We start from the raw sequence: 72,089 nt of genomic DNA, 5'->3' as shown, positions 1-72,089 counted from the left end.
GAACTAGAGAAGATATTGAAAGAGACGCCAAATCGTTGAAAGCGACGATAAATCGTTGAAAGAGATGATAAAACGTTGAAAGAGACGTTAGGGAAAGTGTTAAATGAGACGCTATTGAAGATTGTGGTTCAGACACTATATCTTTGGTAGTGCACATTATGAAGTTGGCAGTGCTAACAGGCACACGAGTTAATGTGTTGGCTTGATAGATGTCTGCCGACTGACGTGTGGCAAAAGGCCGTTTTGGTTGGTGTCCTGAATGTCAGAGTATATTGCAACACTGCAATTTTTGGGAGCTCTCTGTTTAAAATTGTATTACAAATTCAAGTATAAAAAAAAAAAAGAACATGATCCACAGCACTTCTGTCATTGAGTTGGTCAAATGAACCTAAATAATAATAATGGCAAACAACTTTAATAATACCTATAAATTGCTTTAAATGGTCTTTTCAGGGAGTACTACATAATCTGCTGACTAAGAAATGAAATAATAAAGGCAAAAAGAAGAACTTTTGTAACACATGAGAGCGTGTGCTGGTCAGGATTGCCGTGTCGGCGCTTTATAATCATGCTAAATCATTATACCATGAATGTTAATTTAAATTAATGATGAAATGTAAAGCAATTTGCAGAATTCCCTATATTCGTCTTGTGTCCGTTCGATGCCTGGGCTAACGGTTGTTTCTGTTTTGGGTAGCCTAGGAGCGACACACAGAAGTGTGGCGAGCTTTGAGTAGTTTCGGGCCTGAATTTCAGTTGGTTTATGAGTTGGTTTATGAGTCCCACCAATTGGCGGTCCACCCCAAGGTCTGTCAGGGCTCCGGTAATCGCCGTTGGGATGACGTTCCTAAAAGCTCCTTCTATGTCCAGGAAAGCTACCAGTGCATATTCCTTTTGGGACATTGATTTTTCTATCTTGGAGACGAGAGAGTCTAGTGCTATCTCTGTCGATTTCCCTTTTTTGTAGGCGTGTTGCGTGTCTTTGATGAGACTAGGGCCGAAGTAGGAAGGATGACAGACTGATTGGTCTGAAATCCTTGGGGGTCCTGTGTGATGGTTTCCCAGCTTTGAGGATGAAAACAATACGGGACTCTAGCCACGATTGTGGTAGGTGTCCAAGAAGTAGGGACCTTTTAAAAATGCCAAGAAGCCAGTTTATGGCTATATTTCCCGCATGCTGGATTTGTGCGGGTATGATTTTGTCTGTACCTGCAGATTGGTATGGTTTAAAGCTGTGTATGGCCCAATGGAGGACCTTTGGGTCTATGCACAGTTTTATACTTGCCAGTGTGTCGTTTGTTTGTTGGGGGGTGAGAGCGTTTTGGCTGCTTCCTGGGAAGTGAGTGTCTAGAAGTATCTCCAGAGATTCCTCACTCGTGCTGGTCCAGGAGCCATCTGCTCTTTTAAGGTAGCCTAGGGTTGTGGCCGATTGGGAGAGGATTTTTCTAATTATGGCTGCTTCAGTTGTATTTTCAATTTCTGAGCAGAAGGAATGCCACGAGGATCGCTTTACTTTCCTGATGGCTTTTTTATAGTTTGCAAGGGCTCTTTTGTAGGCGGTCCACACTGCCTCCTCATTTCCTGCCTTGGCCCTGTTAAAAAAGGGTTCTGCAATCTATTCGGAGGGGGGACAGTTCTGCTGACCACCAGGGAGGTTTTCTTTTTCTTTTGGGTTTGCTGTTGGGGCAGACCTTTTTTAGTGCATAGTTGCAGGTTTCTGTGAAGATTGAAAGTAGTTCGTTGAGACTAGAGATTGTTTGGGGGTATGGAGGAGATCCGTTGCATTTTTTCGCTTAAAATGTTTTCGTAGTTTTGCCAGTCTGTTTTCCTTGGGTTTGTGAAAACTGCTGGTTTTGAGGGGTTGATTGTGAGGGTCGTTTCTATATACCTGTGGTCCGAAAAAGAGTGCTTATCTAGCACCCTCCAGTGAGTTACTGTCTCTAACAGTGGTTTAGAGTCGAGAGTTAGGTCTATTACCTCTTTTCGGTTCTTAATGATAAAGGTGGGATCATTACCTTTATTAGATATGAAGAGATTTGAACTAAAAATAAAGTTAAAAAAAAACTCACCGCGGTCGATTGTGCCTGTACTTTCCCATTGTGTATGGTGGGCGTTAGCATCACAGCCTATTAGTAGGCCTATGTTTTGCTTTTCGCTGTCTTCTACCAGCCTCCTCACCAGTTCATCCGACGGTTCTTGCCTTTCGTAGGCCATGTACGATGACAGCACTCGGAACGGAGATGGCTGACTCTCCATGGTGGCTGCGCGTTGTCTGGATCGCTGTAATTATGAAGCAGAAAAATGCTAAGGTGCTTTTTGGCTAAAATGCAGGCCCTTATTTTACCTTCGCTGGGAGCTGTGAGAAGCTTATATTCCTTAGTCCCTAATCCTGAAACCTTTCCTCCCACTATCCAAGGTTCCTGGATCAGGACTATGTCAACTCCATCTTCAGCCAGATGGAGTTGAAGAGCAGCGGAAGCTGCCTTACTATGGTGGAGGTTTATCTGCAGAAGCCTCACGGACATCTGCTGTGGGCCTCTCCACCACGGTTGTGTCGGTTCCCTCCTCGTCCGATGTGTCCAGGTCTGTAATTTGACCCATGTTCGCAAGGCTAAGGAGGATTGAGGCATCGGTCGAGTAGCCGTCCTCGGTTTCCGATGCCTCGATCTCGGAGGCAATCTCCTCGATCACTTCTCCACTGCCTTCCTGATCCTCCTTGGCGGAGTCCGATTTGTAGACCTTTATGGTCACTGAGCTAAACCCGAAGTTTAGCTCCCCGTGAGCGGCCTCAATGGGAGCTAGGGACTCCTTGTTTAGGATGAGGATAGCCTGGTTTGTTGGTCCCTCCATATCGTCGACCTTCACCACTCGCCAGTCCGAGGTGGGAAGGTGCGGGTTGCATCGCTGCAGCATGGTAAGAATCTGGACCGGCGCCTTGATGGATACCGGGATCCAGATCCTTGCACGGGGACGGCAAGGTATGTCGGACCAGCTCAGCGCAACAAGTCCGGCGCCCTCATACACCTCCCCCAGCTCTTTTACTGCGGCTTTGTATAGCTCTGCAGGGCGTTCATTGTCTCAGGCGATCACCTTGACGCCGCCTTGGAACCATCCCACGTCTTTGCAGACAGGAGGGGGCCAGGTTCCTTGGCATTTTATGGCTAGGGCTGCCTCCACCCACTTCCACTTTTTACGTGGAATCCTGCCACTCGGGTCGTTTCTGTCGACCACGCCCAGGAGAATGCGGTTTTTCGCGATCTACGCAAAGGATCGCCCTGGGTGCACGCGTTGCCGCTTTGAGGGGTCGGAAGGGACGTCCTGGGAGCGCTGCCTCTTAGGTGGAGGTCGCTTTTTGGCCTCTGTGGGCTTGGGTGGTTTGGGGGCTATCTTGCCGAAGTTTGGCAAAACGGATCTAGCCCATTCCACCTTCTTCATCCAGTCAGCCGAAGGAGTCGTTTTTGATCTCTCCTGGCTGCGTAAGATTTGACCTGCAGATTGTTTCTCTGCTTAGGTATGTTTGCCTTTACCGGTCGCCACTGGGTGCTTGCCGTCGTTGGCTGCGCCTAAAGGGGGCATCATGGCACTGGGGCCTGGAGATGTTCCCATGGCTTTGGGCGGCTTGCACTCAGTCGCCTCAGATTTGAGGCGGGGTTCACCCGAACCCTATCCTGCGGTGTTGGCCAGGCAGGTGGGCTCACTCGCCAACTTCGCTGCCTTGAAGTTTGTACAGCCAGACTCAGTCGTCACTGCCGTTTGGGTAGGTTTTTTGGGAGATCCTGACTCCTTTTTATTTATTTTAATTGACTCCATGTGATTCTCACGAGTTGCGGAGAAAAGGAGGGTCCACCCGGGCGGAGATCCGCGACGCCCGGGTAAGGCTTCTTAGAACAGGGGGTCGCCAGGTACGCTGAGCTCTCCGTTTGAGACTGAGCTATTTATGACCCGGGCACTCAGTCAGGATGACTCTCGGCACGGGTCGAACGACACCTTAGTCCGGCCCGGGACGCCCGACTACCATTTGCCAGCATCCTCTGGCAGGGACATAACCTTGCCAAAGGATCTGTTTCCAGCCGCCCTCGAGTGGAGAGTATAGTCGCACTTCCGGGCGTATGGACAGTTACGGCGCGTTCTTCTAGCAAGCTTGAAACTACACGTTATTCCCCTTGTCCATCACCCGACTGAAGGCCGACTGCTAAACAGTAATAGGGTTAGTAAGCGTGCCCTGATTCTACTTAAGTCCAATATTCTGTACTTAGTCAAATAAATTAGGACATTAAAATATGGAACTTATGCCTATTTTTCGTTGAAACCAATGACATAATTCCTTAACAAATATGACAAATCCTTGCGCGTGCCTGTGTCCTGGGTAAGGACTCAGGCCGAGGGAGGGGCATCCGATGTTTAGGCACCATGATGCCGGCGTAAGCTCGTCGATTTTCGGTCGTGGGATCTTGGTAAGCCCCTCACCTCTCCATCATAACGAGAATAAATATTAGTAGTGCCTGAAAAAGTTTGTACCGTTCGTCAGTCAGCAGTCCTCATTGCCCCACAATACGATCCCCTTTTGTCAAAGTTGTCCGTCAAACTTTATGTCATCGTTTTTGACCTACTCCATTTCTCGCTTCAGCACCCCTTTTGGAAATGTTTACCTACTTATTTTGTTGTAGTTACCATTTTATTGGGTAATAGATTGTTGGCTAGTGCCATGTAATACCAAAAAAAGAATTCAAAAGCAAGCATACAAAAATTTATGATAAGTTGGCTATAATGGTTTTTAGCGAGGAGTATCGAATTCAACACCAAGCAAAGGTGCGTACTTCAACAAAAATTGTTGGCTATTCACGACAACAAACGTCGCTCTGAGGGCTCTTGTTTTTGCATAACAAAAAGAAGGCGGATACTCGCCGCTGAAAAGTAATTTTTATTTAAAACAATATCGAACACAAAATATTTAACTTCTATTAATGAAATAAATTGCCGGGAAGAGGGTAACAATGAGATATTTTTCTTTAAACCTAACACAAATATACTTATATTTACTAATGGTGTAAAAATAAAAATGAGCACGAGAATATATGTATATAGTGACATATCCATAAGTCCCTAAGATTTAAGCACATGCCTACACACTAATACACATACAACATGTACACCCAAACACACCTACACACCCAACACAACTCTGGATGTACCCAACAGATACCAGATACCTGATAAGTCACCCACTGGTAGACTAAACATCCGTTGTCTAATTTAAACAATCTATGCTTAAGCCCTCGCATCATCGTTGCGTTCCCACGTTCAAAGCTCGGACTCGCAATCCCGAAAAACAGAAGTATTAGATTTCAATAAACAAAATTAAAAGAATCTAAGAGCACTTGTATCCAAGAGCGAATGCACTTGAATCCAAGAGAAATGCGAAGACTATTAAAGTCAGCAACTCCAAAGCTTTCTCTCTTCATTTGATCAGAACCCTAAAGTCTAAAGTCCATATTAGAAAAGCTCGAAACCGAGGCTTGAACGTCAATCAAATCAGAGTAATTATCAGAGTTCAGTTTGAGACCTAATTATAATCGGTCGGTGTTCTTCTCAACTAAAAATATTGTAATCATTCAGTAAAATAAAATTATATTTTTTTTTACATATGAGTATTGCGATTATTTAATTGGCGCAGTCGGTAGGATCTGTTAAATAAAGAGTCCTTTTAGTACGGTACTGATCCATTAAAGGATACGCTATACAACTAGCTATCCAGGATCGGAGAATTAAAACAGTGATTCTAAAATTATTTTGAGATCCGCAAAAGAATCTACGTGAAAGTAGTATTCAAGAAAAATCCCGTGTGGTCAGTAACATCTGCAAAACAATTTAAAATCCCGCGTGGTCAGTAACATCTGCAAGACAATTTAAAATCCCGTGCGGTCGGAAACAAAATTAATTACAATTTTTAATTCCGTAACTTAAAACAAAGAATTTAAATAAACAACGTGTATCCAAATACTTATACAAATACACCATGGCAGTTCCGCAACTTTCGGAAACCCACCTAAATCAATTATTAAATCAAATTAAAGAACTGAACTACTACGATGGCACACCTGGCAAGCTGTCTGTGTTTGTTAACCAGGTCGAGCAGCTACTCAACTTATACCCTACCCAAGATGCCAGACAAGCACACGTTATCTACGGAGCAGTGAAACGGTTACTAGTGGATGCAGCATTGGAGGTCGTAACCCAAGAAAGAGTAAACACATGGCTGGATACAAAGACGGTCCTGGCGATGGCATTCAAGGATCACAGGCCTTACATACAACTTATAAGACAACTGGAGGATACATCATACCCCGGAAGCATCTGTAAGTTCATCGAGAAGCTCGAATCACAATATTGGATTATGTTTGACAAGTTAGAATTAGAAAGCGACCCTGTAGATAAATCAAATTACACTGAAATGTTAAAAAGAACTGTTAAATCTGTATTAGATCGAAAACTGCCGGATAGAATTTATATGTCATTGGCACGCAAAGATATTGATACTATTTATAAATTAAAACAAGCTTCAATGGAGCTAGGCCTCTATGACGCCAGTCCAGAAAATCAGCGTTTTAATAGATCAGAAGGGAACAGACGCAGGAACAGGGGAAATCATAGTCAAAGCAATAATCAAAGATATTACAATAATAGAAATTACAATCACAGCAATTATTATCCTGGAACGAATCAGAATAACAATACGCAACATCAAAATTCAAATCAACCTACAATAAATCAAAATCAGTACTCCACTCGTCCCATACCGGTTAATCAAAGGGGAAATTATTACACGTTTAGAAGGGAGTTAACACAAGGCCAACAAAACAATCCTCTTAACAATTCCCTTAATTTCCAACCTTCAACTTCAAATAATAATAACGGTCAGATGCCGGTAAAAAGACAACGCGAGAGTCAAAGTGGCCAAAGCAGAATGGATGTAAATTTTCATCAAACTGCCTCGGACACTCAAGTGACACAGGAGGACGTACCAGTCCCCATGTAAGAATAAGTTATCATAACAAAATATACAAGGGAATGATCGACACAGGTTCATCCATCAATATCATAAGGGAAAATTTTGAAAATTTAGAAGAAAAAGAAGAAGATCTAACAGTGTATACCATTAAAGGGGCAATAAAATTAAAGAAAAGCATAATAATGAAACCCACTTCAGTATGTCCGTCTGTTCAGAAATTCTATATCCACAAATTTTCCGACAATTATGATTTCCTGTTAGGTCGAAAGTATCTAGAAGATACGAAAGCTAAGATAGATTATGATAACGAGACGGTAACTTTAGGTTCAAGAACCTTTAAGTTTGTGTATGGAGAAAAGAAGGGCGAGACCGTATCTAAATGCCTCGACCCACAACAAAAGGATGATTCCACTCCAGTGGAGGAAATCAATCCAAAGATGCAAAAGGTTAAGACCGCACCTAAGTGCCTCAAACCAAAGCATCAACAACAGAAGAAGGAGACCGCATTACCAAAATGCCTCACTTCAAAAGTTGTTAGTGACACAGTGGACAGTGATGTAACACATCTCGATCCCATGTCCGTTGACAACGATATAGTCAACTTCGCGATCAACAATGAGTTACGCGAATGTAACGAGTACAGACTCGAACATCTAAATGTAGAGGAAATTGAATGTTTAAAGAAAGTTCTATACGAATATAGAGACATTCAGTACAAGGAAGGCGAAAATTTGACCTTCACCAGTACTATTAAACATGTCATCCAGACTCAGCATGAGGATCCAGTATACCGTAAACCCTATAAGTACCCCCAAAGTGTTGACCAAGAAGTCAACAAACAAATCAAAGAAATGATAGAGCAAGGGATCGTTCGCAAATCAAAATCCCCTTATTGTTCTCCTATTTGGGTGGTCCCCAAGAAGGCAGACGCCTCTGGGAAACAAAAATTTAGGTTGGTAGTTGATTACAGGAATCTAAACGAGATAACTGTTAATGACAAATTCCCCATTCCTCGAATGGATGAGATATTGGATAAATTAGGTAGATGCCAATATTTTACCACCATTGATCTAGCTAAAGGTTTTCACCAAATCCAGATGGACGAAAATTCTATTGCAAAAACAGCTTTTTCAACTAAGCATGGGCATTACGAATATACACGTATGCCTTTTGGCCTAAAGAATGCTCCAGCTACATTTCAGAGATGTATGAATAATCTTTTGGAAGATTTGATTTACAAAGATTGTTTAGTTTATTTGGACGATATTATTGTTTACTCCACTTCATTGGAGGAACATATTTTATCTCTAAAGAAAGTCTTTGAGAAACTGAGAGACGCCAACTTAAAGTTGCAGCTAGACAAATGTGAATTCATGAAAAAAGAAACTAAATTCCTGGGACATATTGTCACAACAAATGGCATTAAACCAAACCCAAGCAAAACCAATGCAATCACTAATTTTCCGTTACCTAAGACACCTAAACAGATAAAATCATTTTTGGGATTATGTGGGTTCTATCGCAAGTTCATTCCTAACTTTGCCAAGATAGTTAAACCCATGACCCTCAAACTTAAGAAAGGTGCTGTAATAGATATTAAGTGTAAAGACTACATCGAATCATTTGAAAAACTAAAGGTTTTGATAACTTCAGATCCGATATTAATCTACCCCGATTTTTCGAAGCCTTTTTCTCTAACAACTGACGCGAGTAATGTAGCTATTGGTGCAGTGCTCTCACAGAATCATAAGCCCGTTTGTTATGCAAGCAGAACGCTGAACGAACACGAAATCAACTATGCTACCATTGAAAATGAATTGTTAGCTATAGTTTGGGCGACAAAATATTTCAGGTGATACTTATTCGGCAGGCCATTTGAAATAATGAGTGATCACAAGCCATTGGTATGGCTGAATAATATCAAAGAGCCGAACATGAAATTACAAAGGTGGAAAATCAAACTTAATGAATTCGATTATAAAATAAAATATCTTCCAGGCAAAGAAAACTATGTCGCGGATGCTCTTTCCCGCACAAAGATAGAAGAAGTCATGGTTGGCGAAGTCGCAAACAGCGCAGACTCAACTATACATAGTGCTAATGAAGATAATCCATAACGGAGAGACCAATCAATTTCTTTTCTAGACAAATAGAGATAGAAAAAGGCGACAATGACACAACAAGTGTAATCCACTACTTTCAAAAACTAAAGATTAAAATAATCTATAAAGAAATGACACTTGAACTCGCCAAAACCCTCATTAAGGAATATGTGTGCACCAAGAAAAGCCCAATTTACTTCCCTAATGATGAGGATTTTCTGATCTTCCAGAGGGCATTTACCAAAATCATAAGCCCTAACAATTTCACAAAACTATTGAGATGTACCACGAAGCTAATTGATATACTAACTTATGCGGAATTTAAGGATTTAATCTTAAAGAGACATAAGGAAGTTTTACACCCAGGTATAGAAAAAACCATTAATTGGTTTAAAGAAAAATACTATTACCCAGATAGTCAAAAGCTAATTCAAAACATTATTAATGAATGTGAAATCTGTAATCTAGCAAAAACAGAACATCGAGACACTAAATTGACATTTGAAACAACGCCAGAAATATTTAACACAAGGGAAAAATACGTGATAGATTTTTATCTCACGGGTAACCAGATCTTCTTATCTTGTATTGATATTTATTCAAAATTTGCCTCCCTAGTTGAAGTAAAAAGTAGAGATTGGCTAGAAGCGAAAAGAGCCATTACTAAAATATTCAATGATATGGGAAAGCCACAAGAAATTAAAGCAGACAAAGATTCAGCTTTTATGTGCATAGCTTTGCAAAATTGGTTAAGATCCGAAGGCGTACAAATTTCTGTAACAACCAGCAAAAATGGTGTATCCGATATAGAAAGATTTCACAAAACCGTAAACGAAAAGCTAAGAATCAGTGGTAGTGAACAAAATATCGAATATAGGTTTACAAGGTTCGAAACAATCTTATACGTCTATAATCATAAAACTAAACATTATAGTACAAAACGATCTCCGGCAGACATTTTTCTATATGCAGGCAGCCCAGACTTTAACGTACAACAAAACAAAATTGATAAGATCGAATATCTTAATAAGAATAGGCATGATTTTGAAGTTGATATAAAATATAGACAGGCTCCACTCGTGAAGAGTAAAATCACCAATCCATTTAAAAAGACAGGAAGAATTGAACAAGTAGACAGTAAACATTTTGAGGAAACAAACCGCGGCAGGAAAATCGTTCATTATAAATCAAAATTCAAGAAACAAAAAAAGATTAATAAGAGTAAATACGATAATTCCAGACCAGCCAGAGAAGCGCAAAGTACGCAATATATTTCTAATAATGCTTAGTTGCATGTTATCACTTATCACTATGGTCAAATGCAGCAACATCGAAGTAAACCCAATAAGTGCGAAAAATGGATACCTTATATTCCAAACCGGAACGATGGAAATTCCAACCAGCTACGAATACCACTATTTGAGTATAAACATAACAAAGACAATGCTTATGTTCGAAAATCTAGTAACTGAAGCAAATGACTATCCCAATGTACCTCAGATACAATATTTAGTCGATAAACTAAAACGGGAAATAAATGGATTAAGAACTATTAACAGAAGCAAAAGAGGTCTCTTGAACGTAGTAGGGAAGGCATATAAATACTTATTTGGTACATTAGATGAAGACGACAGGGAGGAGTTAGAGGAAAAAATGAATAACATGTCAGAAGACTCCGTTAAAACCCATGATCTAAACATGGTTATAGACATTGTTGGGTCAAAACCCAATTAGAATAATCTTGTATATTTGAATTCCGCGTTTTTTGAATGATGTTAACATAACAGCTGTTGCGCTAGGCTGCCAACTCGTACTAGCGAACGAGTGGCAGATAAGAATTGGAAAAAAGAGAGAATAGAACAAGGACAGATAAAAAATTGAAGTTGAAGATATAGCCACGAGGAGTTTAAGTGAGGAGAAATAATCAAGAATTGTCATTAAAATTTAACTATTAAACTAGCACCATCCGACTTATCATTTATACTCAAGAAAAAGCTCTTGTTTTTACATTTTGGCGACCGTGACAGGACTTGTGCTACGTTTTAGTTAATTGTGGTGATGATTGTGGTTACGTTCGCCCCCATTTTTACTTTGCTCTAAGTCTCGCACGCGCATTTACGACTTTTGCCCTGCCAAACTCTCGTACATTCGCGCATCGCGTTCGCTGCCGGTCTACCCAGCGTCCGCATAGGATTTTCGCTAGTGCATTTGCCCACAACTACATGCGGCGCAGGTGCCGGCTATACTCAAGGGTCTCCCGCCGCATCATTGGACATCGTTGGACATCCTCCAAGTGTCATCGCCATAGTTGGAGTCGACATCTCGGTCCTCCATCTATACATATTGCCCCCAGGAGCACCCCCATACATAACCTCATTCTGTCGCAACACTCTAGGTTGCACTCTAGGCTTGGCGAGCGAAAATTTTCCACTACATCTCGTCGTCTCGCTCGCTCTCACAGACCTTGTCAAGCAAGGAATATCCAGATCGAAATTAAATAAAGTAAACAAACATCTGCAAAAATGTCTTCGCTGGAGCAACTTAAAGCTCAACGAACGAGAAAACCTTACACGTATGAGCAAATCAGTGGAACCTGGTTTGAATTTATCTCCGTTGGAATTATCTTGCCGTTTGTCGATTTTGGAATCGTATTTTAAACTCGCTTTATCTACCCAGGAAGCCATAGAGCAGATGGAGCCAGCTGAGGCGCAGCGCAATACTCGCTTCGAAATAGAGGAACTGTTTATCCACGCCAAGGTTTGCGTTCAGGAGCAACTTGGACCAGACGCTAACAGCACCGGCATTCATGAATCTACGGTTAATTTTGGGCACACATCTGCAGTTAAGCTCCCGCGCTTATCATTGCCGACATTTGACGGCAAATACTGCGAGTACCAAAACTTTATCTTGTCGTTTAACCAAGTTATTGGCCACCAGCCATCCATGTCTAAGATCGAGAAGTTCAACCAGTTGTTAAACTGTCTTCGAGGACCAGCCCTTGAAACGGTTCGAGCTTTCCAGGTGACCGCAGACAACTACACAAAGGCTCTGGACCGCTTAAAGCAGCGCTATGACAACCCGACTCTCGTATTTTTGGATAACATATCGTCACTCTTCGCATTGCCAACTGTCGCCAAGTCAAATGGTCAGCAGTTGCGCAGCCTAATCGATAATGCATCCGCATTATACAACTCGTTGCGTTCGTTGAGCACCGAGCCACAGATTTGCGAGGCCATGCTCATCTCCATAGTTATGGGCAAAGTGGACCAGGAGACTAAGAGGAAGTGGAATGAGTCGCTGGACTACACTACGTTGCCTTCGTGGGACAAATGCGTTGGAGTCGTTGAACGTCATTGTCAATATTTGGAATCGGATAAGAAGCCTCCTGCTGAAGCCCCTATGAGTCAACCAGGTGGCCATAGGTCGCGCTCGCAGAGGAATCAGGCAAGTCTGTCCTTCAATTGCACCACACAAACTTGTAACATCTGTTCACAGACAGACCACAAGACCTTTAGATGCCCAGAACAAATCAATCTCGCCTTAGATAATCGCCTTAATGCAGTAAAGCGCCACAAGCTATGCATTAATTGCCTTGGCAGGGGTCATCTTGTAGCCAACTGCCCGTCGACGCGGAGGTGCCACTCATGTGCACTACCGCATCACTCGTTGCTTCATCGGCCATCGCCAGGATCGGCCGCAGCTCCCTTGCCACTCCCTCAAGCGGAGCCTGTACAAGTTTCGGACGCAGTCGCGCATACTCACACGGAGTCTCGTTCCGACTGTGTCATTCTGGCCACGGCACTGATTCTGGTCAAGGATGCAGCTGGAAGCTACAAAATAGGAAGAGCGCTTCTGGATTCATGTTCTCAGGTGAATTTCATATCCGAGGAGTTTGCTCAAAGACTTCGACTGCCACGGAGCAAGCTCAACCTCGAGATTCGTAGCATTGGTGAGACACAAACGCGAATTAAACACCATGCAACCACCAATATCAAGTCGAGGCACAATGGATTCGAGTTGCTCCTTGATTTTTGCGTGACATCCCACATTGCCTATCATCCAGAATCGGAAATTGACATTTCTGCGTGGACCTTTCCGCAGCACTCATCTCTTGCTGACGAGAGCTTTAGCAAGTCTCGTCGGATCGATCTGCTTTTGGGGACGGAAACCTTCTTCGATATATTGGCAGTCGGCCAAGTTAAATTAGGAAAGGATCTGCCCGTACTACAAAAAACACTACTTGGATGGATAGTGTCTGGTCGATGTCGAGCTCATCCCAGAACACTCCATCAGTACTCATCTATCGCATTAACAGAAATTGACCAAAAAATGGAACGGCTATGGCGCATCGATCATGTGGAGCCTCCTGAGATCACACTTACGCCAGAGCAGCGAAACTGTGAGGAGTTCTACACCAAAACGGTACGACGTAATTCAGATGGTCGATTGGAAGTACGACTTCCATTTAAAGATGAACCTACCGTTCTCGGAGCCTCGTTCGACATTGCCAAAAGGAGATTCCTCTCCCTCGAACGCAGCCTATGCAAAAGGCCTGAGATGGGGGCCAAATATGTTGAATTTATGCAGGAGTTTCAAAATCTGGGACACATGAGTCCCGTGAGCCATCCACAGTTAAACACTCCGCATTATTATATTCCGCACCACTGCGTGCTCAAGCCTAATAGCACATCAACAAAGCTCAGAGTGGTTTTCGACGCATCCTGCAAGACGACGTCCCAGAAATCGCTCAACGACATTCTGATGGTCGGGCCGACCATTCAGCCAGATCTTTATACACTACTCCTGCGTTTTCGGATACATCGCTATGCCATCACTGCTGATGTGGTCAAGATGTTCCGCCAAGTCAACATGTTTGCCGAGGATCGCAGATTCCAATACATTCTTTGGAAAGCGTCGCCATCGCAACCATTGAGCACCTTCGAATTGAATACTGTAACTTATGGCACAGCGGCTGCACCGTATCTAGCCATACGCAGTTTGTCATATCTAGCCGACAAATTCATGGACAAATTGGAGATTGGAGCTAAAGCCATCAAATCGTCTTTCTATGTGGATGACTTCCTAGGTGGAGCGGATACGGTAGAGGAGCTACATCAAATCAAAAGGGAAGTTACAGCGATTCTACAGGATGGCCAATTGGAACTCGCAAAATGGCATTCAAATCACTGCAAGTTTGTCGATGACGCTACAGTCAAACATTTGCAGTTGGACGACGAAATGCTAACCAGCACGCTTGGCCTAAAATGGGACCAAGTACGGGACACATTCATGTTCTCGTTCTCGCCAAGATTCGATTCGGACCACGTCACCAAGCGCTCGATTTTGTCCATAGCCTCTTCGCTGTTTGATCCGTTGGGATTAGTTACTCCCATTATCATAGTGGCAAAAATTATCCTCCAGGAGCTGTGGCTCCTAAAACTACATTGGGACGAGTCAGTACCCCAAGGCATTCATACAGCTTGGATGTCCCTGCTTGCATCGCTTTCGTCGTTGGAGTCTGTAGCAATACCACGATATTGCCTCCAATCAGCGATACATACCTTTCAAATACACGGCTTTTGTGACGCCTCCATTCGAGCGTATGGATGCTGCATCTACGCTCGCACAATCGGATCAGATGGGCTGACCAAGGTACAGCTAATCACATCGAAGTCCAGAGTTGCTCCCACCAAGAAGCTATCTCTGCCGAAATTAGAACTGTGTGGAGCACATTTGTTAGCACAGCTCTACAAAAAAATCATTAGAATCTTCGCTGACAGAAAGCCGACTTCGTTCTTATGGTGCGATTCTCAAATTGTTCTACATTGGAATCGCCAACACTCGGCCACCTTATCAACCTTTGTCGGCAATCGAATTGCCGAAATTCAAGAACTCACGTCAGATTGCCACTGGAAACATGTTCCTACTCACTGCAACCCGGCTGATATCTTGTCCAGGGGCTGCACTATCACCGAGTTGGAACAATCGATATGGTTCGAGGGACCTGAGTTCCTAGGCCAAGATCATCAACATTGGCCAAAGGACAGTCGAGACAACAGTGACATTGATATGGAAACTGTCCAACTGGAAAAGAGAAAATCAGCCTTTGCCGTACACACGACTAGTAATCAACTACTTGAAGGAATCTACAAGATCAGTTCGCATCATCGCTGCCTACTAGTTATCGCTTGGGTGTACAGATTTACTCAGCGCTGCCGTAAACTAACGCCATTCCAATCACCTTCGCCGACGCCAGCAGAACTGATGCGGGCGCTACATTGCATCGTCTGGAATATTCAAACTATTCACTTCGCTCAAGAGATGTCCTCGGTCCTGAAGGGCCATCCGATTCGCACTAACCTTAAAAATCTTAGTCTCTTCCTCCAGGTTACAGATGGCTTCCAAATGCTAAAGGTCGGAGGGCGCCTGGAGCTAGCAGACTACCCAAAAACCCAAAGGCATCCTGTGCTGCTCCCAGCTAAGGATCCATTTGTGTCACAGTTCGCTCGCCATCTTCATCTACAGAACTATCACGCCGGGCCACGGACGCTCGTCGCTTTAATTAGAAAACAGTTCTGGATAGTGAATGCAAGGGACTTGGCGCGACAAGTCGTTCGCTCATGTATACTTTGTCGCCGCTATCGACCAACTCTCGAAAGGCAGCTAATGGGCCAACTGCCTAAAGAGCGGATCACACCATCTAGACCATTTTCAAGATGCGGAATAGACTTTTGCGGACCAATCAACGTCTATTTGCGCATCCGGGGTAAGCCGCCTACCAAGGCCTACCTAGCCGTCTTCGTTTGCTTTGCCACGAAGGCGATACATGTCGAAGTGGTATCGGATCTCACGACGGATAGCTTCATTGCATCACTAAAGCGTTTTATTGCCCGACGCGGACTTCCCTCGGACATATTCTGTGACAACGCTACAAATTTCGCAGGAGCTAACAACAAGCTCGAATCGTTGAAGCAGTTTCTGTTTAAAGACGAAACAACAAGAACAATCCACTATTTCTGTCGCTCAGAGTTTATTAACTTCCACTTTATTCCACCCAGGGCTCCACACTTCGGGGGCATATGGGAAGCTGCAGTAAAAAGTGTCAAGGGACTACTCAATCGCACTCTTCGAGACACAAGGTTAACCTTCGAGGAGTTAGCCACTGCAGCTGCTGACGTCGAGGCGATACTGAACTCTCGCCCGTTAACGCCGCTCTCATCAGACCCGAACGACCTGGCCGCTCTCACGCCTGGCCACTTCTTAGTGGGTGACGCACTCCGAGCACTACCGGAACTTCCACCAATCGACGACAACCTGGACAAGTTGGATCGATGGAAAAGGGTCAGCGCACTCAAACATCACATCTGGAGTCGCTGGAGCCACGAGTACATCAACGAGCTCCAAGTACGCACAACCTGGACGAAGACTTCACCAAATTTGGCTGTCAACGACATGGTAATCGTTCACGAGGATAATCTTCCTCCACAACGGTGGCTTCTTGGGCGCATAGTCAGCACGATTGCAGGACTGCCAAGGGAATCATCCGCCGCCCTATACGGAAACTCGCCTTATTACCTGTCTCTTGAAAGTCAATCGCATACTTTCAAGGGGGCCGGTATGTTGGGTCAAAACCCAATTAGAATAATCTTGTATATTTGAATTCCGCGTTTTTTGAATGATGTTAACATAACAGCTGTTGCGCTAGGCTGCCAACTCGTACTAGCGAACGAGTGGCAGATAAGAATTGGAAAAAAGAGAGAATAGAACAAGGACAGATAAAAAATTGAAGTTGAAGATATAGCCACGAGGAGTTTAAGTGAGGAGAAATAATCAAGAATTGTCATTAAAATTTAACTATTAAACTAGCACCATCCGACTTATCATTTATACTCAAGAAAAAGCTCTTGTTTTTACAGACATAATCAACAGCGGTATAGACATAATTAATAAGCTCAAGGTGGAAAAAGAAAAGAACCAACAAATTGCGATACTGATATTCAACCTACAGCAGTTTACAGAATACATAGAAGACATCGAGTTAGGTATGCAATTAACCAGATTAGGGATCTTTAACCCAAAATTACTAAAACATGATTATTTGAAACACATAAATTCGGAGAAAATGCTAAAGATAAAAACATCAACTTGGCTCAAGACAGACACGAACGAAATTTTGATTATATCCCACGTTCCTAGCGAGGTCACTAAAGTTCCGATATTTCAAATAGTTCCGTACCCAGATGAACATAACTATATTCTAACCGAGCAAATATTCGATAAGTTTTATGTATTCAATAATCAAGTATTTAATAAAGATACAGATAAATTAATATTCGACAAATGTATTGTTGGACTTATTAAACAAGAGCAAACTCAATGCAAATACATTAAAACCCAAAGAAATTTCCAAATAAATTATATAGAACCAAATATACTTTTAACATGGAATATTCCTGAAACAGTTGTCAACCAAGATTGTATCAACAACAAAATATTAATATCAGGAAACAACATCATTAAAATTAAAAATTGTACCATGCAAATAGATGAATTCTTAATTTCTAATAATGTAGCAGATTTTACACAAACGATTTATATCACCAACAATGCTACACGCTTAGAACCAATAAATCACTTAGAAACAAAAGAAATGATAAAATTGCATGTAAAACACTACAACTTTTTCCAAATTATATGCATTACAACTTTTGTCATCATGATAATTAGTTTGACTCTGTATTTAGCATATAAGTTTAAAAATATACCTAAGAAAATTATTGTCAAATATTGTAAACAAAAAGAAGAACATCCGCACCTTGAAACTACTGTCAAGGAAAATATTCAACCAGAAAACAATGTTATGATATATCCAAATTTAACGACCTGAGGACAGGCCAAATTCAATGATTGGGGGAGTGACATATCCATAAGTCCCTAAGACTTAAGCACATGCCTACACACTAATACACATACAACATGTACACCCAAACACACCCACACACCCAACACAACTCTGGATGAACCCAACAGATACCAGATACCTGATAAGTCACCCACTGGTAGACTAAACATCCGTTGTCTAATTTAAACAATCTATGCTTAAGCCCTCGCATCATCGTTGCGTTCCCACGTTCAAAGCTCGGACTCGCAATCCCGAAAAACAGAAGTATTAGATTTCAATAAACAAAATTATAAGAATCTAAGAGCACTTGTATCCAAGAGCGAATGCACTTGAATCCAAGAGAAATGCGAAGACTATTAAAGTCAGCAACTCCAAAGCTTTCTCTCTTCATTTGATCAGAACCCTAAAGTCTAAAGTCCATATTAGAAAAGCTCGAAACCGAGGCTTGAACGTCAATCAAATCAGAGTAATTATCAGAGTTCAGTTTGAGACCTAATTATAATCGGTCGGGGTTCTTCTCAACTAAAAATATTGTAATCATTCAGTAAAATAAAATTATATTTTTTTTTACATATGAGTATTGCGATTATTTAATTATATATATGAATATAAAGAAAACTGGGGAACAGGGTTCCGTCAAACTCACCCCAATTTAATCCGGAGCAATGAGATCTCGACGCGTTGGATCCTGGGAGTTGCTATATTTATATATATAGTGTTGGAGTTATACATACATATACCTTCATGCACCAATTAATTGTAACCGAACAATAATAAGATATACACAAACACAAAATAAAACAAGAGAGAACGCTATAGTCGAGTTCCCCGACTATCTGATACCCGTTACTCAGCTAGTGTAAGTGCGAAGGACAGTTTTTGGCGGTTTGTGGGCGTTAGAGTGGGCGTGGCAAAAAGTTTTTTGGCGAATAGATAGAATTTTACAAGACTAATAAAAAAATGAAAACATATCAAAACATTTTTCAAAAGTGTGGGCGTGACAGCTTTGGGCGGTTTGTGGGCGTAAGAGTGGGCGTGGCAAAAAGATTTTTTGCAAGTCGATAGAAATTTTCAAGACCAATACCAAAATGAAAAAATATTAAAACATTTTTCAAAAGTGTGGGCGTGGCAGTTTTGGGCGGTTTGTGGGCGTTAGAGTGGGCGTGGCAAAAAGTTTTTTTGCAAATCGATAGAAATTTATCGATTGCAATAGATAGAAATTTACAAGACTAATACAAAAATGAAAAAATATCAAAACATTTTTCAAAAGTGTGGGCGTGACAGCTTTGGGCGGTTTGTGGGCGTAAGAGTGGGCGTGGCAAAAAGATTTTTTGCAAGTCGATAGAAATTTTCAAGACCAATACAAAAATGAAAAAATATTAAAACATTTTTCAAAAGTGTGGGCGTCGCAGTTTTGGGCGGTTTGTGGGCGTTAGAGTGGGCGTGGTAACATGAATCGACAAACTTGCGCTGCGTCTATGTCTCTGGAGTCTGTGTGCTTAGTCTCAACTTTCTAGCTTTTGTAGTTCCTGAGATCTCGACGTTCATACGGACAGACAGACGGACAGACGGACAGACGGACAGACGGACAGACGGACGGACAGACGGACATGGCCAAATCGACTCGGCTATTGATCCTGATCAAGAACATATATACTTTATATGGTCGGAAACGCTTCCTTCTGCCTGTTACATACTTTTCAACGAATCTAGTATACCCTTTTACTCTACGAGTAACGGGTATAAAAATACACTAAGTGGAGTATGCATATATATAAATGTATGGGTTGGGTTTCTCTTCTTTTGTGTAACGCTTTGGCTGCTATTCGGCTCTTAGGTTACTTGGAGTGAGCACTTGTTGGGAAAGTCTACGCTGTTGCTTGTTTTCGTTGATATTCACATTAACGGCCGTCCACCGGTTCACTTGTTCTTTTATTAAATTGTCTTGCCGTTAGTATTTTTCAATTAAGCACTTTGTGGGAAACCGGATGCAGGAGCCAGGAAGATCAGTAAAGCAGCGATAAATTCCAGGGTATGTTGCATTCCTTCTATTTCCTGCTTGTGGTCGACAACCTCCACGGTGTTGATCACATTTGCTGTGTTGTCGGAGGTTTTAGACTCCTTGCCACCTACCCTGAGAGTTTTGTGGAACTATGGTCTTCCTTCAAAGTGTGTTCCTTGTTAGTCCTGTTATTCTAAGGTCTGATAGGGTCCTTGCTTCTTGACATATTTTTCCTCGACTTTAGTTATCCTTGAGACTGACGGATAATTGCCCGGGTATTTGACGTACGGATGATTACCCGGGTATTGACTACGGGTGTGTTCCCGGGTACTGACTGACTTTTCATTTGCGGGCCATGGTCTTTTCATACCGGCATAGAGCTTTTTCTGATCTATTGGTCTTCTATGCCAAGTGTTCCCACCTAGGAATCATATTTCTCACTTTCCCCTTATTTTAAGGAGTCAATACACCTTCGGTGAAGTGTGGCCGGGACTGGTGTTGATTTTCTCTACTTTCTGCAATTTATTTCGGCCGCTGACCGGGTCATCGGAGACTCGTTTATTGTCGACTTGCATTTTCTTTGTCCCAATCTAAGTGAGTCAACGCGGTGATGGTACCCCTTCCCCTGCTTTTAGATTCCGGTTTTGAATCTTCAAAGTCTTACGATCTCACGAAAAGGGTGTACGCAACACTACAATAACTATTGTAAAGATTAAGAACGGTTTAAAGATTTCTATCCAAAGTTGGTTTTACATTAAATATATCCCAAAATGCTCGTTTCTGAAAAAAATCGTCGAATTCTTGGTTTTTGCGTAAAATACAATTAAATTACCTCCTCCACAGTCAGTTTCCCAAGTAAGACAGTTTATTGTATAATTGTTTAAGGTAATGTGCCAAAGTTTTTAGAGTTTATGAAACCGTTGTAAATACTGACAGATGAGCCAGTCCTTATTATATTTGACCCACAATACCCTATCGAGTTGCACACTAATGCTAACCTATTCTGCTTCATAAAATTGAATACAAGCCTCATGTTATCGAATATTATAGCAAGCAAACATCATCTACCGAATCTCGATATCATTCATACGGCATTTTACTGTATTTACATTGTATTTCACTAAAAGCGACACGCAGTAAAATTGATCTCACGCCACGAGTTCACCGTTGGTGGGAGTATATAAAATCTTTTGAATTTGATATCCAGTATAGACCAGGTATTTTACAGCCTTTTACAAAGGCAGAAGTTATGCATGTCTTGTTAGATAACAAATAACAGACAACTGGCTTCTTGCTGAGCAACAAAAAGATCCAGAAACTTCAGCTATCGTTTTGAAAATTCAAAACAACGAACTCGGAGAAAGCTTAGCAAAAAATTATGAATAACGTCCGAAAATGCTTTATCCAGAGAAATGGAAAAACTCGGTGCCTCCCTGTAGTCCCCAGTCCATTCAGATGGTCAATAGTAAACCATATCCATGAAGCGGCTGTGCACCTTGGGTGGGAGAAAACTTTGTTCAAGTTTTATTGGTTCGAAAAAATGGCTAAGTGTGTCCAAAAGTTTGTGGAAAATTGTATAATTTGCAAATTGACTAAACCTCCATCCAGGAAAGTTGCCGATTGAACTTCATCCCATACCCAAAGTAGATATTCCCTGGCATACGATGCATATTGATATTACGGGCAAGTTGAGCGGAAGAAAGGAACAAAATGAGTATATTATTGTCCAGATAGATGCTTTTACTAAGTTTGTGTATTTGTACCACACAGTAAATATTAACAGCGAAAGTTCTATAGACGCTTTAAAATCGGCAATATCTATATTTGGTGTACCATAGCGAATCATTGCAGGTCAGGGTAGATCTTTTACTGGAACATGTTTTAATGAATTCTGTTCAAGGAAAAAAATAAATGTACACTTAATTGCAACAAGCGCCAGTCGCTCAAATGGCCAGGTAAAACGCGATATGAGCGTTATAAAACGTATGTTAACTGCATTCGGAAGTAGTCAGCGTTCTTGGCATAGGTGAAATTCAACTAGCTATATATTGTACTGTAAATCGAATAACGAAATCTAGTACTCTTGAATTGTTAATTGGGAAAGGGGCAAGACCTTTAAATATCATACCTATTTGTAAAGAAAATAGTAAAGAATATATAAATTTTGTAAGATAAATGGCCAAAGAAAATATGCAAAGCAACGCATTGTATGATAAAGATAGGTATGATAAAAATAAAGCTAAAATCAATCATTTTAAAGTTGGCGTTTATGTTTTGCTCGGAAACGAGGAGAGACATCGAACCAAATTAGACAATAAATTTAAAGGACCATTCCTTGTGGCAGAGGTGCTGGATGAAGACCGTTATGTCTTGAAATCTTTAGTTTATAAGCGGACATATAAGTATTCGCATGAAGCCTTAAGAAGTATGCCGACAGAAGAGATTCCCGGAGAGTTAAATATGTGTAATGAGAACTCATCGGTGGATTCCAAAGAGAGTGAAAACGTTAAAAGAGACGTTACAGACATGTTTGTGGATTCGAACTAGAGAAGATATTGAAAGAGACGCCAAATCGTTGAAAGCGACGATAAATCGTTGAAAGAGATGATAAAACGTTGAAAGAGACGTTAGGGAAAGTGTTAAATGAGACGCTATTGAAGATTGTGGTTCAGACACTATATCTTTGGTAGTGCACATTATGAAGTTGGCAGTGCTAACAGGCACACGAGTTAATGTGTTGGCTTGATAGATGTCTGCCGACTGACGTGTGGCAAAAGGCCGTTTTGGTTGGTGTCCTGAATGTCAGAGTATATTGCAACACTGCAATTTTTGGGAGCTCTCTGTTTAAAATTGTATTACAAATTCAAGTATAAAAAAAAAAAAGAACATGATCCACAGCACTTCTGTCATTGAGTTGGTCAAATGAACCTAAATAATAATAATGGCAAACAACTTTAATAATACCTATAAATTGCTTTAAATGGTCTTTTCAGGGAGTACTACATAATCTGCTAACTAAGAAATGAAATAATAAAAGCAAAAAGAAGAACTTTTGTAACACATGAGAGCGTGTGCTGGTCAGGATTGCCGTGTCGGCGCTTTATATTATATGTGGCTGCTTTATATTATATTTGTCATGCTAAATCATTATACCATGAATGTTAATTTAAATTAATGATGAATTGTAAAGCAATTTGCAGAATTCCCTATATTCGTCTTGTGTCCGTTCGATGCCTGGGCTAACGGTTGTTTCTGTTTTGGGTAGCCTAGGAGCGTGTAAGGTAGCTTGTCGTGATCTCGGCCTAAAAGTAGGCACTTAATTAGGTCGTGCTTAAGGTCGGGAAAAATGTTAACTAGGCTGTCAGGAAGAGCATTTCTCCAACTGCAATTTTTGGAGTTCAGACTCGGGGTCCCGACCCGAAGCGGTAGCCACTGGGCATTAATTGAGTTTATACCAGCGAACGAGAAAGTGCGTCCGTGCTGTCCGAGAATAAAAGTGATCTCTCAAAAATACAGAAAAAAAAGAGAAATTCCACAATTTGATAATTCAACCAATTCAAACAAAACCCAGTGAATCGGAAAGTCTATATTTTGATTAACTTTAGTGCCAACCCCTAGAGGGTAAGTTTTGTGCGTGTGTTGTGGCTCAGAATTTTTTCTTAAGGGCATAAAATTACAGGTGGCACCTAGGAAAATATTTAATTTTTAAGATTATAACCAATGCCAGTGCGACCAGTGAAGGAAACATAAATTTGCCGACCAGGAGGTCTAATTCTGGATTGCATCAGACAGCAGCCACCGTTAAGCGCAGGAAAATGATTTAATTGAATTCAATAACATTATCTACATATATACCCATTTTTACCTTACACCGCTTCACACCTGACCGACTGCTTGTTAAGCAGATCGGCAAACAGTCAAGCAGATCAGCATAAGATATTCCGATAGAAAAAAATAAATTCACCTTATGTTAGGAAATTAATTTAAGTTATGTTGTAAGAGAATAGAATTCATTTAGGGCAATTCCTTCCTTTTCTTTCCTTCTCCCTTTATTCCATATTCCTTCCTCTTCCCACATGAGCGAAAGCCCGCCTAAAGTGGCGTGAGCACAAGAAGGAAGTAAAAAGAGAAGAAAGAGTACCGCAGTAGGAGAGCGGCTCAAAAGAGCAGATCAAAAAAGAAATAGCTCTCTTAGAATTAAAAGGCGGTGTAAGCTGTTTTCTCTTCCACAGGCAACCACTTGAAGCGCTTCATCGTGGGAAATGCAGAGTGAGTACTAAAGGTTTTATTTAAATGAGAAAGCAGCTGCCGGAAGAAAAATCAAACAATTAGCTACTGCGGCGCTACTTGTTTTCCAAGTTCACAAATAAATTCAAAAAAAAAAGAAATTTTAAAATGGAAATGAAAATTGCTCTTGTCTAAATTTTACCCTTGCCCCAATCTTCGCTTTTTTGCTTAAATCTTAAAAGAATAAAAAAACAAAAAATTTAAAAATTAAAATGCACATCCCTATATAACCTACTTCCCCTATTCTTAAAGCCCAGCATTAATATTCCTTTTTTTGTTAAGCAAACAAAAATTTTACATTTTACATATATATCTCTGGCGATAATGTCTACATGAACGCCACATTCAAAAAAAAGTCTTTTAAAAGTTAAATCTAGATGTTTAAAATTTGTAAGTTAGGGTAGTCATTTAGGATAGGTTGTATAAACCTGTTTCAGTTAAAACATTGTCAGTTTTTAAGTTTGTTGTATGTTAAAAATTAAAGTTTATAATGTTTAAATCAGAGTAAATCTCTCTAGGGGTGCCATGCGTCGACGGAAGGTGTATGAAGTGTAAAGTATAGCATACTTGTAGGGATCACCAGTTAAGTTAAATGGTTAGAGGTGGTCAAGGTAGGGTGGGCGTCGACAGCTTAACAGCTGCTGTCGTACGAGTGTGCTATGTCCTTGTTTGTCCTTAGTCCTGTCGTCCGATAGTCCTTTAGTTTTTTTGGTGGAGATCAATTCCAAAGCACGCGAAATAAATAAGAGTGATACGAGACGAGCATGTAGTCGCGATGTTAAATATTCCCCCCCTTTACTCTACCGAGAATTGGTAGCCGGAACCAGCGCGTGCTTGATCGCCCAACTACAATGTACCATCTGCTCGGGGAAGATATACTCGTAGTTCGCTACAGTATTCTTATTATTTATCATAATCTTATTTTGGCGCCCAAACGTGTGAGGCCCGATTCTGTCATGGTGACAGATCGATCCGGCGAGGCCAGATCAAAAATAAACATTTTTTCAAACCGTCAATAACATCAGACGTTCGTCCCCAAGATCTCCACAAGTTCATTAACAAAAGTATGTGGTCAAAGCAAAAAAAAAATCGCGATCTAGAAATCCGAAAATTGCTTAAATCAGGCAGCTGGAAAAGTATTAGTCATTTGGCTCTTACGCCGCTACTGAATCAGAACACATATTTTTTTATTATTATTATTATTATTATATTAAATTGTCCTATTGTCTGCTGGAAGAGTTTCAGCTATTTAGCTTTAACGCCGCGTCATAATTAGTGCATTTAATGTTTTAATAATTTATTTTGTTATTTTTATTCCTTTTTTAATTTTGTTTTGTTCGTTAATCTTTTGTATAAAATTAAAAAAATTAAATGTATAAATTGTACAAGCCAATTGTTGTCTGTTGCCTTTTGTGTTTTGTATAATTTGTCATTTATTAATGAAATTCAAAAGGTTAATGTACATAGGATGTTAAATGTAGGACTAGTGAAAAGTTCACTAGGATTCCAAAGAATCAAGGAACCACTTGTTGCCTTTTGCCTTGTGTTGAGCCAAGATATTTGTTTTCTATGTCTAAATACAACATCCTTCACCTTCCATTCTAGTAATTTTCTGTTTTAAATCAGTAGTGTCAATAGCGTACATTTAAACCACGTCAGGACTTTAGTAACAAGGAATTTTACACAACGATACCTGAAAACGATTGCATGGCAACCCGATTTTTATTTATTTATTTATTTTCTTTTACCTTATTTTTGTGTTCTCAATTATTTATTTAATAGGATAATTTTTTTTATTAATAGTCCACATTATTTATTTATTTATTTTATTATATGTTCTTGAGTGTATAGTATAGGTCAGTGTATAGCATAGGTTCATTAGAGATGCCACTAACACACAGCACCGAAGACTTATCTAAAATTGTAGAAAATATATGCCACATCTGCGCTAGAACTATTTCTTATCCTAGCCAAATTTTAACCACCAGTTGCGGACACGAATTTCACCGAACTTGCTTTACTGCGAAATCGGGGAAAAATAAAATCTGTCCTGTCTGCTCTAGTTCCCTTTCATTACCATCCACCGAAAACTTGTCCGGGGACCTGGAAAACCAACCGTCAGGGTCAAAACTTAAAACTCCAAGAGCACAACCGAACGTTTTGACTAGGTCCAAAACCAGTCAAGAAAGGCACCAACAAAAACGACAATGTCCAACCCAAAAAACCAAGAACAGCCTTCACCTCCGACTGAACCCACAACCGATTTTCAGACAGCAATGGCTGAAAGCATAAAATCGGCTATCTCGGGAGCCATTACGGCAGCCTTGGCCCAACAATCAAAATGTTTTGCAGACGCTTTGGGCCAACACACAAATAGCCTGACCCAAGCGATCACTGCGGGCTTTCAAGCTCAGGCATCAAGCCTTCCGTCTAACCAAGTATTCCTAGACCCAATATACGAAAGATCTAACGGAGTTCCACAAGGCTCACCAAATGTAGGTCCAACCCGTAGCGTTAACCAGTCACCTGCGTCAGCAATGACCTCCTTAAGACCGGATAAGATCGCCCAGATAATGTTTAACTGGAAACTACGTTTCTCAGGAAAGGGTCCAATGGCTGTCGAGGACTTTATTTACCGAGTCGAAGCTTTAGCTGGTCAAACATTGGACGGCAATCTTCAACTCGTGGCTCAAAATGCCAGTACGTTATTCGAGGGTATTGCGAGCGAGTGGTATTGGCGTTACCACAAAAGTGTAACCGTTGTGCGCTGGTATGAATTATGCGCCGCACTCAAAGGGCAATTTAAGGACGACCGAACTGACAGAAATATCAGGGCCGAGATAGACCAGAGAAAGCAACGCGGAAGCGAATCATTCGATGATTTCTACCGGGTAATCGCAACTCTTGCGGATAGACTATCGCAGTCCATGTCAGAAGGTGCTATGGTTGAAACCTTACGAGCCAATCTCCAACCCGATATTCAGCACGAAATTTTATACGAGCGTGCCGATACCGTTTCCGAATTAAGAAGGTTGGTTAGGACTCGGGAAATCTTTATGCAAAGCGTAGGGAAGCCTCAGGGGTTTCCACAACGCCAGGTACCCAGGCGACAGGTTTGCGAGGTCCAATGTCAGATCGAGTCAGAATCGGAATTCGAAGATCTAGAGGAAGATCTAGAGTTAGCGGCCATGGAATTGCAGTGCTGGAACTGCCAGGAAAAGGGTCACAGGTATCAGGAGTGCACCGCGGACAGACGTGTCTTCTGTTATGGTTGCGGTAAAGCAGATACGTATAAGCCGTCATGCAGTAAATGTACTAGTTACGTTCCAAAAAACCAGCAAGGGCGTGCCACAAGGGCACGCAGACAGATGGTTTCGAAATCAACGATGACAAACTAAACGATTTCAACCAAACTAGTAGCAGCGTATCTACAACCTTTGAGGTGGACCAGGTCCAACAAAAGCTAGAGGTCACAGATACAAGCCGATCAAAAGTTCGCAGGGAGAAAAGGAAAAAACTAAAAAGGGAAGAACGGAAGCTGCTTCTCTCAGCCATGGTGGGGCAACTTCGCGACGTTAGGCCGCATGCTCAGGTGAAAATGCTAGGAAAAACAGTAGTGGGCTTATTGGATACAGGGGCATCGGTTAGCTGCATAGGTGGTAGTCTGGCCACAGAGCTGCCAGGTCTAAATATTTTATGCCAAAAATTTACCGCAGATGTTAGAACAGCCGATGGACAATCTCAGAAAATTACCAGCCGAGTAACCACTGAAGTGTCCTTCCGAAACGAGAATAAAAATATCACCTTCTACGTAGTTCCATCTTTAGCAGGGGATCTCTATTCAGGTATAGATGTTTGGAAGCACTTTCAGCTGCTACCCGAAGCTTTCTGTGGCAACAACCAAGTAGTGGCAGCCTTAGAGGAGCCTTCGGCTCGAGAGCTTACTCAAAGCCAGCAGAAAACGCTGCTTCAGGTTGTTCAACTTTTCCCGTCGTATGCCTTAAAAGGATTAGGAAGGACCCAATTGATTACCCACTCTATTGATGTTGCTCAAGCAAAGCCAGTAAAGCAAAGACACTATGCCGTATCGCCTGCAACAGAAAAACTGATGTACGCCGAGTTGGATAGGATGCTCAACTTAGGGGTTATTGAAGAGTCATCCAGCGCTTGGTCCTCCCCAGTAGTCCTGGTGCAAAAACCAGGAAAAGTTAGGCTTTGTATTGATAGCCGAAAGTTAAATGAGGTGACGGTAAAAGATGCATACCCCATGCCCTTAATAAATGGAATATTGAGTAGACTCCCTAAAGCTGAATTCATTACTACCTTAGACCTTAAGGATGCATTCTGGCAGATCCCGCTAGACCGAAGCTCCAAGGACAAAACAGCGTTTACCGTGCCAGGGAGACCCCTTTACCAATTTGTGATTATGCCTTTTGGGTTATCAAATTCTCCTCAGACTATGTGCAGGCTGATGGATAAGGTGATACCCGCAGACTTGAGAAACGAGGTGTTCGTTTACCTGGACGACCTACTAATAGTCTCAGACACTTTCGAAAGGCACATAGAAGTTTTGCAGGAGGTTGCCTCTTATCTACAAAAAGCCAAACTAACCATAAATGTGGAGAAGAGCAACTTTTGCATCAAAGAAGTAAAATATCTAGGACATGTGATTGGAAATGGAACTGTAGGGACGGACCCAGATAAAATATCCGCCATAGTCGAATTTCCAAGCCCGCAATCAATGAAGCAAGTTCGTCGATTTTTAGGGATGACTGGGTGGTACAATAAGTTCATAAAAAACTTCGCAGCGCTAGCCTCCCCAATTACAGATACTCTAAAAAATAGACGGAGATTTGTTTGGACCAAGGAAGCTCAGGAAGCCTTTGAGGGGCTAAAGGAAAAAATGTGCAGTGCCCCAGTTTTACACAGCCCGAATTTTGACGCACCTTTTTCCATTCATTGCGATGCAAGCAATACAGGAGTTGGTGCAGTCCTGATGCAGCAAGACTCGGAAGGAAACGAGGTTCCGATCTCCTTTATGTCTCGGAAGCTGAACAGGTGTCAATCAAACTACACGGTGACCGAAAAGGAGTGTCTGGCAGCCGTGTTGGCAGTAAAAAAATTTAGGGCATATGTGGAGGGACAAGAATTTAGCATTATCACGGATCACGCTTCTTTAAAATGGCTTATGTCCCAAGGAGACCTAAGTTCCCGTCTGGCCCGCTGGTCCCTAAAATTACAAGGGTTTAAGTTTAAAATAAGCCATAGAAAAGGCAGTCAGAACGTGGTGCCAGACGCCCTGTCAAGGACCTTTACAGACGACCTATCCGCTTTCGAAGTAGCAAGTTTAGTGGATATGGAGGCCAAAGCATTCAGGGGAACGGAGTACGAAAATTTAAAGTCAGCTGTCTCTTCTGGAACACCCAGATTGTTGGATGTCAAGATCAGCAACGGGTACTTGTATCGCCGCGCGGAACGCGCTGCAGACGAAAAGGTTGGAGATGAGTCTTGCTGGAAACTTTGGCTTCCCAAAGAATTAGTTCCCGACTTGCTAAAAAGAGCTCATGAAGATCCCATGGCAGCCCACTGCGGAGTAGCTAAAATGTTGGAGAAACTAAGAAGATATTTTTATTGGCCAAATTTAGCAGCAGATGTCAAGGAATTTGTCAACAAGTGTGCGGTGTGTAAAACTACCAAACACCCCAGTCAGATCTTAAGGCCACCCTTAGGAAATACTGGTCATTCAGACAGGATCTTCCAAAGACTTTATGTCGATTTTTTAGGACCGTATCCGCGTAGCTCAGAAGGGAATATAGGATTGTTCATAGTCGTCGATCTTGCTTCAAAATTCCCATTTCTCAAAGCCGTAAAAAAGTTCACAACGGAGGCTATCCTTCCCTTCCTGGAAAAGGAAATCTTCCACTGTTTTGGCGTTCCGGAAACCATCATTTCCGACAATGGGGTACAATTTAAATCCGTGGCTTTCAATTCCCTGTTAGAAAAATATGGCGTGGCGCATTCTTATACCGCTATTTATGCACCGCAAGCCAACGCTTCAGAAAGGCTCAACAGATCTGTTTAAGCTGCTATTAAAGCTTACATAGACCCAAACCAAAAGAACTGGGATAGTAAGCTCAGTAGCATCTGTTGTGCGTTAAGATCGAGTTTACACTCAGCCATTAAAACAACTCCCTATAGAATGGTGTTTGGGCAGCACATGATTGTAGACGGGAAGTCGTATCGAGTTATTAGAGAACTAGGACTGCTGGAAGATAGAACGGTGCAGTTTGATAAAGACGACTCGAGGGATATAATCATGCGTACCGCCCAGGAGGCGATGGACGTCCAAAGGCAAAGAAACGAGCGGTCCTACAATCTGAGAAGCCGAGAGGTATCTTATAGACCTGGACAGGAAGTGTACCGACGGAACTTCCAACAAAGCAATTTTTGCAAAGGGTTTAGCTCAAAACTGGCTCCGGTCTTCATAAAATCAAGAGTTCGGAAGAAGCTAGGAACGGCTTATTACGAGATCGAGGATCTCCAAGGAAAGGTTGTAGGCAAATACCATGCTAAAGACCTACGGCAATAGAAAGTATCCGCCCGACAAGCTTGAATCTTCCTTGTGGTAATACCTTACCCCAAGTTAGATTTTGGTAGGGGGGAATTGTAAGGTAGCTTGTCGTGATCTCGGCCTAAAAGTAGGCACTTAATTAGGTCGTGCTTAAGGTCGGGAAAAATGTTAACTAGGCTGTCAGGAAGAGCATTTCTCCAACTGCAATTTTTGGAGTTCAGACTCGGGGTCCCGACCCGAAGCGGTAGCCACTGGGCATTAATTGAGTTTATACCAGCGAACGAGAAAGTGCGTCCGTGCTGTCCGAGAATAAAAGTGATCTCTCAAAAATACAGAAAAAAAAGAGAAATTCAACAATTTGATAATTCAACCAATTCAAACAAAACCCAGTGAATCGGAAAGTCTATATTTTGATTAACTTTAGTGCCAACCCCTAGAGGGTAAGTTTTGTGCGTGTGTTGTGGCTCAGAATTTTTTCTTAAGGGCATAAAATTACAGGTGGCACCTAGGAAAATATTTAATTTTCAAGAGAATAACCAATGCCAGTGCGACCAGTGAAGGAAACATAAATTTGCCGACCAGGAGGTCTAATTCTGGATTGCATCAGACAGCAGCCACCGTTAAGCGCAGGAAAATGATTTAATTGAATTCAATAACATTATCTACATATATACCCATTTTTACCTTACACCGCTTCACACCTGACCGACTGCTTGTTAAGCAGATCGGCAAACAGTCAAGCAGATCAGCATAAGATATTCCGATAGAAAAAAATAAATTCACCTTATGTTAGGAAATTAATTTAAGTTATGTTGTAAGAGAATAGAATTCATTTAGGGCAATTCCTTCCTTTTCTTTCCTTCTCCCTTTATTCCATATTCCTTCCTCTTCCCACATGAGCGAAAGCCCGCCTAAAGTGGCGTGAGCACAAGAAGGAAGTAAAAAGAGAAGAAAGAGTACCGCAGTAGGAGAGCGGCTCAAAAGAGCAGATCAAAAAAGAAATAGCTCTCTTAGAATTAAAAGGCGGTGTAAGCTGTTTTCTCTTCCACAGGCAACCACTTGAAGCGCTTCATCGTGGGAAATGCAGAGTGAGTACTAAAGGTTTTATTTAAATGAGAAAGCAGCTGCCGGAAGAAAAATCAAACAATTAGCTACTGCGGCGCTACTTGTTTTCCAAGTTCACAAATAAATTCAAAAAAAAAAATAAATTTTAAAATGGAAATGAAAATTGCTCTTGTCTAAATTTTACCCTTGCCCCAATCTTCGCTTTTTTGCTTAAATCTTAAAAGAATAAAAAAACAAAAAATTTAAAAATTAAAATGCACATCCCTATATAACCTACTTCCCCTATTCTTAAAGCCCAGCATTAATATTCCTTTTTTTGTTAAGCAAACAAAAATTTTACATTTTACATATATATCTCTGGCGATAATGTCTACATGAACGCCACATTCAAAAAAAAGTCTTTTAAAAGTTAAATCTAGATGTTTAAAATTTGTAAGTTAGGGTAGTCATTTAGGATAGGTTGTATAAACCTGTTTCAGTTAAAACATTGTCAGTTTTTAAGTTTGTTGTATGTTAAAAATTAAAGTTTATAATGTTTAAATCAGAGTAAATCTCTCTAGGGGTGCCATGCGTCGACGGAAGGTGTATGAAGTGTAAAGTATAGCATACTTGTAGGGATCACCAGTTAAGTTAAATGGTTAGTGGTGGTCAAGGTAGGGTGGGCGTCGACAGCTTAACAGCTGCTGTCGTACGAGTGTGCTATGTCCTTGTTTGTCCTTAGTCCTGTCGTCCGATAGTCCTTTAGTTTCTTTGGTGGAGATCAATTCCAAAGCACGCGAAATAAATAAGAGTGATACGAGACGACCATGTAGTCGCGATGTTAAATATTCCCCCCCTTTACTCTACCGAGAATTGGTAGCCGGAACCAGCGCGTGCTTGATCGCCCAACTACAATGTACCATCTGTTCGGGGAAGATATACTCGTAGTTCGCTACAAGCGACATGGCTGTAAGAAGTGTGGCGAGCTTTGAGTAGTTTCGGGCCTGAATTTCAGTGAACTTCGATGCGACAAAAAGGCAAGAAAGAAGTCGTCTAGATTTTGGGTGCCAGGGTCCGTTATGCTTGTATTGATCTTGATCAATACAAGAAGGAATTATAACTCCTCGCGTTAGGCAGGCTTTCGAGGATCTGAGCTGCGGGGCACGCTTTAGATTCCGGCTCTAGCTCGTCGGCTGGGGTGGTGGAATTGCTCACCAAGATCTCGGACACGGACAACACATCACTATTAATAAAGACAAGAATTGAGCTTGCTTGCGACAAAAAAAATAGGAGCTAGAACTAAAACGGAGAAAAATAAATAAATAAATTCTAGAAAGGGAAAGTTAGAAGAAAGGAAGAAAGGTAGAGGAAAGGACAGAGAGAAAACAATCATTTGCGAAGACACGGATGTTGTTGTGCTGGCTTTAGGCCCCCCCAACCTATGATCATCTTCATCAGTAGAGTCGATCTATTGGTCTTCTATGCCAAGTGTTCCCACCTAGGAATCATATTTCTCACTTTCCCCTTATTTTAAGGAGTCAATACCCCTTCGGTGAAGTGTGCCCGGGACTGGTGTTGATTTTCTCTACTTTCTGCAATTTATTTCGGCCGCTGACCGGGTCATCGGAGACTCGTTTATTGTCGACTTGCATTTTCTTTGTCCCAATCTAAGTGAGTCAACGCGGTGATGGTACCCCTTCCCCTGCTTTTAGATTCTGGTTTTGAATCTTCAAAGTCTTACGATCTCACGAAAAGGGTGTACGCAACACTACAATAACTATTGTAAAGATTAAGAACGGTTTTAAGATTTCTATCCAAAGTTGGTTTTACATTAAATATATCCCAAAATGCTCGTTTCTGAAAAAAATCGTCGAATTCTTGGTTTTTGCGTAAAATACAATTAAATTACCTCCTCCACAGTCAGTTTCCCAAGTAAGACAGTTTATTGTATTATTGTTTAAGGTAATGTGCCAAAATTTTTAGAGTTTATGAAACCGTTGTAAATACTGACAGATGAGCCAGTCCTTATTATATTTGACCCACAATACCCTATCGAGTTGCACACTAATGCTAGTATGGATGGCTATAAACCTATTCTGCTTCATAAAATTGACCACAAGCCTCATGTTATCGAATATTATAGCAAGCAAACATCTTCTACCGAATCTCGATATCATTCATACGAGCTTGAAACTTTAGCCGTACACAATTCCATGAAACGGCTTTCGGCTTTAATTACATGGACGGCATTTTACTGTATTTACATTGTATTTCACTAAAAGCGACACGCAGTAAAATTGATCTCACGCCACGAGTTCACCGTTGGTGGGAGTATATAAAATCTTTTGAATTTGATATATAGTATAGACCAGGTATTTTACAGCCTTTTACAAAGGCAGAAGTTATGCATGTCTTGTTAGATAACAAATAACAGACAACTGGCTTCTTGCCAGTTCAAAAGATCCAGAAAATTCAGCTATCGTTTTGAAAATTCAAAACAACGAACTCGGAGAAAGCTTAGCAAAAAATTATGAATAACGTCCGAAAATGCTTTATCCAGAGAAATGAAAAAACTCGGTGCCTCCCTGTAGTCCCCAGTCCATTCAGATGGTCAATAGTAAACCATATCCATGAAGCGGCTGTGCACCTTGGGTGGGAGAAAACTTTGTTCAAGTTTTATTGGTTCGAAAAAATGGCTAAGTGTGTCCAAAAGTTTGTGGAAAATTGTATAATTTGCAAATTGACTAAACCTCCATCCAGGAAAGTTGCCGATTGAACTTCATCCCATACCCAAAGTAGATATTCCCTGGCATACGATGCATATTGATATTACGGGCAAGTTGAGCGGAAGAAAGGAACAAAATGAGTATATTATTGTCCAGATAGATGCTTTTACTAAGTTTGTGTATTTGTACCACACAGTAAATATTAACAGCGAAAGTTCGGCAATATCTATATTTGGTGTACCATAGCGAATCATTGCAGGTCAGGGTAGATCTTTTACTGGAACATGTTTTAATGAATTCTGTTCAAGGAAAAAAATAAATATACACTTAATTGCAACAAGCGCCAGTCGCTCAAATGGCCAGGTAAAACGCGATATGAGCGTTATAAAACGTATGTTAACTGCATTCGGAAGTAGTCAGCGTTCTTGGCATAGGTGAAATTCAACTAGCTATATATTGTACTGTAAATCGAATAACGAAATCTAGTACTCTTGAATTGTTAATTGGGAAGGGGCAAGACCTTTAAACATGCTACCTATTTGTAAAGAAAATAGTAAAGAATATATAAATTTTGTAAGAAAAATGGCCAAAGAAAATATGCAAAGCAACGCATTGTATGATAAAGATAGGTATGATAAAAATAAAGCTAAAATCAATCATTTTAAAGTTGGCGTTTATGTTTTGCTCGGAAACGAGGAGAGACATCGAACCAAATTAGACAATAAATTTAAAGGACCATTCCTTGTGGCAGAGGTGCTGGATGGAGACCGTTATGTCTTGAAATCTTTAGTTTATAAGCGGACATATAAGTATTCGCATGAAGCCTTAAGAAGTATGCCGACAGAAGAGATTCCCGGAGAGTTAAATATGTGTAATGAGAACTCATCGGTGGATTCCAAAGAGAGTGAAAACGTTAAAAGAGACGTTACAGACATGTTTGTGGATTCGAACTAGAGAAGATATTGAAAGAGACGCCAAATCGTTGAAAGCGACGATAAATCGTTGAAAGAGATGATAAAACGTTGAAAGAGACGTTAGGGAAAGTGTTAAATGAGACGCTATTGAAGATTGTGGTTCAGACACTATATCTTTGGTAGTGCACATTATGAAGTTGGCAGTGCTAACAGGCACACGAGTTAATGTGTTGGCTTGATAGATGTCTGCCGACTGACGTGTGGCAAAAGGCCGTTTTGGTTGGTGTCCTGAATGTCAGAGTATATTGCAACACTGCAATTTTTGGGAGCTCTCTGTTTAAAATTGTATTACAAATTCAAGTATAAAAAAAAAAAAAGAACATGATCCACAGCACTTCTGTCATTGAGTTGGTCAAATGAACCTAAATAATAATAATGGCAAACAACTTTAATAATACCTATAAATTGCTTTAAATGGTCTTTTCAGGGAGTACTACATAATCTGCTAACTAAGAAATGAAATAACAAAAGCAAAAAGAAGAACTTTTGTAACACATGAGAGCGTGTGCTGGTCAGGATTGCCGTGTCGGCGCTTTATATTATATGTGGCCGCTTTATATTATATTTGTCATGCTAAATCATTATACCATGAATGTTAATTTAAATTAATGATGAAATGTAAAGCAATTTGCAGAATTCCCTATATTCGTCTTGTGTCCGTTCGATGCCTGGGCTAACGGTTGTTTCTGTTTTGGGTAGCCTAGGAGCGACATGGCTGTAAGAAGTGTGGCGAGCTTTGAGTAGTTTCGGGCCTGAATTTCAGTGAACTTTGATGCGACAAAAATGCAAGAACGCAGTCGTCTAGATTTTGGGTGCCAGGGTCCGTTATGCTTGTATTGATCTTGATCAATACAAGAAGGAATTATAACTCCTCGCGTTAGGCAGGCTTTCGAGGATCTGAGCTGCGGGGCACGCTTTAGATTCCGGCTCTAGCTCGTCGGCTGGGGTGGTGGAATTGCTCACCAAGATCTCGGACACGGACAACACATCACTATTAATAAAGACAAGAATTGAGCTTGCTTGCGACAAAAAAAATAGGAGCTAGAACTAAAACGGAGAAAAATAAATAAATAAATTCTAGAAAGGGAAAGTTAGAAGAAAGGAAGAAAGGTAGAGGAAAGGACAGAGAGAAAACAATCATTTGTGGATGTTGTTGTGCTGGCTTTAGGCCCCCCCAACCTATGATCATCTTCATCAGTAGAGTCGATCTATTGGTCTTCTATGCCAAGTGTTCCCACCTAGGAATCATATTTCTCACTTTCCCCTTATTTTAAGGAGTCAATACCCCTTCGGTGAAGTGTGCCCGGGACTGGTGTTGATTTTCTCTACTTTCTGCAATTTATTTCGGCCGCTGACCGGGTCATCGGAGACTCGTTTATTGTCGACTTGCATTTTCTTTGTCCCAATCTAAGTGAGTCAACGCGGTGATGGTACCCCTTCCCCTGCTTTTAGATTCTGGTTTTGAATCTTCAAAGTCTTACGATCTCACGAAAAGGGTGTACGCAACACTACAATAACTATTGTAAAGATTAAGAACGGTTTTAAGATTTCTATCCAAAGTTGGTTTTACATTAAATATATCCCAAAATGCTCGTTTCTGAAAAAAATCGTCGAATTCTTGGTTTTTGCGTAAAATACAATTAAATTACCTCCTCCACAGTCAGTTTCCCAAGTAAGACAGTTTATTGTATTATTGTTTAAGGTAATGTGCCAAAATTTTTAGAGTTTATGAAACCGTTGTAAATACTGACAGATGAGCCAGTCCTTATTATATTTGACCCACAATACCCTATCGAGTTGCACACTAATGCTAGTATGGATGGCTATGAACCTATTCTGCTTCATAAAATTGACCACAAGCCTCATGTTATCGAATATTATAGCAAGCAAACATCTTCTACCGAATCTCGATATCATTCATACGAGCTTGAAACTTTAGCCGTACACAATTCCATGAAACGGCTTTCGGCTTTAATTACATGGACGGCATTTTACGGTATTTACATTGTATTTCACTAAAAGCGACACGCAGTAAAATTGATCTCACGCCACGAGTTCACCGTTGGTGGGAGTATATAAAATCTTTTGAATTTGATATCCAGTATAGACCAGGTATTTTACAGCCTTTTACAAAGGCAGAAGTTATGCATGTCTTGTTAGATAACAAATAACAGACAACTGGCTTCTTGCTGAGCAACAAAAAAATCCTGAAACTTCAGCTATCGTTTTGAAAATTCAAAACAACGAACTCGGAGAAAGCTTAGCAAAAAATTATGAATAACGTCCGAAAATGCTTTATCCAGAGAAATGAAAAAACTCGGTGCCTCCCTGTAGTCCCCAGTCCATTCAGATGGTCAATAGTAAACCATATCCATGAAGCGGCTGTGCACCTTGGGTGGGAGAAAACTTTGTTCAAGTTTTATTGGTTCGAAAAAATGGCTAAGTGTGTCCAAAAGTTTGTGGAAAATTGTATAATTTGCAAATTGACTAAACCTCCATCCAGGAAAGTTGCCGATTGAACTTCATCCCATACCCAAAGTAGATATTCCCTGGCATACGATGCATATTGATATTACGGGCAAGTTGAGCGGAAGAAAGGAACAAAACGAGTATATTATTGTCCAGATAGATGCTTTTACTAAGTTTGTGTATCTGTACCACACAGTAAATATTAACAGCGAAAGTTCTATAGACGCTTTAAAATCGGCAATATCTATATTTGGTGTACCATAGCGAATCATTGCAGGTCAGGGTAGATCTTTTACTGGAACATGTTTTAATGAATTCTGTTCAAGGAAAAAAATAAATGTACACTTAATTGCAACAAGCGCCAGTCGCTCAAATGGCCAGGTAAAACGCGATATGAGCGTTATAAAACGTATGTTAACTGCATTCGGAAGTAGTCAGCGTTCTTGGCATAGGTGAAATTCAACTAGCTATATATTGTACTGTAAATCGAATAACGAAATCTAGTACTCTTGAATTGTTAATTGGGAAAGGGGTAAGACCTTTAAACATGCTACCTATTTGTAAAGAAAATAGTAAAGAATATATAAATTTTGTAAGAAAAATGGACAAAGAAAATATGCAAAGCAACGCATTGTATGATAAAGATGGGTATGATAAAAATAAAGCTAAAATCAATCATTTTAAAGTTGGCGTTTATGTTTTGCTCGGAAACGAGGAGAGACATCGAACCAAATTAGACAATAAATTTAAAGGACCATTCCTTGTGGCAGAGGTGCTAGATGGAGACCGTTATGTCTTGAAATCTTTAGTTTATAAGCGGACATATAAGTATTCGCATGAAGCCTTAAGAAGTATGCCGACAGAAGAGATTCCCGGAGAGTTAAATATGTGTAATGAGAACTCATCGGTGGATTCCAAAGAGAGTGAAAACGTTAAAAGAGACGTTACAGACATGTTTGTGGATTCGAACTAGAAAGGTCATTGAAAGAGACGCCAAATCGATGAAAGCGACGATAAATCGTTGAAAGAGATGATAAAACGTTGAAAGAGACGTTAGAGAAAGTGTTAAATGAGACGCTATTGAAGATTGTGGTTCAGACACTATATCTTTGGTAGTGCACATTATGGAGTTGGCAGTGCTAACAGGCACACGAGTTAATGTGTTGGCTTGATAGATGTCTGCCGACTGACGTGTGGCAAAAGGCCGTTTTGGTTGGTGTCCTGAATGTCAGAGTTTATTGCAACACTGCAATTTTTGGGAGCTCTCTGTTTAAAATTGTATTACAAATTCAAGTATAAAAAAAAGAAAAGAACATGATCCACAGCACTTCTGTCATTGAGTTGGTCAAATGAACCTAAATAATAATAATGGCAAACAACTTTAATAATACCTATGAATTGCTTTAAATGGTCTTTTCAGGGAGTACTACATAATCTGCTAACTAAGAAATGAAATAACAAAAGCAAAAAGAAGAACTTTTGTAACACATGAGAGCGTGTGCTGGTCAGGATAGCCGTGTCGACGCTTTATATGATATGTCGATGATTTATATTATATTTGTCATGCTGAAGCAGTATACCATGAATGTTAATTTAAATTAATGATGAAATGTAAAGCAATTTGCAGAATTCCCTATATTCGTCTTGTGTCCGTTCGATGCCTGGGCTAACGGTTGTTTCTGTTTTGGGTAGCCTAGGAGCGACATGGCTGTAAGAAGTGTGGCGAGCTTTGAGTAGTTTCGGGCCTGAATTTCAGTGAACTTCGATGCGACAAAAATGCAAGAACGCAGTCGTCTAGATTTTGGGTGCCAGGGTCCGTTATGCTTGTAGTGATCTTGATCAATACAAGAAAAAATTATAACTCCTCGCGTTAGGCAGGCTTTCGAGGATCTGAGCTGCGGGGCACGCTTTAGATTCCGGCTCTAGCTCGTCGGCTGGGGTGGTGGAATTGCTCACCAAGATCTCGGACACGGACAACACATCACTATTAATAAAGACAAGAATTGAGCGTGCTTGCGACAAAAAAAATAGGAGCTAGAACTAAAACGGAGAAAAATAAATAAATAAATTCTAGAAAGGGAAAGTTAGAAGAAAGGAAGAAAGGTAGAGGAAAGGACAGAGAGAAAACAATCATTTGCGAAGACACGGATGTTGTTGTGCTGGCTTTAGGCCCCCCCAACCTATGATCATCTTCATCAGTAGAGTCGGTAAAGGAAATGTTTAGTTGCTCATGCTTTCGTTAAATATTAATTTTAATAAACATAAAGTAGTTAAGACTAACATCGTATATAGGTAGTTTAATTATAGGCCTAGATAGTTATAAGATTATCTATGAATCGCATGATTTAATAATATGTAGTATAGAATGTGGTGATTTAGATATAAATGTTAACTTTGATAAGAATTAAATGAATAAGAAATATTTTCGATTATCTAATTTAATTTATTGGTAGACAACTTCTCGATTAATTCTATTGTGAACTTTCTTTTAATTAAATTCAATAAAACTTAATTTTAATTCACGACAAATTTTGCAAAAAAAATCTAATTTATTACAGCGATAGCTAATTTCGGTTGTTGCGGTATTTAATTCATTTCTTAACTTCTTTTATAGCATAGCCATTTAATTCATTTCTCTTAAGTTTTGGTTTACACTTAAACAAGGTTATATAAACTCACGCATCTTATCCATCGGCAAAAAAAATTTATTCCACTTCTTCAGAGTATTTTTCATCAAATATTCATGGCTTCTAGTAATAGCAATTAAATTCACAAAGCATTTCAGATGAGTGTCGTAAAGGTTATGTAACTCAAAACAGGTTATTACCAATTTGCTGAAGAATATTGCGCATGCGCGCTGTTGGCCAGTTAAACCGCATTTGATATTATTTGTTGATCATTCTCCTACTGCTTCTGCTGCTTCTCCCTTAGGACTCCATCATGCCCCTCCCAGGAGTGCTCCTCGGGACAAGGACGCAAACTCGGTTTGCTGGGCTCGATCCGCTGGTTGAGCCCCGATGAAAGATAAGGGTTTTCCAGACGGAAAATTCCGACCTTTGGCACTGGCTGCCAATCCGCCCCCTGGTTGCCTCCGTCGACACTCTTTTCGTGACCTAGGCAACAAAAGGTTATGCATCTGTATGCAAATGAACGCGGCACAGATTATCACAATCCGCGTGGACACTGGCACTATGTGATTATTCTGGCTCTTATTAGCAACTGCAACGATGTGCACTCTACCGGATCTCAAAAGGGAAAGAATTTAGCACGGAAACGAATGGAGTCGCTTAGCCCCTTTTCTGTGCCACAGCAATGAGCTGGCGCATCAATGAGCTAACTGGTATTTTTGTCCAAAACTCTGTTCTGGCAAAAATGCAGCTAGCTTATTAAAAACTGCATGTGGATTAAAGCTCGGCTTAAACTACGTAAAAATTTTACCGAAATGCCTCGACGTTATTCCCGTCGCGTAAAGCTAGGCTCAGAGTATCACGTAATTTAGTGCTACTTCCAGGCAGAAAACCTTTATATCTTTTATTTAGAGGCCTTTCAGTCGCCACTACAAAAAAATTTAAATGATTTTGAACTCTACCTGTATTTAGTTTTTGTGTGAGTTCCCTTGCTAACCTCGGGTCTAATAAAGCGGGTCTTGAACTAGTGTTTGGATTTGGTTTATTTGTATTATGCATAGCATTGTTCACGAAATTTTGATAGTTTCCTTTGTTCTTAGGAGTTTGAGGTTAGGTTGTGTTAGGGCTAGAGTTATTACTGGGTTTTATTCGGTCATTGAATGTTATTTCGTATACGCCTTCTTATTGTGCTATTTGTTTAAGTTTAGATACTGGCGTAACGTCATGTCTGGCAAGGGTCATAAATAACCTATCGCGCAATTTTCTCATGATTACATCTTTAATTGTATTATTTAATGCATTTGTGTATAATACGGAATTTTTGTTATGTTATTTTCTAACATAAGTTTATTTGATATTGTGAATGATTTAATTTCTTAATCTTCGACAAACTTACGGATACTTCAGCTGAAGGATGTGTTGTAGAGACGACGGAGTAGTTCTTCACATGGTGTTTGGGTTTTGTATTCGCTGATGAGCGCATTCATTAGGGTTGGTCGTTGGGCATCTCCTGCAAGTTGCATCTCAATTGCGCTGAAGATTACATGTCTTTTGTTTTTTTGAGGTTTTGGAATTTTTGTTTTTACGCTTTTATTATTCGTATGCAATAGGTTTGACTATTTTGTGTCAAGCACCGATTATACGTAGTTCTTTTGCGGATAAAAAAGAGAGACTGGAATATTATGCTGTGCTAAGCTTAATCAAAGTGCTCTCGATTTTTGATTACATTTTGTACTTAGACATTTATGTGTGTGTGTGAGTTGTTACAATAGTGTGTGTGGTTTCGTACTTAGACATTAATGTGTGTGTGTGGTTGGGGAGTTGTGGGTGCATAATGGATATGTTACTATATATAAAATTGTGAAGTCTTGTGCGTCTTCTTGTCCTACAGAGTTTGGGCTAGCTTCGTTTCAGCTGCGTTGGAAAATGGGACTACATCAATTAACTTAAAACAAAAACCCTAAATGATCGCTTATGTGAGTTTATTTTTTTGTTGTTGCTTAAGAAATAAATCTATTACCTGGAATTACAAATGAATTAAATTTGAATATGATTAAACATTTAATTTATAATTATTTACTTACCGTTTCCTTAGAGCTTGGCACTCAATAGAAATCGCGTCTGTTTCTTACAAAAATCTAGTCTAACTCCGCGAAAACGTCCGCATGCATTTTAGAAAAGGAATGCGGTGATCAATTTCGTCCTCTTATTCTTATTTTCCTTGTGCTCGTACCCGTCCCTTTTACTTACTAATTTGTCTTTGCATGTAAAAAAATGTAATGTTTTTTACGATGCCTATGCGCTAGCCGACTAAGATAGCTGGCTTCGCACTCGTCCAGAAATGTTTGTTTTAAATATCATCAACTTTTCATCAAAATGATTAAGCACCTTAACATTCATCACCTTTATTTTTTAGGAGAGATTTTTTAAAATTTGTCTAATAATCTTAAAAATTTAAGGCTTTTGACTTTCTGGAATCCTGTATGCACTGGGGTCGGATTATTCAATCAATTCAATTAGTGCTTGTATTATATATTTAAGGAAAATAATGATGGCAATTTTAGGAGTTTAAGTACCTATACATTTGCTTCATAATAGTCTATTGATTTCCTCTGTTTATTTGTTGTATTTACAATGCGAATGAAGGAGTTCTAGGTGTCTACAATAACTTTAGCTACTATTCCTAGTTGTTGTTGGAGATGATGACATTACTGACACTAGGCGTGAGTCGAATCACTTCTGACCTACCTTGCAAAAGTATTTCGTTTTCTAGAGAAAGAATTATAGGAATATTAATTTTTCCGAAGTTATGGGGCCTTAATACATTGTGTGACATACTGTATTACATGTTGCCTTTTTTATACCCATTACTCTTAGATTAAAAGGGCTAGATTCGTTAAAAGTTTTGTAAAATGACAAGGAAGCGTGTCTGACCCTATACCATATTTAAGACATTCATTCGCAAAGTACAAAAAAAAAAAAAATTGAACTTCCAGAGGAAGTAAGAAAAATGACTTCATTGACTTAAATCTAATTAGCAACTAATTGGGAGATCTCGGAGATTCGGAGAAGGTGGGCACAAGGCAAAGGGGTGTTTTGCACCACCAAAATGCCCGATCTGCAGCAGCGAGGTGGACAAAAATCACCCGACGGGCAGTTTTGCGTGTCCGACCTACAGAGCGAGCATAAAGGGAGTTAAGAGCCATAACAATGCTTGCCCAAGGTAACGTAATCCAGATCAACGTTAATCATTGCGCAGCTGCTCAGACTGCGGCGGAGCCCAATGTAGACATCATGCTCTTAAGCGCACCTTACGCCACTGGATGGGGACACTCCTCTATGATCCTAGACGAGTCAGGAGAAGCAGCCATTTGGTGTTGCAGCCCTTTCCACGTTCAGGAACTGCCTTCCTTTCCGTTGCATTCGCAAAAATAAAAGACGTGCATATGTACAATTGTAATGCTCCGCCTAGCGACAGCCCCAAACAGTTCATAGATATGCTGGAGTTGCTTGTGCGCCAAGGGCGAAGCCCGAAGATTATTGCCGGTGATTTCAATGCCTGGAGAGTGGAATGGGGAGGCAGTGTCTCCAATCCCAGAGGTCGAGCATTGATAAACTCTATGGGAATGCTGGACCTGATACTGCTGAACGACGGACGGAAGCCAACGTTTAATAACGATAGGGGCACGTCATTTATCGACGTAACCTTTACCAGTAGAGGTCTCGTGGCTAATTCTAGCTGCATGGTCCACGATGTGATAACGTTGAACGCTCTGATTTCCTTCAGCCTCCCATCGGAGGGTAAGTACGGAGGCTTGTCAGAATTTGCGACGCAACTATGTCAAGGAAGAAAAAGGCACAGCGCAAACCACCAGCATATTGGTGCTCTGAATGCCTGAGAGCTAGAAGAGCAGCGCAACGAGCCGGGGGCAGAACCCACCACGTTGGAAATACATAAGGAAATGCTTGGAGTTCAAGCATGGCATAGCGGCTGCCAAAGCGCTTGCTCATAAGGAATTGCTAAATAGCATAGACGGAGATAACTGGGACCTTGCCTACAAGCTGGTAACCAACAAGCTATGATGAAAAGGGTAACACCATCGGACACTGGGATCCTGGCTAACATTGTTGGCGAACTATTTTCAGCGCAGGATTATGGCGGCCAACAGCAGTAGCCCCAGTTCCCGATTTCCCGTGCGTCACAGAACTGGAAGTCGTCGAGGCAGCCAAGCGTATTAAACCTAATAAAGCCCCTGGCCCAGATGGAATTCCTGGAGCGGTCCACCCAAAGCGGTGGCTAGTTCTGAAATATTTATGATCACCTTCCAGCATTGTCTGTTGGACGGGGTCTTTCCAACGAGGTGGAAGACTCAAAAACTAGTTCTGTTGCCGAAAGGCAAGGGTCCAGCACAAGCCGCAAACAGCTACAGGATATTGTCGGGAAACGGTTCGAACGTATCCTGTATAGCCGAATAGAATCAATCACAGGAAGCACCAACGGCCTGGAAAGTCAACACCCTAGATGCACTCACGGCAGTGAGTAACATAGCCAAGGACGCCCTTGCTGGCAATAAATGGCTAGAAGGCAGGAAGGAATATTGTGCAATCGTGACTGTGGACGTAAAGAACGCCTTTAGCACCGCTAGATGGCCCGTAATACTCGGAGCCATGAACAGAATGGGGATCCCGGAGTACCTGAGGATAGTCGTTGACAGCTGGTTTAGGGATCGGGTCCTGTGGTACGATACGAAAGCTGGCACAAAGAGATACCGAGATTCGGCAGGTGTTCCCCAAGGATCTGTTCTTAGACTGATCTTGTGGAACATTATGTACGATGGGATCCTGGGCATCAACAGACCCCAGTGAGTAAAGCTGCACTGATTTGCGGACTATGTGGCAATAACAGCGGTCGCCAAAACAATCGCTACGCTACGATCGGAGCTGCTATCATCTGGCTCGAGAAAGCCGAGCTGGCAATCGCGGCGCACAAGACCGAGGCAGTTCTCCTAAGTAGCAGAAAAAAGGTGGAAACTATGCTGGGGTCCGTCAATGGGACCCAGGTGACCTCACAAGAGTCACTGAACTACATGGGAGTTATGCTAGATCACAGGCCATCGTTTAAGAACCATGCGGAATACGCCAGCAAGAAGGCAAGTAGGCAATCACAGCTACCTCTTTGGCAAGACTCATGCCCAACGTTGGAGGACCCAGAAACCCGGTCTTAAAACTTCTGGTGATGGTAGCAAAGGCAACGCTGCTATATGCTGCACCAATATGGAGCATTGCCGTTAGGAGAGGGTCATACCTGAAGGAGCGCGCTCGGTGCTACGGTCCATGGCCCTTAGGCTCATTAGAGGTTTCTAGACAGTATCCGACAATATCAGGATCTATAAAATATTAGGCATACAGATTCCAGCGCCATAGACACAGCGCAAGTTTGTTAACTAAAGTTGCCACGCCCACTCTAACGTCCATAAGCCTTCGACGCGCACCCTTTTAGACAATGTCGTAATATTTTTTAGTTTTGTTCTCAGTTTTGTAAATTTATATCGATTTGCCAAACAAACTTTTTGCCACACCGTTAAGCATCTAATCCATTTGGACAGACAGGACGTTACCTGATCGACTTTGCTATATTCGTCTACTCTTACAACTTTTAAAAACATTTACTTCTACTAATTAGTATGCGGAGTAATGCGTAATATAATCCATACGTGGAATGCGGCTTCCGTAATGTGATCCGCACGTGAAATGCGGTCAGGGTGGTTCTTTTCATATTTGCTCCTTTTATAGTTGTAGGATTTCCAAGGAGCGCTCGTAGGTAGTTCTTAGGCATATGATATCGCTCAGGCACTACGGCGCGCGTTGGCAGCGTAGTGTGCGGCGAGGTCGCGTTGGGTACTGCCTTGCTCGCTATCTATCTATGTGCAGAGGTAACTTCAATTAGAAGGTGTAACGAACACACTCAATGAGCGTTGTCCACCTCAACACACTCTGTCTACCTTTTTGACCAGCTGAGTGTGAACAAGAGTTTTGAACAAGAGTGTCATAGCTATAATACAGTAGACAGAGATACGATAGCTGCAAATACGATAGCCAAACGGTAAAAACTAAGACAAGAAAGTTTTCCTATTAAAGACGAGGACCAGATGTTTTGGCCTTGTTCTATACCCACCCTACCTGTGAAATCCATTCGGACTCCACCCTCTTATAACCGCTGCTTTACATACCCTTTAATGCCCAAAAAGACATCAGATTAATTCATATTCGACACCATTTAATCAAAGATAATGATAATATTTCGCTACATTTTCCTAAACTAATCCTTAAATCTAAAGGATTAAGTATTTACGTTAAGAAGGCTCTTATTGAGTAGTTTGGGCGGTTTCAAGTACGCAGCGTCACAACCGGCAGCTTCTCGCTGGAATCGGGTCGTGCTCCCTAGATTCTATTTGAATCAGTGCTCTAGCTACTAGCCGCTCTCAGGAATTCCACGTGACCTTGACTAACACGCGATTTTAAGTTATTTCCCTATGCACTGATGTAATAGCTTTACTTTGCAAGATCTGTATAACCAGATACCGGACTGTAAGGTACGCTTCTAACAGCAAAAGAGTTCCATTTCGCACGGTCTCGCGTATGGAAATGTGTAGTATTTATCCTAGATACAAGTGGTAGTTCTGGTAGACTAGTTTCCTCCACTTGTTATCGATTTATGAAAGAATTATGACTTTAAAAATGGGTTTAACCACCCTCACAAATTCTACTAAAGTGTTCTCTTCATTTTTTTTCAATATTAACATGAATTCCTAAATCAATATTATTGACGGCCGAGGTCGTTGGACCTTCGGGGGTGATTGACTGGTTGCCACCGGGGGTCCGCTGATCGAAGGTGCGCAGAGGGGTGACGGCCTCGTCTCCTTCCAGGGTGGGTTGGCAGACGCGAGGGGGCGTCTGCATGACCACCTCCAGCCCTCGTCCGGGGGTCGGTGGCAGGGTGGTCCGCTTCGGGGTCCGCGGGCCCTCGTCGTCCGGACCGGCTCCATCACACCGTCCGAAGTATCTTCGTAGACGGGGCGTGGTGGCGTCGCCTCGGCCCAGACCGTGCTGAACCGGGTGTCGGTCGGCACCACCTCCCCCTCCCGGATCGCTTCCAGGATGTCTCCCAGCCCGATTCCCCCCACCATGAGGGGCTGAGCAAGGGGGAGCTGCTGTCCCCTGTCGGGAGTATCTCAAGTGAGGTTATCGGGGCTGCGGCAGAGTCTGCCCCAATGGGCACCAAGGGTGGCGGTGAGGATCGCCATCGTCGGTCATTCGGTTTGGCCATATTTATTACTATTTTCTTTTTCTCTCGCGTCCGCGCTGTTCGGCTGTCAGATTCAAAGTGAGAAACCCACCGCTGTGATTGGACCGCCCTCGGCTATCGAGTAGTTGAATGATCAATAAGATATTGATCGGCTATCGCTCCGACCCCGATCGTTCGTTTGCCCTCACACTCAAAAGCTGGCTGTTGTGACTGGATGTCAGCTGTGGTCTATCGATAGATAGACCTATCGACCCTCGGTCACGGGTTGTTAGTGACAACGTTAGTGATGCCAGATGGTGGCGTTGGGTGCCTGTCCCAAGCTAAGGCCTATGAGAGCGCAAGTGTTGAGACGAACTGTGGCGGCGCGGGGCGCCCATAGTTCCGGTAGCTCCTTGCTGACCCGATGATTGTCGGGGGGAGTCCGAGTAGTAGATCCTTTAAGTCTTGAAAGGCTTTCTCCTGTCTTGTCGTCCATTCCCACTTCCGATCCTTTTTGAGAAGGGCGGTCATTGGTTCGACCACGTCGACGAAGTTGGGCACGAAACGTCGGTACCAGAGAACTGCAAGAGTGGCATTTTTTGCCACCCTGATCACACTCAACAATTTTGAGTGCGGGTGCCACTCACTCCGGTTTTCGCGGGTACATACAAACACCCGCTCAAAATATTCGGGTGTCTGAAAACCCCCTGGTGCCTGCGCACCCGAATCAATGCGGCACCCTACGTCGCGGGTACCGATCACACTCGCCACTCATAACGAAGGGTAGAGAAGGCAAACATGCAGAAAAAGGCAAGTGCCTTTTTTTGGTAAACACCCGGGTGTTGTGGTAAAATTTTGAATATTTATTTACCATATTTAACTTTGTATGTATAATTTTTCTTTTTGATAAAAAAAAAAAACAATAGAAATAGAATTGTGTTAATTAAGTATAAATATTTAATAATAATTAATACTAATTAATAAACATGTGCACGACCTTTTTCTTGGGTGTTTCCATTCACCAAAAGACCACCAACAATTACACAAGTGTTCCAGCGCTCAAGTAATATGATCTAACGCTTATACATAAGCCGATCGCGGAGCGTGGGAATGCTGAGCATGCACTTTGCAGCTCAAGTGGTCAGACCATACATGACATATGCATGCCTTCTGCATACATATGTAGATGTATATGGAACTATATGTATATAAAAATAAGTACTATATATACGGGTCAGCTCAGCACAAGTTGAGCGCATAAGACACATTCGAATAAAGTAACGCTAACTGAGCAGACGCTCTGACTCTAAAAATACTGAACCTTCTTTGGGATCATTGAGAACATCATACCACTATTAATTGATACTGCGTGACTTGAATTTCAGTTTAAATAATTTGTTTACGTTGTTCTCATCAGAAAAAATATTTAATATACATTTCGAACAATAAATTAATAATTTATTAAATTAAAAATAGTAACCTATTTTTTTGGTTTAATAAATTTCTAATTATTGATTCGAAGGTTATTAAATTATATTGTCGGTCGGATTTGAAATAATTTGTTTCGGCCATTTATTTATTTAATTTGGAAATAATATTTAATTAATTTAAATATTTAATTTAAAATGAGCCTAGAAACCAAAAATAAATCAATTCTGGAAGAGCTGAAAAGCAAGCTCCAAGGTCGGGTCAGAAAAATTCGCCGATTAATTGAGCGATTAAAAACGGGATCGATTCCGATATTAGAGGGAGAATTGAAATGTCTACTAGAAAACTTAATTGACATAGATTAAAGACATAGATTGTGGCGATGAATTTGTCGACGAGTTAGAAGAACTTTGTATAGTGACCAAGGCAAAAATAATGTCCCTGTTGTCTGCCTTGAAGGTAGCAAGCGTCAGCGAAGCTCCGGACCAGCTGCTGTAGCTCCAACTCATGCGCGACTTCCGAATTTGGCATTGCCAAGATTCAGTGGAGATTATTCGGAGTTCAAAAATTTCATCAGCCTATTCGAAACTTTGGTTCATAATGACGCCAGCATTCCAGTTATCGAAAAATGTAACCATTTAATTTCATGTCTCTCTGGTGAAGCTTTAGTAACAATTAAAGCTTACCAAGTCACCGGCAATTACGAAAAGGCACTAGCCAGTTTAAAAAAGGTTTACGATAACGAATGGGTCATCCTTATGAATAATATATCAACATTGTTTAGTCTTCCTAAAATATCGCATCAGTCCGCTTCCTCCTTGAGAAACCTTCTCGATACTATTTCGTGATTTATGGTTCTCTGTTATCGATAGGAGATGATACAAAAATGTCGAATGCAATGTTGATATATTTGGTATTGAATAGAGTCGACCCAGTGACCAAACAAAAATGAGAGGAACAGCTCGATTATGAGACTTTGCCCCTTTGGGCCGATTTTGAAAAAATTTTAAATCGCTGATATCAGCATTTATCAGCTGAGGAATCGACAAAGCCGAAGCTAGATAAAATTGTGTCGAGCAAGCAACATAATCGTAGCTCATTCTCGTTTTCTCCTCCAACAGCAAGCCTCAGCAAACTTGTAGCTATTGCAATGCAGCAGATCATTTGCTACAGAATTGTAGCCCGTTTGAGCGTCTCTCTGTAATGCAAAGATTCGAGTTTGTTAAGTCTGCCTCCTTATGTATTAATTGTCTGCAAAAAGGCCATACTGTTTCGAAAGGCAATGGCAAAAAGTGTCGAGCTTGTGACCGCTCACACCATATTCTGCTTCACAGATATACAGTGCCTGAGAACAGTTTAGCGTTGCCACCCCCGCCAGAGACCATGTATCCTCCTTTTAACCAAGATCAGCCTTCCACGTCACATGTTATGCATGCCACGTCCTTGGACAGGGTGATTTTGGCTAAGTCAATCGTAAGCGTCCGTACGAAAAACGGAGAATACGTTTTAGACCGAGCTTTGCTGGACTCTGGGTCTTAAACGAATTTTATAACAGAAGAACTGGCGAACCGCTTACAGATTCGTAGAGAGGAGTCGTGCATCAACTTACTTGGTATTGGTGAGTCCAATTCTCAAGTCAAGAAAAAGGTACACACAGTGGTGAAGTCGCGATTAATTGGTAGTGAGTTCTCGTTCGATTTCTGGATCTTAAAGTCGATCTCCGGTTACCATCCTGATCAGTCGGTGAACGTCAGTGATTGGAAGATCCCGAAGAACCTACCATTAGCAGACTCATATTTCTACAAGTCACAAAAAATTTATATGTTGATAGGAGCAGAATCATTTTTCCAATTGCTAGCTGTTGGTCAAATTAGACAAAGTCCTGACTATCCAACTCTAAAAAAGACCCTTCTTGGTTGGGTTATTTCGGGCAGATACAAGTCTGCAGTCCCGAAACAAGTTTTGAATAGTTTCAGTTGTAGTGAAGAACCTTTAGTATCGATTGACAGCACACTACAGAAATTTTGGTCGCTGGAGGTAATGCCAAATCCAAAGAAAATTCTGTTGCCTGAGCACAAGTTATGTAAAGACCATTATAGGAAGACTACTCAGGTATTGTCATCAGGTCGGATTCGTTTCGAAGGAGATTCGGAGATTCAAGAATGGTCAGGAGAAGCTACATGACGGCATGTTCCCACAAATCAGAACCCAGCAGATATCGTTTCGAGAGGTTGTGACGTCGACGAGATAGGGCAGTCGATCCGGTTCACTGGCCCACCATTCCTGAAGGACGAAGAAAAAAACTGGCCCAAAACTGCGCATTTCGAGCCGGATGAGGAAGTCTTGCGTCAGGAAGCTAGGAAGACTGTGGTCGGACTGACCGCTGCTGTGCAAACTTCCGATTTGCTGGATATCATCGAGGGATTCTCGTCACACCTCAAACTGCTTAGAGTGTTCCCTTATATGTTCCGCTGTATAAGAAAATGCAAAGACAAGAGTACAGTTTTCGAAGAAACTCTGTCACCAACTGAATATAATTAAGCGTTTCATAAGATTATCGAAATAGTACAAAAGCACGAGTATCAAGTAGAAATTGAAAAGGTTCGTAAAGGCTCCAAGGTCGGCCCAAGTCTTCAGCGATTGAACCCATTCATCCATGAGGATACAGGCACTTGGTGCAACTTTTTGTTGTTGCGAGTTGGGGGGCGACTAGCTAACGCTCCTATATCATATGATGCCAAGATTCCCTTGCTGTTGATGAAACGCTTGCAGTTTGTGCAGAGCTACGTCCGGCATTTGCACCATTCCAATTTTCATATCGGCCCTCGAGCACTTGTGAGCATCCTACGACAACGTATTTGGACCGTAAACGCTCAGGAACTCTGCAGTCAGAAAGTTCGATCATGTGTGCGCTGCTTTAAATGCAAGCCTCGACTGATGACACAAATTATGGGAAATCTACCCGCAGATAGACTCCGTGCTCTCCGCCCCTTTGCGATATGTGGCGTTGATTTTTGTGGCCCTGTCTATACGACATTAAAAAATCGAGGAAGGCCCCCGAATAAGTCCTACGTTGCCTTATTTGTTTGTTTTGCGTCCAAAGCGGTTCACTTAGAGATTGTCTCAGATCTAAGTACTGATTCTTTTCTATTGGCTTTTCAAAGATTCATTGGTCGACGAGGATGTCCGCAGACGGTGCATTGCGACAACGCGTCGAACTTCGTCGGAGCGAGTCGCCACTTCCTGGCTCTTCGCGATCGGATCGAGGAGCAGGCGGACGCAATTCGCGAGTTCAAATCAAAAAGCGGATGCGAATTTGCGTTCACATGGGCGGACTATGGGAGGCAGGTGTGAAAACTACAAAGCACGTACTCCTACGAGCGGTGGGCAGCGCACTCCTCAATGCCGAAGAGCAGGCAACAGTCCTCGTCGGGATCGAGGCCACAATGAACTCGCGGCCCCTCGGAGCGCTCAGCCAGGACCCAAGCGACGGAAAGGCGCTAACTCCCGGGCACCTGCTGACAGGCGGGCCGCTCATCGCAGCACCAGCACTCCGGACCCCGGACCAGTCTCAGTTGCTTGCGGCGATGGCGGCTTGTCTCGTCAGTCAGGCAAACGTTCTGGCGGCGATGGTCCCGGGAATATGTCCTGGACCTTCAGGTTCGGGGCAAGTGGCACGAGGAGAAGCCCAACGTCGAGGAGGGCCAACTCGTCATCGTGGAAGAGGACAACCCGCTGCCTCAACAGTGGCTACTGAGAAGGATAGTCTCACGCAGAAGAGGACGGAAAGGTCAGGGTCATCGACCTTAGGAGGAGTGATGGAGCCACCTTCCGGAGGGCGATCCACAAGTTGGCGCCACTGCCGATTTGTTGAAGCCGTGTAGGCGTTCAACGGGGCCGGTGTTGGCTGAACCCATATTGTCGGTCATTGTTTATTGTTTGTTGTTTATTGTCGGCATATGAAGAAGGAAAAAACTTGAAGTATAGTGTAAGTTAGTTTAGGGCGAAGGCGGGAGCATAATAAAGCTCTCTGTCGCTCTTTGCGAACTCTCCCCGCCTTCGCCAACCTCTGTTAAGCTAGGCCTAAGAACATATATTTAAAATATAAGATCATGTCGAAAATTGAATTCACCCCGAGCACACGCATTTCTTTTTCGTTCTCGTCGTTGCGGAGTAAAAATTAATTATTCTTGCCACCAAAGTTCGGTTAATATTTTTTAATAAACTAATTAAAAACTTCAATATCCACGTGACTCCCATGTCACTGTCCACGTGGCTTCACCCTTTCTACGAGAATTGGGTCGCGGCGCGATTCTTTCGTGATCAATTTTTTGTTTTTATTGGCATTCGGTGGCTGATGGCAAAATGTTCGCGGGCAAGGTCGGCTGGCCTCGTGATCACCGAATGTTATTCGAGAGGGGGTCTAAGAATGACCTCTTTCTTGGTGGTGGAGCTGGTGAATGACTGTTCAGGGGGGTTGCCCAGCTGGAGGTTTATATGCGTGGTGTTGCTTGGCGGGTAGCTGGTGAGCGACTGTTCAGGGGGGTTGCCCAGCTGGAGGTTTATATGCGTGGTGTTGCTTGGCGGGGAGCTGGTGAGCGACTGTCCCGATTTGATCGGTGACGAACTTAAATGCGGGGGCGGCTGGTCCCCGGTTTCCTTCTCCAGAATAGGAACGGCGTGTGTGAGAGGGATGGGAGAACTATGCTGGTTGATGCCGGGCAATGCCGACTGCGGCGTCGTGCTGCCTTCGTATTTTGAGCTATAAATTGCCCTTGCTTCGTGTCGCGCCGACGATATTCTCACGTGGTTTTCTTGGGGGTTATGCGACGTTTCCCCGTCTGTGTCCGTGAGGCTTTTGCAGCCGTGTGCCCCCCAAAATCTTCGTCCCTAACCTAAAATTTTCTGGACCTCTTCATCTAGTTGTGGGGCTTTAATCCACGATGGGTTTTAAGAGTCCTTTTTATCCTGCCTGGTCCCAGTTCGGGCGCCATCTGTAAGGATGCTAATCTCGGGCGAGGATGTATACTCATCCAGCCCAGGATCCTTCACATAAATTTTTGTTCGTGGGACAGGCGGGCTAAAAGGAAGATTGTAGGAGATGGGGTTGCCGCTGGGGCGTTGCGAAGATGTTGTCTCGGGCGCGCGCGTGTGTGTGTATGTGGAGTTCTTATTCTAGGTGTCCTTTATGGGTCTTTCTTATCTCTCTTATTCTAGCTTATAGACCTTAATCCCAAACCTATTCTAATAACTAACTCTACCAATTTAAACCTACCGACTAAACCTACCAATTAAACCTACCAACTAAACCAAACAAATAAATCTACCAATATGGTGGGGGGCCCAAACGGGGTCTTCATTTAAGCTTTCTCATTATAAAAAAAATGTATTTTTTTTGGAAGACGAAATGAGTGACCAGGAAGTTGACGCCCGCCTTATTTGACACCGTGACTGGATCGGTCATATTTCCGCCATTCTGTTTTTTTTTTTTACAAAAAATTTTTTTTGTTAACCTAACTAAATATATATGTCGAATCGCGATCACTTTCGTGTTCTGCATCGCTTTCCACCGCGTCAGCGTAACGTTTTCTGGCCGCGCGTTTAATTCGGGAGCGAGGCATGTCTAACTTCTTCGGCGATCAAAAACTTAATGTGAAGAACAAATGTTGCAATAATGCGTAGAACCCGAGTCTACACGCAATACCAACACACTTTGGAGACTTACTTCACTCCACATACATTAATACCAACACACATACTGGCAATTTTGTCTATTCCTTGCTCGTCCCGTTATTAGCGGGAATATATCTCTCTCCCTCTCGCTCACGCCCGCGACCAGACTACGTTCGGCAGAAACAGTTATTTGCCACGCTGTTGCGAAGTAGAAAATGTGTGTTCTAAGAACATGCAAAACGAAAGAGGCGAACACAAAGTAGCAGAAAACGGTCGTTATATTTGAAATTAAAAGTAAATCTGCGACACGGCCTTCCTGACCTCACACACGTCCTCGTGGGTTAATAATTCATAACGCATTTTCCTTTCTCAATTCATTTACATCATTATTATTTTCTGTTAATTCTTTAAGCAACTTAACACATTTCTTCCAAGTTTCATTTCTTAGTTTTATCATTTAATTTTAAGCCATGAGATCCGGATTACCACCAACTTTTATTCAGAACATACCACATTCATAGTGCTTCTCTGAGAGCGTTTACGTTCTTAGTTCATTACATTACTTTCTTCCACTAGCGCACGGTTCATCAAACCGGCCAGTCTATACTCTTATTAGCCTAGAGCACAGCTTACAACTCGACAAACCGGCCAACATACATGGCACACGGTTGACGCAGTCTATAGGCCAGCCAAATAACCAGCACCAACAATCGTTTCCGGGATTCGAACTAATCTGCAATCAAATGGCGAACCACATTAACTCGGGCACCCATCTGAAGAGAAAGCCGTCTCCCGAATCGATCCGAAGGTTTACAAAATCTTAATCAATTTCAAGGTCCCAGCCCTCACTGGCTTGATCCTCATCACAGCCCTCACTGGCTTGATCCTCATCACAGCCCTCACTGGCTTGATTCACAGCGTCTTTTTCTGCGCCTTCATCTTCAAATTCTGTGGTAATCCCCTTCTCAGGCATACTTCGCAAAAATTCGTGAGAATATTTATAAGTTCTATTATTGTTTAATGCTTTGAGCTTATATCTATCTCCTGGTAGTACCTCGGACACCAAAAATGGGCCTCTAAACTTAGGATCTAGTTTGGTCTGGTGCCGCTCTTCATTTTTGAGTAGGACATGGTCACCAACCTTGTGTCTCACAACAGTAGCTTTATTCTTGTCAAATCTTTCTTTATCAATTTTGGCATTTTTTTCCATGTTACGTTTTGCTATTTCTCTAACTTTTTCCACATCGACAGTATTTTCATTATTTATGATAGGTGTTAGACCAAACGGCCTTGCTTCTTTGCCAATGAGTATTTCTAACGGGCTAACTTTGGTCACTCTATTGGGCGTGCTATTAAGAGCCAGTTGAATTTCACATAAAGAATCCTGCCAAGATCCCTGGCCAGTTTCAACCGCAGTTAGCATGGATTTGAGAGTACTCATAACTCGTTCTACTTGGCCATTGGCACGACTAGCACCTGTGGCGATTAAGTGCAACTCTATTTTCTGAGCAGAGCAGAAATCACGAAACCCTGAACTAGCAAAACTACGTCCTTGATCAGCGATCAATCGAGAAGGGACACCAAATAACGATATTAAAGACCTTACTGCCTTAATGCAACTTATAGTATCTAGCTTTATGGTATGGGATAAGAAGACGAATTTGGTAAATGCGTCTATTAGCACAATTATATATTCCTTCTGATCATTTTTGCCGCTAAGTTTCCCGGTAATATCGACATGAACTGTATGCCATGGGATGTCAATCTTAGGAATGGGATGCAGTTCGGCTTGTATTTTGCCAGACGGGGGCTTTGACAACCTGCAAGTAATGCAATTGTCCACAAATTTGCGAACGTATTTGGACATTTTATCAAACCAATAAAACTCGTACATTTTCTCGAGAGTTTTCTCCCAACCAAGGTGCATGATTGACTCGTGGACATTGTTGACAGCAGACCACCTAAATGGCTTTGGGATTATAGGCAAACAACGAGACTTTCCGTTTCTTTGGATTTTCCTATACAGAGTCCCAGACCGTAGTTCGTAGCTTTTAGCCAAATCTCCGGGCAATTCATCATTACGTAATTTAGACACAATAAGAGCGGTTTCTTCGTCTCTTTGCTGTTCGGCCAACAACCAACCATCAGATATTTCTGTCAGATTGATATGCTTTTCCACTATACCTGCTGAATTCCTAACACTTTCTGGAACTGGATTCCGGGACAGAAAGTCAACATGGGCCATACGCTGTCCAGGTCTATACTCTATATCAAAATCAAAACATTGCATGTACGACCACCACCTATGAACCCTGGGAGTTAACTCTATCTTTGTACGAGAGGCCTTAAGCGAATTGCAATCGGTGAACACAACAAAATAACGGCCATGCAAGTAATGACGGAAGTGTTTTATGGAGTTGTATACGGCAAGAGTCTCCAGTTCGTATGAATGGTAACGCGATTCTGCTGATGACGTCATCTTGCTAAAATATTCGATAACTCGAGGCTTCTTTTCAATTCGGTGCAACAAAATAGCGCCATAGCCATCGGCACTAGCATCCGTGTGAAGCTCGATATCAAATTGTGGGTCAAATATAGTGAGAACAGGTTCATTAGTTAAAATAGATATTACTTGTTGCCGGATTTGCTCATGCTCCAATTCCCACACAAATGGTTTGCTCTTTGAAGTTAAAGCGTAAAGAGGTTTGAGCAGTTGTGAAAACTTTGGTACAAATTGGCGAAAATACGAGGCGAGTCCGATAAATTGTCTCAACTGAGTGATGGACCGCGGAAGTGGCAGATTAACAAGGGCTTGAATTTTTCTAGGGTTTGGTCGAATCTCACCTTCTCTAACTTCAAAACCCAAATACTCTACACAAGACTTAAGAAACGAGCATTTTTCAATATTAAAAGAAAATCCTGCTTGAGTGAGTGTTTGCAATACTACTCGTAGCCTATCAAGCGCCTCTTCCTTTGTATGTGCAACTATCATTACGTCATCCATGTAGACAATTGCGTATGAGTGGGTAAGATCACCTAAGGCACGATTAATGGCTCTTTGGAACACAGCAGGGGCATTTTTGAGTCCGAATGGCATAGTTAAATATTCGAATTGGCCTTCTGGAGTAACGAACGCCGTCCGCTCAATTGAATTCGGGTGAATTGGGATCTGGTGAAACCCGCTTGCCATGTCTATACAACTGAAAAAACCTGGCACCACTCAGCCTAGCGATCTGATCTGAAATAAGCGGCAATGGATATTTCTCCGAGACTGTATTTGCATTAAGCTCCCTATAATCCACACAGAGGCGGTCTGTACCATTTTTCTTTCGAACAAGCAACATAGGGCTCGCAAAGGGGGAATAACTAGGTCTTATAATGTTTGATTCTAACAGCTGTTGAATTAGATGCCGAACTTTTGCCTTTTCGTCTACACTCAACCTATACGGGCGTCTTTGAACCGTCTTATTTTGGTCGATCAAGCGAATTTCTAGCTGTCCTGTAGACACACGGCTTTGTGGAATTCCACTAATAAATGAACCCGAATATTCTTGCAAAATTGATAACAATTGGTCTCTATCAGATCCATGCACGTCGGTGTCAACAGTAGCCAAATCAGGATTGCATTCAGAAACTTCAATGGGTAATATAGATTTTTCGTTAAACATAGTAAGGGCCTTTGATGTAATTGTCACGCCGATTCCCTGGCTCAGAATATCTCGACCAATCAGAGCGTCATACTTGATGTAATCATTTAACACTACATGAAACAATATTTCAAATGAACGTTCACTAATCATAACATTTGCCAGTATCTGTAAAGTGCTACAAACAGTATTACTACCAATACCCTTTAAAATGACTACGCTGCTTATTCTAGTTCCGGATAGTCTCTGCGAGGCGGCTTCTTTGATGAGTGAGCATTCAGCTCCGGAATCGAAGCAGAATTGGAACGACTCACCAGATTGCGATACAGTTCCAACGGGCTCAAGGACAGTACAGATGTTGACTTCTTTTACGATATGGGTTTTGTTAGATGACGAACGCTCCTGACGATCAGGACACACAGTAGAAACGTGTCCATCTTTTCCGCACTTGTAGCAGGTCACAGAAGACCGATCTCTTCCTCCCATGTAACCAGGGCGTTGTTGGCCGGGTTGCTGGGTATAATCTGCCAATGGTTTTGAGCGACACTCCGCCTTTTTGTGGCCGGTTTTTCCGCAATTATGACACTTGATGTGAGAATAGAGCTTAGCTCGTTTTCCTGGCGGCGCTGATGTATTGTTGGAATGCTGGCTCGGTCTAGCATCAAACGAATAAGCTTTAAGTTCTTGTTGTAATTCGTTCCGAGTGTCGATATTGGTGGTAAAAACTAAACGCCTCAAACGCCTGTCAATTCCAGCTGCATGTGCCAGCGCAACGGAGACTGCAATTTGTTCCACACTCAGCGACTTCCACCTGGCCATAAGCGAAGTAACCATTCGGCTTCCGTATAATGACAGGCACTCTCCTTCCGTAGGGCATCCTTGTAGCAGATTCATAACCGCTGCAGCTAATGTCTCTGTTCCCGCAAAATGTTGCAAAAATAATTCTCGGAACTGAGTCCATGTTATGCCAGGGAAGCACGTCTGAGATAGCCAATGGGACGCGCTCCCTTCCAGCGACTTGCTGAGGGTCATCACAAGAGCGCTGCCGTCCAGTTGATTTTCGGAAAATATATAATCCACCGTTGAGCACCAGGATTGAGCGTCTGAGCCTGAGCGTTCGGGATTAAACTTTGGCAATACGACAGCATTTGAGTTTTTTGGGTCTCTTTGTGAGTTTTGCACTTGTTTTAACAGTTCAGAAAAATGGCGAGTTTGCGACTCCAAAATTGTCAGTAAATTATTTTCACTATTGGGAGTAGGAGTAGGCGATCCCACTTCTGATGTCGAATCGCGATCACTTTCGTGTTCTGCATCGCTTTCCACCGCGTCAGCGTAACGTTTTCTGGCCGCGCGTTTAATTCGGGAGCGAGGCATGTCTAACTTCTTCGGCGATCAAAAACTTAATGTGAAGAACAAATGTTGCAATAATGCGTAGAACCCGAGTCTACACGCAATACCAACACACTTTGGAGACTTACTTCACTCCACATACATTAATACCAACACACATACTGGCAATTTTGTCTATTCCTTGCTCGTCCCGTTATTAGCGGGAATATATCTCTCTCCCTCTCGCTCACGCCCGCGACCAGACTACGTTCGGCAGAAACAGTTATTTGCCACGCTGTTGCGAAGTAGAAAATGTGTGTTCTAAGAACATGCAAAACGAAAGAGGCGAACACAAAGTAGCAGAAAACGGTCGTTATATTTGAAATTAAAAGTAAATCTGCGACATATACAAATCAAATTTGATTCGCTTTGTTTTCCATTTCCCGAAATCCAATGGAAAAGACCTAGGCTTTTTCTACGAGGGTCGTTTGATAAGTCCGTGACTTTTTGTATTTGCCGCGCACCTGCTCTAAATACAACACTGCTCCTGTCAGCAGTTATCGATTAACAGCTGACTGTAAAATTTCAATGGTTAAGAAATGGTTTACTGAGTTCCGTTGTGGTCGTACCAGTACAAGTGATGCCGAACGTTCAGGTCGCCCAAAAGAGGTCGTCATGCCAGAAATCGTCGACAAAATCCATGGAATGATATTGGATGATCGGAGAATGAAAGTGCGTGAGGTAGCTGAGGCTGTAGGCATCTCAACTGAACGGGTACATCACATTTTACATGAATATTTGGACATGAAAAAGCTTTCCGCGCGATGGGTGCCGCGATTGCTCACACACGACCATAAGCGCAACCGTGTGACCATTTCAAAGGAGTGTTTGGCGATGTTCAACCGCAATCCAAACGAATTTTTGCGCCGTTTCGTTACCGTAGACGAAACATGGATCCACCACACCACACCAGAGACCAAAGAACAATCAAGACAGTGGGTTTCTCCGGGTGAACGTGCACCAAAGAAGGCCAAGGTGGGTCTGTCGGCCAACAAGGCCACAGTTTTTTGGGATGCACAAGGTATCATTCACATCGATTACCTTGAAAAGGGTAAAACGATCACCGGCGAATATTATTCAGAGCTTTTGGACAGATTCGATATTGATTTGAAGCAGAAACGACCGCATTTGGCGAAAAAAAAAGTGCTGTTCCATCAGGACAATGCACGGGTGCACACGTGTGTAGTCAGCATGGCAAAATTTCATAAATTGGCCTACGAACTGCTACCCCATCCAGCATATTCTCCAGATTTAGCCCCCTGTGACTATTTTTTGTTTCCAAACATGAAGAAATGGCTCGGCGGTAAGAGATTCGGGTCAAATGAAGAGGTCATCACAGAAACAAACGACTATTTTGAGGGCCTTGAGAAAACCTATTATTTGGAAGGAATAAAAAAATTGGAAAAACGCTGGACTAAATGTATAGAGCTAAAAGGAGATTATGTTGAGAAATAAAACGCTTCTTTGACGAAAAAAATATATTTTATTCAAAAAGTCACGGACTTATCAAACGACCCTCGTACGTTCGCGTAGGTATTTACCCCCTTGATTAAATATATCACCGTGATTTTTTTCAAATAGTTCTACCTTAATATAATTTTATTCTTATTAATTCGTTATTTTTAATTGCTTTTTATACATTCTATATAGTTACTCTTTTAGCGCTAGAAAAAAAAACATTGACATTTAATTATCTTTATAATTTTTATGCCCGTTACTCGTATAGTAAAAGGGTATACTAGATTCGTCGAAATGTATAAAGTAAATATTTCTGATCAGGATCAATATCCGAGTACATGGCCGTCTGTCGAGATCTCAGGAACTATAAATGCTGGAAAGTTGAGATTAAGCATGCATACTCCAGAAACATTGACGCAGCTCAGGTTACCACGCCCACAACCCGCCCAAAACTGACGCACCCATTTTTATTAGTCATGTAAATTTCTCTCGATTTGCCACAAATTTTGTTGCCACACCCACTCTAATTGAAACAAGAGAGAACGCTATAGTCGAGTTCCCCGACTATCTGATACCCGATACTCAGCTAGTGGAAGTACGAAGGAGAGTCTTCAACACTGACAGTTTTTGGCGTAAGAGTGGGCGTGGCAAAAAGTCTTTTGGCGAATAGATAGAAATTTACAAGACTAATACAAAAATTAAAAAATATCAAAACAGTTTTCAAAAGTGTGGGCGTGGCAGTTTTACGCGGTTTGTGGGCGTTAGAGTGGGCGTGGCAAAAAGTTTTTTTGCAGATCGATAGTAATTTAAAAGACTAATACAAAAATGAAAAAATATTAAAACTTTTTTCAAAAGTATGGGCGTAGCAGTTTTGGGCGGTTTGTGGGCGTTAGAGTAGGCGTGGCAACATGAATCGACAAACCTGGAGTCTGTATGCCTAATCTCAACTTTCTAGCTTTTGTAGTTCCTGAGATCTCAGCGTTCATACGGACGGACAGACAGACAGACAGACAGACAGACGGACAAACGGACATGGACAAATCGACTCGGCTATTGATGCTGATCAAGAATATATATACTTTATATGGTCTGAAACGTTTCCATTTTCCTGTTTCATACTTGTCAACGAATCTAGTATACCCTTTTTTCTCCTTTCCACTTCCACTAGCTGGGTAACTTTTATCAGTTAGTCGGGGAAATCAACTATAGCGTTTTCTCTTATTTTCTCTTATGGTACGTCTGGGTATGCTTACATTGTCATTCAGATGATAAATGATTCTAGCACCTGGCATTTTGTTTATTTTTCCACTGCCATTTTTAAAGCGTGTCATTTTGTTTATTGTTTTATTTGATATTAAAAATAATTTTACTCTTTCTTGAATGAAATTTCTTAAAGGCTTTCCACGAAACTCATTAATTACAGATTTTCCAGCCCAATGAAAGGAATGGGAAACTTCCTTGACCTCATTAATTAATTCGAAGGGTTACATATAGGGGTCCTATATTGGTCAATTCAGCTCTACACTAACTTACATAATAATCCTGATAAAATTTCACTATTATGATAATTCGTGTATAAGAATCATATATTGGACAATCCAGCTAATTAATTGTTCAGATATATGTATATTCGTGTATATTCGGGTATACTTACAATGTTTGTTAATGCACACTTTACATTATTTATAAATACATTGAATCATTACTAAGCATTATAATAAACAAATCATGGAAATAAGTCATATTTATATCATAATTCATAATATATCATGATAATAATTTCCGCAATTGATGATATCCAATACAGTTTTTTTTTTCCTACATGCACTAGATTGTTTCTAACTGATATTTGCAAACTTTTACGACCTGTTATATGAATTCCACTCTAACCTTATATTACTGTTCTTTTGCTAATGCTTCTTATTTTATATTTCCTTTATCGCCTAAACACAACATTTTATTTGCCATTTAAAATGATTTATAGTCTTCATAATCACTTTCGTGAGTTATGTCCGGGCTTTTTTTAAAATAAATCGTCGGACCTTATCTTTTTGTAACGTCCAATAAGTTAGCAGTTTCAAAGTTTTCTTCATTAGTTTCAAATCCAATAACTCTGACGTTTTGAAATAGGTAATATATCAGACCTAGGATTCAAATTTGAAGTGAATTAAGAACATTAAGAACATACTATATATGGTTATTCACTTTCAAGCGATTAAACCATTTCCATCGGGATAGAACGTTGTATATTCCGAATTAAAAATGTTTGATCTTTATGTCAAGAGATCGTTTATTCCCTGAGTGATAATTATAAGTAAACACCCGGGTGGTTGCTCTGTGTTTCCTTTATATAATTAATCACGGGGCACGCGAACTGAACTGAATGGATTGGATTAAGGTGCACTCGATTTGGTGTGTCATCATCAGAATGATCAGCAGGGCTGCTAAAACAGATTTATGATACTATCATCAGATCACTATCAGATAATATTCAACCAAATTCCGTGTTTTGAAAAGCTGGCAACGTCCTGTCCTAATGAAGTTATTATTTCGAAAAGCGCCAAATAAATCAATCAACATAATATTTGAAGTTTTTGTAACTGATGATTAGGTTGCGTTGATAAATGAGTGCATAACCTGCCTAGCAACAGCGAAAATATGTATTTGGAAAACGAATGTGAATATGTATGACCTACATGTACAGATGTAATATAACATAGCATAAGCTTATAAAAGAAGTTTAGCTAAATAGATAAAGCGACAGCTTTAGCGATATAAGAAAGAAGGGTAAAAAGGGAGACTCGAAGAGTATACTTCATAACTTGAGTTTTATAAAAATACAAGGAGCTAAAACAAATTATTTAATGAACAGCAAAGTGGGAGTGTTTTCTTGTGTATTCTAAAATTGGTCAAATAAAATTGGGTAGTTAAGTTAACCTTTTTTAGTTATCTATATAAATTTTATTTATTGATAAATACTTGTTTAAAGAACTTTTCTTTATTCCACCTTTTTTTTTTGAGGTGAAACATATATATTTGTTCAAACGTCAATCAACCAACTTAATAACTATCATACGTTGAGTAAAAAAGAATGGGCAAAGATGACAGAAACAGAGAAATCAATTTTTAAACCAATTGCTTTAGGACTTTCGAGACATTTTGTCTTCTTGACCAGAGATCGCCCGGATGTCTTTGTTTAAGCCTTCTTCTGGTCGTCGGGTTAGTCAAGGAGGCTACCAGGTGGTTAATGTTAGCTGTAAGGCGTTCCTTGTGTCAGCACGAGTGACGGTTGATCTGTTCTCTGACAGAGGCAATATATAGGTCATTTGCTAGGCTGATGTACCAATCAGTAATTTGAATCATACGCAGTACCCGGTTTTGAAGTCTTTGCAATTTCATGACATTTGAGTCTGAAGCAGTGCAGTATTTGGATGCAGTAGGTAGGGTTAGCATGACATTTGGCTGATATAATCGTTGTGTGCTGTTTCCTGCTAGACGCTTGTCCAAAATCAAAACCAAATACTGACCCTGTGAAGATTATGGGATTATGGACGTCGTTAAGCTCAACTGTAGGAAAGATCTGTCCTCTCAATGAGAAGTTACAGTGCACCATCTGGTTGACCACTTAACAACCTTGGCAAAAGCTTTCTCAATATCAAGGAAAACAGAAGAACAGTAGTGCTTATTTTCAATGGCATTCAAGATGTGCTGGGCAACTCGTTGTGCTTAATCTGGGGTCCTATGATGGTGCGTAAAACCGAAATGGTTGGCATTTTGCACGCTCCTTACTCCCATTATTCTACTTAGAAATATTATTTCAAATATTTTAGAGAATGTGGGTAGCAAGCTTATCGGTTGATATGACTCGACCAGGTTCTCCTGTTGTCCTTGTTTTGGTGTCATCACAGCACACTTCTATTGAATACGAAGTTGAATAGTTGAATAGGAAAACAAGGAACAGCATTCCCTTATTAGATAACGAGCGATAACTTCATAATATTTGTTCATTTGGTCAAAGTATTTCTTCAGAAAATGTATTCGGAATATCTCCAGCTGACCAGTCCAATCAGATAATTTTAAGATGTTATTGCTTAAGGGTCTCATGTTTCTCATTACATAAAGTTTAAATGTGGTCGCGTCTGTTTGACGTTCTTGTAATTATTTGAATTCGCAAGATTGTTTCCAAATGTAGCCACGCCCAGTCTTACATCCAAAAACCGCACAAAACTGCCACGCCCACAATTATTTTGAAAAAAATTGTTGTATTAGTCTTGAAAATTTCTATCGATTTTTGCCAAGCCAAATTTAGAGGCCACAAACCATCCTACGATCACGATTTCAAAACGATTTTTTGGTATAACGAGCGAGGTCTTATAAACATGTTAAAAAAGTCTTTGTTCAAATTATTCGTAAGGCGTTTTATTTTTAAAATCGAACTAAAGAACTAAAAAATAATGTAATAAGCCATTATTTCTTAAAACAATAGCTAGCTTGCCTCACCCGTCAAGAACGGATATTTGGGGAAGCTTTGTGCCTTGGTTGGAATACGATGCATATACGTGGTTCTTGGGAACACCCTTCTTGATGCAACATAGCCATTTAAAAATAAAATTGCAGAAATTGATGTGAATGCCGTCATCCGATTGACCTACATTCAAACAAGCATAGGATCATGATATCCACAATTATTTATATGTAACTATTTTTACTTTCATTGTAGAATTGAATTGTTATGAAATTCGAACAGTTTGACCCTTTTATTTCTGTTACCATACTTATTTTAAAAACCCTCTGTTACAGACAGTCGCTTACACATTCAAGTACCACACTAAACGTTGAAACTATTATCAAAATCTTATTATTACAGTATGTATACCGCCCAGACCGATATTTCAAGCTGCACAAAAGGGACTTTGTGCTTAAATAATAAAACTATAGAGTTAATTTGTTTATATTTTTCTATTAAAACATTCACTATTACAGCGATACAATTCTTAGAAATGTGTGCCAAACTAATACGCCTAGCACATTTTCCATACATCTTCTACGCATGCTCAGCCGATTACGTACTATATTTTTATAATAATATATACAGCGCAGCCTTTTGAAAATATACACAATTGATTATATATTGGCTTACTGACTATAGCATAAAATATTTACCCAAATTACCATATCAAAATTATAACGAATTAGTAGCTCAATCTTTTTCTTTAACTTTATATTTCTGGCTATTCGGACAGCAACATTTCCCAGGAATTAATGAAATTATAAAGAATTTTCGGCAAGACAAAAGCACATGTGCTTCGCAAGTTAAAGATGTATGATGAACCTGTAAGAAAAATTTAATATTAGAAATATGATATAAGCAAATAAATATATTATAAAAAAATTTAGTTTAATGTCTTGTATAGGTCTTCAAAAGAGAAAAAATGATGAGGTCACCGGTTGAACACTACAGCGAATTTATATAAGCATCCTCGAATATTATCTGAAAATTTTAATATGGGGTCCAGAAAAAGGATGATCGCCTACACGAGTTTTTGTGTTCAAAGATAATGTGTTTACGGATAATGAGATGGCACGATCTAGATCAGATTGTAAGTCTAAATGCCACGACATCCTCCTATAGCAGGCATAATTTAATCTTGTTTCCAAAGGTTATTCAGAAAATAGAAGATAATTTTTAAATAAGACAACTTTAAGCCCCCTTTAATAGATAAATTACATAATAAATAGACTTGTCTAACAAAAAGAGAAAAAAATAAGAGAGAACGCTATAGTCGAGTTCCCCGACTATCTGATACCCGTTACTTAGCCAGTGGAAGTGCGAAGGAGAGTCTTCTACACTGACAGTTTTTGGCGGTTTGTGGGCGTTAGAGTGGGCGTGGCCAAAAGTATTTTGGCAAATAGATAGGAATTTACAAGACTAATACAGAAATAAAAAAATTTTAAAACATTTTTCAAAAGTGTGGGCGTGGCAGCTTAAGCCGGTTTGTGGGCGTTAGAGTGGGCGTGGCCAAAAGTTTTTTTGCAAATCGATAGAAATTTATAAGACCAATACAAAGATGAAAAAAATCAAAACATTTTTCAAAAGTGTGGGCGTGGCAGTTTTGGGCGGTTTGGGGCGTTAGAGTGGGCGTGCAAAAAGTTTTTTGGTATATCGATACAAATTTACAAGACCAATACAAAAATGAGAAAATATTAAAACATTTTTCAAAAGTGTGGGCGTGGTAGTTTTGTGCGGTTTATGGGCGTTAGAGTGGGCGTGGCAATATGAATCGACAAACTTGCGCTGCTTCTACATCTTACTGCGAAGGCTCTATTGTAAAGATAGGATTCAAGGAGTTTATGAGTGTACCCGGGCAAGTGTGTTTTAATTTTATGCATGAGACCTTTGAGCCAGACGCGGTCGAATGCTTGAGATACGTCGAGGAATATCGCGCTGCAATATTCCCTATGTTCGAAGGCTGTGCGAATTTGATGTTATTCTGTTTACTTGCTCTATAGTTCCGTGTTTTTCTCTGAAGCCAAATTGATGGGCTGGGATAATGTTGTGGGCTCCCATATATTGTATTATGCGCGTTAGAAGGCATTTTTCGAATAATTTGGACAAGTATGATAATAAACTTATTGGTCTGTAAGATGACGGATAGTAGCCGAGACTTATGATTCCATTGAAGAGTTTACAGATGACCTTAATAGCACAGTACGGAAGTTCCATTGTCATTTTTGTAGTTATTAGGTCACCGCCTGGAGCCTTTTTTGGTTTTAGCTCCCTGATGACATTTGTGATCTCGTTCGGCTGAAATGTAGTTGGCGTGGATTCAGTTTCGAGGTGGATGTGCGGAGGAACATAATCATTAGCTGCGGGGTTATTTGGACTGTTGTGCTACAAGCAACTGAATTACCATGTTCTGTTTCTGAACAAGGGTTTGCATGGTTGTTTTCATGAATGACATAAGTTCCTTCATACTTTGTTGCATGGTGAACATCAAAGATTCCAATTTGCTTTGCGGCTGCACTGGAACCTGCTGAGCATTTTCTGAGTGAGGCTGGGGTGGATTTTCCATGCCTGTTCTTAGTGATTCGGCGTAGGAGATTCCCTTGGTTGTATTTAGCTGCCCAAATGATGATCTGGCTGCCGGCGAAATGATGTCGGTGCGTAGCTGTCGCTCGTCGCATGCTCCTTGTAGGCCGCACAGCCTCTGTAGTTTGCCGTATGGTTTCCTCCACAGCTACCACATTTTTTCATTTGGGGGTCTTCTTTGTTTGCGGGCAGTTTACGGAGTTGTGGAAGTCTCCGCAGACTGCGCAGACCGTCCGAAGTGTGCAGTATGTCTTGGTGTGTCCATACTCTTGGCAGTTTGTGCATTGAACAGGTCCGTTGCGTTTGTGGGGTTCTTCCACGGTGATTCTTGGATGCAGTAAGAGCTGCAGCTTGTAGATCGGGTGCACTTCCTTTTTCTTTAAGGCTTTGCTATCTGGTTCGAGCTCGACCTTGAAAAGTGGTTGCGGTTTTTTGTTTCTGTTAACAATATTGCTAACATTTTTGGTACAGGAGCCCCTGGTTCCATACCTTTTAGCACAACTTGCAGTCCCTTTCTGCTTTTTAGTTGATAGGTGTAACAGTTCTTTTTTGTGTCTTCCAGGTACTTAGACACAGCTCGGAAGTGTTCTTCGGACTTCATTTGAACCTTTGTTTTGTGTATGTTCCCTTTTATGAGCGGAAAAACATGGAAATTCTCGTCCCCGACCAGCGCAACAATTTTGTTGACCAGGGCGCTTGAACTTTTTTCCCTTATGTAAATAGGTGGGGGCTTAGGTTTCCTTTGGGTCTCCTGCCCCAACTCTGGTTGGTTGTTGTCCGCCTCTGCTAAGATGGAGAAACGGTTTTCATTGGAGCTCCTCGTTTGGTCGGTGCTTTTGTTGGTTCGGTTGATCTTCGGTTTATTACCAACCGTGTTGAGTGGACTAAGCTTGCGCTTAATCTGGATGTAGCGGTCCATACCGGTCTGTATAGCCGGGACCGCTTGTTGCTTATCGAAGCTAACTGTTTTTGTTGCCATTTTATTTTGTTGTGCGGCCGTTGGGACCGAACTCGCAATATTGGTAGTTGGTTTAATTATTGGTGCTTATTTTGCTGCGACTGCAGAAATTTTAGCACTGCTTGTTGTTGGAGCTTCATTCAGCAAAGCCGGCGGTGGTGGGGTTTGGCATTGGTAACTCCATGATGCGGGAGTTGGGGTGAGCAGAGGGGGTGTGCAGGAGCTGGCGCTCTTGCTGTCGACGGTCAGTAGAGTCGAGTTGCTCTTTGTCGACTTCTGATTTTGATCTATATCGCTAGTTGAGAAATAAGAGTAGCAAGCATTTCTTGGGTTGACGGCTTCTACGCACATTCTTTTGATCGCTGCTCATTTTTTCGAGCTTGTTATGCGTGGCACTAATTTGTTTAAATTAAATAAGCACTTGTATTAATCATAACACTAGTTATGATTATATTTTTCTTTGTTTTTTTTTAATTGTTAGCGTCTTTTCGCACTGTTTGGACTGCTCCAGTCCAATATTCTTTAAGTTTTATTCTTTAATTTTTTACTATTTCATCCACTATTTTAAATTGTTTTCCCGGAGCTCGCTCGAGACCACGTCCGCTCTATGTGGGAGTAGAGATGTATTTCACTTATTCAAATTTGAATTTTAACGATTCTCGCCAAATGGACAAGGTGTGGCAGCGCAGTTGGTCTGGCAACGCCACTCGGTTTGTTTGATCGATTGGCAGTTCTATCAGCTGGGCCACCCTTTCGTTTTCGCGATCGGATGGTAGCACCATCAGCTGGGCCACACCCGCATTCTTCGCGATAGGTTGGCAGCGCTATCAGCTGTTTAGTCAGCCAGGCCTTCCGCTAGAATTGTTTATATTTTACAATTGACCGAAATAAGAAGTGGTGAATCCTCGTTGTTCCACATGTGAACGTGCAGCAAACAAGGGGTGCAACTTTTGTGCAACTTTGCACAGTCTTCGACTATTTCTGACAGCAACGTCGTTAGAAGTAGTTAAATTTCGCGCAGCGTTTTAAAAACACGTCCGGTATTTGAAATTGCAAAGAGTTCAAAACCGGGTACTGCGTATGATTCAAATTACTGATTGGTACATCAGCCTAGCAAATGACCTATATATTGCCTCTGTCAGAGAACAGATCAACCGTCACTCGTGCTGACACAAGGAACGCCTTACAGCTAACATTAACCACCTGGTAGCCTCCTTGACTAACCCGACGACCAGAAGAAGGCTTAAACAAAGACATCCGGGCGATCTCTGGTCAAGAAGACAAAATGTCTCGAAAGTCCTAAAGCAATTGGTTTAAAAATTGATTTCTCTGTTTCTGTCATCTTTGCCCATTCTTTTTTACTCAACGTATGATAGTTATTAAGTTGGTTGATTGACGTTTGAACAAATATATATGTTTCACCTCAAAAAAAAAGGTGGAATAAAGAAAAGTTCTTTAAACAAGTATTTATCAATAAATAAAATTTATATAGATAACTAAAAAAGGTTAACTTAACTACCCAATTTTATTTGACCAATTTTAGAATACACAAGAAAACACTCCCACTTTGCTGTTCATTAAATAATTTGTTTTAGCTCCTTGTATTTTTATAAAACTCAAGTTATGAAGTATACTCTTCGAGTCTCCCTTTTTACCCTTCTTTCTTATATCGCTAAAGCTGTCGCTTCATCTATTCAGCTAAACTTCTTTTGTAAGCTTATGCTATTTGTATATATGGTGAGCTTTCCCTTGGGCAGTCTGCATCTCCCAATAAAACAGAGCATAAATATATGTACATTAATATATGCCAATCTTTCATTCATGCTATATGCATCTCCCAATAAAACGGAGCATATATATAGTAGCATAATATGCTTCTCATATTACGCTTACATAAACTTAAACCTAACAAAAACAATGCGCATACAATCTTGCGCGTGCATAAATACACAACATAACGTAACGACTCACTTCGAGCCGATCAAAACTCTGTACATTCAGTCTTAAGCTGACAGTTTTAAAATAAAGACGCTCACCGAAATCGTTCGTGTTTTAATTTTTACTTGGCTTCAGCGTTGATCTTTGTCTTCGTTACAGACGGATCATTTATTTGACTCAAGAAAATAGTAACTACGTAAGTGGCGCAGTCGGTAGGATGAAACATTGTTGATGCTAGAGAAACCCTATTCAATTCTTCAATCATCATCCGCTAAAGAACTTTCGCAAATCGTGTCGGTAATATCGGTACAATTGGTTCACAACAAAAAGTGCCAACCAACGGTGTACCTAATCCCACAAAGTGATTGTGAACGTGAAACAACTTAAAATTATAAAAATTTTAAGAAGACGCCTTTGAATTCGCTGAGTAGTAAATCCACAAAAGGTTACTCAAAACAAAGCGAAATAGCAAAGTGTGCAACAAATAATAACAGCTAAACTAAGTGAAAA

The 72,089-nt window shown here is 41.1% G+C and overlaps 2 protein-coding genes and 1 long non-coding RNA gene across 3 annotated transcripts; 1 reads left to right on the top strand and 2 right to left on the bottom strand.

Annotated features, from left to right (window-relative positions):
- The first annotated feature begins 30,501 nt into the window (after window positions 1-30,501).
- On the top strand, window positions 30,502-30,891 carry LOC122319466. Its single transcript, XM_043206791.1, has one exon. The coding sequence runs from the start codon at window positions 30,502-30,504 to the stop codon at window positions 30,889-30,891; it is 390 nt and encodes a 129-aa protein (XP_043062726.1).
- A 27,238-nt stretch (window positions 30,892-58,129) lies between these two features.
- On the bottom strand, window positions 58,130-60,384 carry LOC120320579. Its single transcript, XM_039370610.1, has one exon. It carries the CDS (start codon window positions 60,118-60,120, stop codon window positions 58,243-58,245), a length of 1,878 nt encoding a protein of 625 aa, XP_039226544.1. The 5' UTR covers window positions 60,121-60,384; the 3' UTR covers window positions 58,130-58,242.
- A 6,149-nt stretch (window positions 60,385-66,533) lies between these two features.
- Window positions 66,534-66,929, bottom strand: LOC120320728. Its single transcript, XR_005560259.1, has 2 exons — window positions 66,757-66,929; window positions 66,534-66,694 (listed from the first exon to the last, which is right to left on the bottom strand). It is a non-coding gene; the product is annotated as an uncharacterized LOC120320728 (long non-coding RNA).
- Window positions 66,930-72,089: the final 5,160 nt, after the last annotated feature.

Source organism: Drosophila yakuba, chromosome 2L (assembly GCF_016746365.2).
Source record: "Drosophila yakuba strain Tai18E2 chromosome 2L, Prin_Dyak_Tai18E2_2.1, whole genome shotgun sequence".
NCBI classification, from domain to species: Eukaryota; Metazoa; Arthropoda; class Insecta; order Diptera; family Drosophilidae; genus Drosophila; species Drosophila yakuba.
The sequence above is the reverse complement of the archived record's forward strand: the minus strand, read 5'-3'. Positions and strand labels throughout refer to the sequence as shown.

Excerpts from the sequence above, each read along its gene's own strand:
- LOC122319466 (XM_043206791.1), top strand. The coding sequence starts at position 30,502 with ATGGTGTTTGGGCAGCACATGATTGTAGACGGGAAGTCGTATCGAGTT.
- LOC120320579 (XM_039370610.1), bottom strand. The coding sequence starts at position 60,120 with ATGCCTCGCTCCCGAATTAAACGCGCGGCCAGAAAACGTTACGCTGAC.